This window comes from Schistocerca gregaria, chromosome 7, assembly GCF_023897955.1.
Source record: "Schistocerca gregaria isolate iqSchGreg1 chromosome 7, iqSchGreg1.2, whole genome shotgun sequence".
Taxonomy (NCBI): Eukaryota; Metazoa; Arthropoda; class Insecta; order Orthoptera; family Acrididae; genus Schistocerca; species Schistocerca gregaria.
Window position 1 is genome coordinate 372,983,801 of NC_064926.1, and position 72,089 is coordinate 373,055,889.

Sequence of the window (72,089 nt, forward strand, 5' to 3'; positions counted from 1 at the left end):
TTTATTCCCTCCTACTAAAAATTCATTTTCTTCTCATTTTCTCTTTGATTTCTTTTACTGCCCGTTCAGTGCACATATTTAATCACATTTTTTTTTCGCAACTACGTGCTACTTTTCATATTCTCAACACTTGTAAGTATAATCTCAGTTTCCAAGAAATTGTAGATAACATCTCCCTTACCGTATTTTGTCCTTGAAACTTGAGAATTTTAAATTGTGCTTTCTAGGCAACATTGAGAAATGCTTTTTGAAAATCTAAAACTAATGTCACTGGGGTAGAGAGGGTCTTGTTCTAGGATAATTCGTAAAGGCGGCAATGTCTCTCGCTTTCCTACGCAATACGTGAACGCAAACAAATCTTCTTCGTTGTCATACGTCTCATTCATCCACAGACAATTCAAGTCAGTATTATGCAAATATGTGTTAGTAAGGAAGTGGCATGACGACAGCGACTTATAAAATAAGTGACATAGTGATACACATTGCAGTCACCACCTTCCTTCTTTATTATTAGGATTCCTTCGTTAATATCCTAATTTTAAGGTTGTATCTAATTTTATTTATTTATTTACACATCAAGTTCCGTATGACCAAATTGCGGAGCAAATCTTCAATGTCATGAAACGTGTAATTATATGAAATTAGTACGTAAAAGTAATAACAGATCGAAACAATACATTTATGTACTTGAACAAATTCAAGCCACCACTAAGTAACGCAGTCAACAATACATCAAGAACCAGCTTAATTTTTCAAGGAACTCCTCGACAGAACAGAAGGAGTGACGCATGAGGAAACTCTTCACTTTCGATCTGAAAACGCGCGGGCTACTGTTAGAATTTTTGAGTTCTTGTGGTATCTTATTGAAAACAGATGCAGCAATATACTGCACACCTTTCTGCACAAAATTTAATGATGTTTACCCAAATGCAGATTTGATTTCTGCCTTGTATTAATTGAGTGAAAGTTCCCTATTCTGAGGAATAAGCTAATATTGTTAACAAGAAGTGACTCTAAAGAATATATATTGATAGGCTGATGTCAAAATACCCAGACACGTGAACAGCGGTCGACAAGAGGTTCGTGAACTTACACCACTTATTGTCCAAACCGTCCGATTCTGAGCCAAAAGTATGCTTTTAGAATGGGAAGAGGTACCTCAAAATGTAATACCATACGACATAACCGAATAAAAATACGCAAAGCAGACTAATTTTCGTGTCGAGCGGTCACTAACTTCAGACACCGTTCGAATAGTAAAATGACAGCATTAAGTCTTTGAAAAAGATCCTGAACGTGGGCCTTCCAAGACAGTTTACTATCTATCAGAATACCTACAAATTTGAACTGCTCAGTTTTACTAATCATATGCCGCTTCTGTGAAATTAAAGCGTCCAGTCTTGTTGAACTGTAGGTTCTAAACTGTCAAAACTGAGTCTTACGACGATTTAGCGTTAGTTTATTTTCTACAAGCCATGAACATATGTCATGAACTTCACTACTTGAAGCCGAGCCTTGTTGAACACAAAATTATTTACCAACAAACTAATTTCATCAGTAAACAGAAATATTTTAGAGTTAGCTGTAATACTATAGAGCATGTTATATATATATATATATATATATATATATATATATATATATATATATATATGTAAGGAAAAGGAGTGGCCTGAACACTGATCCCTAGGACACCCCCATTTTGTCACTACCCCACTTAGACCCTACATCACAGTCATCCTGAACACTGTGAATAACGACATTTTGCTGTCTGTTGCTAACGTATGATGTGAACAAATTGTATGCTACTCTCTGTATTCTTAATGGTCCAACTTCTGGAGCAATATTTTGTGATCAACGCAATCGAACACCTTAGTTAAATCGAAAAATATGCCCAGTGCTCGAAACCGTTTGTTTAGCCCATCAAGAACCTCACAAAGAAAAGAGACTATAGCATTTTCAGTTGTTAAACGACTTCTAAAGACAAACTCTCCATTTGATAGCCAATCGTTTGATATAAAATGATCACTTATCCTTACATACACGGCCTTTTCAGTAACTCTAGCAAACACTGATGGCACAGAAATAGATCTAAAATTGTCTGCATTACCCCTTTCTCCCTTTTATAAAGCAGCTTGACTACTGAGTATTTCATTGTTCATGTAAGTGACTATTCCTAAAGGAAAAATTACAAAAATGGCTAAATACAGAGCTAACATGTACAGCACAGTACTTTAATATTCTGCTAGGCACTGCGTCATATCCATGAGAGCTCTTAGTCTTAAGTGATTTATTTACTGACTCAGTCTCCCCATTTTTGGCATCACAGAGGAGTATTTCATACATAAATCTCAGAGAGGAATTTGTCAAGAGTCGTATGATTCCCTGCGGAAACTAAATTTTTATTTAATTCACCAGAAATGCTCACAAAATGAATGTTAAATACTGTACACATATCTGGTTTATCACTAACAGAAATATTTTAACTGCAAACTTACTTTACATCGTCGACCTTGTGCTGCTTACCAAACACTTTCTAGACAGCTAACCATATGGTATACTTTTTGCGTTCCTAGTAACATATTAAGCACCTTACAATACTGTTTGTAGTGGGCCACTGTAGCTTGATTGTAACTACTTCTAACATTTTTATATAATTCTTCTACATGAAATCCTCAGCTCACTAGTCAGTCACGCAGGCTGCCTTTTACTGCTAGTACCCCGTTTAGAACGTTCTAATGGAAACATCTCTCAAAGAGCATGAAAAATGATTTAAGGATAGCATTATATTTGCCATCTATGTTAACAGCACTATAAACATTCTGCAACTCGTGTTCATTGACGAGGGATAAAAAACTCTTTATTGCTTCTGGATTAGCTGTCCTACACAGTTTGTAATTATATGTGACATTTGTTTGAGTACAAAATCCTTTAATTGTTAAAACTTTGGCATCATGGTCTGAAAGGATATTCACCCTTTTACTGACAGAACACCCATCAACAATGCTGGCCATTAAAATTTCTACACCAATAAGAAATGCCGATGATAAACAGGTATTCATTGGAAAAATATATTATACTAGAACTGACATGTGATTACGTTTTCACGCAATTTGGTTGCATAGATCCTGAGAAATCAGTACCCAAAACAACTACCTCTGGCCATAATAACGGCCATGATACGCCTGGGCATTGAGTCAAACAGAAGTTGGATGGCGTGTACAGGTACAGCTGCCCATGCAGCTTCAACACGATACCAAAGTTCATCAAGAGCAGTGACTGTTGTACTGTGGTCGTGCGGTAGCGTTCTCGCTTCCCGCGCCCGGGTTCCTGGGTTCGATTCCCGGCGGGGTCAGGGATTTCCCCTGCCTCGTGGTGGCTGGGTGTTGTGTGTTGTCCTTAGGTTAATTAGGTTTAAGTAGTTCTAAGTTGTAGGGGACTGATGACCATAGATGTTACGTCCCATAGTGCTCAGAGCCATTTGAACCATTTTTGTCGTACTGTGACGACCCAGTTGGTGAGAGCTCCTGATAATGTGCTGGCAAAGGCAGCAGTCGAACATTTTCTGTATCCAGAAAGGCCCTTACACGACCTTCAACATGCGGTCGTATTTATCCCCCTGATATGTAGTGTTTCGCAGGGATCGACTGAAGGGTAAAGCCACGGGTCGTAACACATCTGAAATGTAACGTCCACTATTGAAAGTGCCGTCAGTGCGAACAAGAGGTGACCAAGACATGTAACCAATGGTACCCCATACTATCACGCCGGGTGGAACGCCAGTATGGCGATCACGAACACACACTTCCAATGTGCGTTCACCCCGATGCTGCAAAACACGGATGCGACCATCATGATGCTGCAAACAGAACATGCATTCATCCGAAAACTGACATTTTGCCATTCGTGCACTGAGGTTCGTCGTTGCGTACACCATTGCATTCGCTCCTGTGTGTGATGCAGCGTCAAGGATAACCGCACCCATGGTCTCCGAGCTGATAGTCCATGCTGCTGCAAACATCGTCGAACTGTTCGTGCAGGTGATTGTTGCCTTGTAAACGTCCCCATCTGTTGACTCGGGGATAGAGACGTGGCTGCACGATCCGTTACAGCCATGCGGACGAGATGCCTGTCATCTCGATTGCTAGTGATAAGAGGACGTTGGGATCCAGCACGACGTTCCATATTACCCACCTGAACCCACCGATTCCATATTCTGCTAACAGTCATTGTATCTCGACCAACGCGAGTAGCAACGTTGTGATACGGTAAACCGAAATCGCGATAGGCTAAAATTCAACCTTTATCAAAGTCAGAAACGTGATGGTACGCATTCTCCTCTTTACACGAGGCATCACAACAACGTTTCACCAGGCAACGCCGGTCAACTGCTGTTTGTGTATGAGAAATCGGTTGGAAACTTCCCTCATGTCAACACGTTGTTTGTGTCGTCACCGGCGACAGGCTTGTGTGAATGCTCTGAAAAACTAATCATTTTCATATCACAGCTTCATCTTCCTGTTGGTTAAATTTCGCGTCTGTAGCTCGTGATCTTCGTGGAGTAGCAATTGTAATGACCAGTACTGTAGTAATGAAGAATGAATTAAAATACTGTCTATGGCTGTGCTACGGTTCCCCTGCACCCTATTTGGAAAACATCATCGGATCACATGAATTTAGGAGATCTGCCAATATCCTTATCCCTGTATCATCATATACAAAACTGATACTGAAGTCACTATATGTAACTAATTTCTGGTACTTCCTATAAAGTGAATCAAGAACCCTCTCTAACATGAGCAAAAATGCTCTGGAGTTAGGGAACCTATAAACAATAACAATTAGAAGTTTGGTTTCACTACATTCAGCTGCCCCAGCATAGCATTCAAATTTCTATTATGTGCAGAGCCGTCAAACGTCTAAGGACTGAAGTCGAATATTGTTTTTTACGTACATAGCCACTCCCCCCCCTCCCCCCATTGAACCATTGACATTGGTGTTGGTGGGGAGGCTTGCGTGCCTCAGCGATACAGGTAGCCGTACCATAGGTGCAACCACAACTGAGGGGTATCTGTTGAGAGGCCAGACAAACACGTGGTTCCTGAAGAGGGGCAGCAGCCTTTTCAGTAGTTGCAAGACCAACAGTCTGGATGATTGACTAATCTGGCCTTGTAACAATAACCAAAAACAGCCTTGCTGCGCTGGTACTGCGAACGGTTGAAAGCAAGAGGAAACTACAACCATAATTTTTCCATAGGGCATGCAGCTTTACCGTATGGTTAAATGATGATGGCGTCCTGTTGGGTAAAATATTCCGGAGGTAAAATAGTTCCCCATTCGGATCTCCGGGCGGGGACTACTCAAGAGAACGTCGTAATCAGGAGAAAGAAAACACGGTCTACGGATCGGAGCCTGGAATGTCAGATCACCTAATCGGCCAGGTAGGTTAGAAAATTTAAAAAGGGAAATGAATAGGTTAAAGTTAGGTATAGTGGGAATTAGTGAAGTTCGGTGGCAGGAGGAACAAAACTTTTGGTCAGGTAAATACAGGGTTACAAATGCAAAATCAAATAGGGGTAATGCAGGAGTAGGTTTAATAATGAATAAAAGAACCAAATTGCGAGTAAGCTACTACAAACAACATAGTGAACGCATTATTGTGGCCAAGATAGACACGAAGCCCACACCTACTAAAGTAGTACAAGTTTACATGCCAACTAGGACCTGGATAAACTAAAAGAACCAGAGGTTTTACAGAGTTTCAGGGAGCGCGTAATGGAACAAATGGCACGAATGGGGGAAAGAAATACAGTAGAAGAAGAAAGTGTAGCTTTGAGGGATGAAGTAGTGAAGGCAGCAGAGGATCAGGTAGGTAAATAGACGAGGGCTAGTAGAAATAGTTGGGTAACAAAAGAAATATTGAATATAATTGATGAAAGGAGAAAATATAGAAATGCAGTAAATAAAGCAGGCAAAAAGGAATACAAACGTCTCAAAAATGAGATCGACAGGAAGAGCAAAATGGATAAGCAGGGATGGCTAGAGGATAAATGGAAGGATGTAGAGGCTTATCTCACTAGGGGTAAGACAGATACTGCCTACAGGAAAATTAAGGGGCTTTTGGAGAAAAGAGAGCCTCTTGTATGAATATTAAGAGCTAAGACGGAAACCCACTTCTAAGCAAAGAAGGAAAAGCAGAAAGGTGGAAGCAGTATTTAGAGGGTCTATACCTGGGCGATGTTCTTGAGGACAATATTATGGAAATGGAAGAGGATGTAGATGAAGCTGAAATGGAAGATACGATAGTGCGTGAAGAGTTGGACAGAGCACTGAAAGGCCTGAGTCGAAACAAGGCCCCCGGAATAGACAACATTCCACTGGAACTACTGACGGCCTTGGGAGAGCCAGTCCTGACAAAACTCTACCATCTGGTGAGGAAGATGTGTGAAAAAGTCGAAATACCCTCAGACTTCAAGAAGAGTAGAATAATTCCAATCCTAAATAAAGCAGGTGTTGACAGATGTGAAAATTACCGAACTATCAGTTTAATAAGTCATTGCTGCAAAATACTAACGCGAATTCTTTACAGACGAATAGAAAAACTGATAGAAGCCGAACTCGGGGAAGGTCTGTTTGGATTCCGTAGAAATATTGGAACACGTGAGGCAATACTGACCCTACGACTTATCTTAGAAGCTAGATTAAGGAAAGGCAAACCTATGTTTCTAGCATTTGTAGACTTAGAGAAAGCTTTTGACAATGTTGACTGAAATACTCTCTTTCAAATTCAGAAGGTGGCAGGGGTATACTATAGGGAGCGAAAGGCTATTTACAATTTGTATAGAAGCCAAAGGGCAGTTATAAGAGTTCAGGGGCATGAAAGGGGAGCAGTGGCTGGGAAAGGAGTGAGACAGGGTTGTAGCCTCTCCCCGATGTTATTCAATCTGCATATTGAGGAAGGAGTGAAGGAAACAAAACAAAAAACTTTGAGGTTCGCCGATGAGATTGTAATTCTGTCAGAGACAGCAAAGGACTTAGAAGAGCAGTTGAACGGAATGGATAGTGTCTTGAAAGGAGGATATAAGATGAACATCAACAAAAGCAAAACGCGGATAATGGAATGTAGTCGAATTAATTCGGGTGATGCTGAGGGTATTAGATTAGGAAATGAGACACTTAGAGTAGTAAAGGAGTTTTTCTACTTGGGGAGTAAAATAACTGATGATGGACAAAGTAGGGAGGATATAAAATGTAGACTGTCAATGGGAAGGAAAGCGTTTCTGAAGAAGAGAAATTTGTTAAGATCGAGTATAGATTTAAGTGTCAGGAAGTCATTTCTGAAAGTATTTGTATAGAGTGTAGCCATGTATGGAAGTGAAACATGGAAGATAAATGGTTTGGACAAGAAGAGAATAGAAACTTTCGAACTGTGTTGCTGCGGACGAACGGTGAAGATTAGATGGGTAGATCACATAGCTAATGAGGAGGTATTGAATAGAACTGGGGAGAAGAGGTATTTGTGGCACAACTTGACAAGAAAAAGGGACCGGTTGGTAGGACATGTTCTGAGGCATCAATGGATCACCAATATAGTACTGGAGGGCAGCGTGGAGGGTAAAAATCATAGAGGGAGACCAAGAGATGAATACACTAAGCAGGTTCAGATGGATGTAGGTTGCAGTAGGTACTGGGAGATGAAGAAGCTTGCACAGGATAGAGTAACATGGAGAGCTGCATCAAACCAGTCTCAGGACTGAAGACCACAACAACAACAGCCACTACCCCACCGCACAATGAACTCCTTGAAAAACAATTAGCTTATCTGTATCCTGGTAAATGTGGCTTTTGAATTTTCGAATTATTTATGCGCTGCTCTGGTATACCAATAATTTTAAAGTCAACACCTATAAGCAGTTCACTAACTACAACTCTAACGCCCATTATATTTTCATGAAAAATGCTAATTCCTCCCCTACTTGGAAATATGACGTCGTCTGAAAGTGAGCCCTAGTTACAGGGAATTTCTTTAAGCAGGTATACCTGTCAGCTGACTTAAGTCCACAAAAGGTGCAGCTCTAACACCAGTTGCTAAAGGAATTTTCCCATGAGCGATACCACTACCACCCACTAAACCATAAGCCCCCCCTTTCTCAAACCTACTGAGGGCTTGGCCAATACCTAGTGAAACCCAATGTACCGAAAGAGGCAACTGTCACCATTGCAATGTGGCCCACGCCCTCTGCCATCAGTGCCAGCCAGCTCCTAAGAGCCACATTAAGATGAGGCAGATCATGATGTCGCTGAAACAACTGCACGAAATGCACCTTAGTGCCACCAGTTTGATTATCTACCTTTACCAGGTCACCATCTACATCATATACTCTGTCCCTATCAAAACTATTCCTTGCTCCACCCACTATCACTGTCCGATCCTCCTTCGTAAGTTTCCTACTTAACTACCCTATGCTGTCAGTCACTAAGCTTCACAACGGTGGTGACCTGGTACTCACTTCCCAACTTTTCCTGCAACTTCTGGCCCATACCTCTACCGTGCGAACTACCTAGCAGGAGATCCTTCTTCTTTCTGTTGGACTTTTCATCTGAACTAGGCCTCCTAACTGCTGAGGACTGTTGCTGCAAAACCCTCCTGTCCACTCAACTCTGATAGTTGGTCAAGTCTATTGCATACATGCAAAGTATAACACTATAATTGACTTCTGGCCAACAGCCAGTTCACATTACCAGAACCCTTTACCCTTCTAAACCTATCTAGTCCCTCCATCGCGTGTTGTAACTGAACCTTAATGGCACAGATCTTACGCTCCTGCTACTATATCAACGTATTTCTACTACAGATGCTGCATCTCCCAGTAGAGGATCTCGCTAGAATGCCCACTGGCTTCCCTACTGCACCCTCCCCCCACCCACCCAATTAAAATACTTTGAACAAACCTACGACAGAGCCACCACTTCTCAGTCATGGTAAAATCTTGCAGTTACTGAAAGAAACTATACGTCTAATTTACCTGAGTTCACTTACACCAGTAGGACTATTTATAGAATTAACAGTAGTGGACACGAAATTCTCTTTCTGCTAAGAAAGCAACTATTTTCATTAATGCTACTACACCACAACAAATACCAAAACCAATAAATTTCACAGCTAAAACCGAAACTTCAAGTGGCCACTGTAGCACTCTACAGTGTAAAAACAGGGAATGATAATTTTACTGAAATATTTCACTAGAAACAATAAGAAAAGTCAGCTGAAAACTAAAGCGCGAACGAAATTTACTAAACGACTTCAACACACAGAACTGTAAAAAAAGCGAGTGAACATTTCCAAAAGCTTATTAAATCGTTATTTTGCTACAAACAACACGAAACACCGTAGAAAACTATTAAATTTGATAACTGCAAAACAGTGCACAAATAACTTTGCTAGTACTTAGTTTTATAACCGCTACAACTGCAGCCGCAAGCCGCGAAACGTAAACACACTACTGAGGCGTAGGACTTGGGTGAACGACGTACGCACACTCACGAATAGCAGACCACTCGAGTCAATAACAAAGGAAGAAATACTGAGATTAATGAAATTCCACTGATAAGTTAATTTTACAGCAATTATTAACACAAATAATCTTTGAAATAAATAACTGAACACTACAACTTTATAAAATATTGACGAGCAATTTCCACAGCAGTCTAATGCCTCATATACCTCTCTTACCATTTCTCTTCCTTGATAATCCAGAAGGAATTTATAGTCCAGGTACCTTTATTCGACTTAGATCCAAAGAAATATTTTTGAAAGCAATCACATTTGTGTGTGGAAGTTTACCTGTATACAAAAGGCAATGTCCCCAGCCACAGACTTTGTGACTCATCATCGCCCAACACAAACCACAAAGGACTTTGCAGACGGACTTGATCTTATGCCATAGGCGTTGTTTAAGAACGAATTTTTCGAAATCCCACCGATAAAAGAGTAAAATAGGGTTTTGAAAACAACGTCCCTATTAATTTACTTTTTAAGCTAGATCTAATAAAATCGGAATTTGGTTCCTCCATCAGAAAAGAAGATATACTTTCTTCAGCATTATTGAAATTGGCCGCGCGGGGTAGCTGCGCCGTCTTGGGCGTCTTGTCACGGCCCACGCGTCCGCCCCCGTTAGCTGAGTGGTCGTCGTAGTGGAATGTCGCGCCAAGGGGCCCGGGTTCGATTCCCGGCTGGGGCAGGAGATTTTCTTTGCTCAGGGACTGGGTGTTGTGTTGTTATATTCATAATTTCATCACCATCTCCGACGTGCAAGTCGCGCAATGTGACGTCGAATGCAATAAGTAACTGCCCTCGGTGGCCGAACTTCCCCGAATACGGGACCCCTGGCCGAAAATGCCGTATCTGCATCTGCATCTACATCTACATCCATACTCCGCAAGCTACCAGACGGTGTGTGGCGCAGGGTACTTTGAGTGTCTCTATCGGTTCTCCCTTCTATTCCAATCTCGTACTGTTCGTGGAGAAAAGGATTGTCGCTATACTTCTACGTGGGCCCAAATCGCTCTGATGTTATACTCAGGGCTCTTCGCGAGATATACATACGTGGGAGCAATATACTGCTTGACTCCTCAGTGAAGGTATGTTCTCTAAACTTCAACAAAAGCCCGTAGCGAGCTACTGAGCGTCTCTCAAGCAGAGTTTTCGACTGGAGTTTACCTATCACCTCCGTAACGCTTTCACGGTTACTGAATGATCCTGTAACGAAGCGCGCTGCTCTCCGTTGGATCTTCTCTATCTCTTCTATCAAACCTATCTGGTACGGATCGCGCACTGGTGAGCAATATTCAAGCAGTGGGCGAACAAGTGTACTTGAAGCTACTTCCTTTGTTTTAGGATTGCATTTCCTTAGGATTGTTACAATGAATCTACGTCTGGAATCTGCTTTACCGACGATCAACTTTATATGATCAGTCCCTTTTAAATCACTCCTAATGTGTACTCCCAGATAATTTATGGAATTAACTGCTTCCAGTTTCTGACCTGCTATATTGTAGCTAAATGATAAAAAATCTTTCTATCTATGTATTCGCAGCACATTACACTTGTCTACATTGAGATTTAATAGCCTTTCCCAGCACCATGCTTCAATTCGTTGCAGATCCTCCTGCATTTCTGTACAATGTTCCATTGTTACAACCTCTCGACACACCACAGCATCATCCGCAAAAAGCCTCAGTGAATTTCCGATGTTATCCACAAGGTCATTTATGTATATTGTGAACAGCAACGGTCCTACGACACTCCTCTGCGGCACACCTGAAATCACACTTACTTCTGAAGACTTCCCGCCATTGAGAATGACATTTTGCGTTCTACTATCCAGGAACTCTTCAATCCAATCACACAATTGGTCTGATAGTCCATATGCTCTTACTTTGTTCATTAAACGACTGTGGGGAACAGTGTCAAACGCCTTGCGGAAGTCAAGAAACACGGCATCTACCTGTGAACCCGTGTCTAAGGCCCTCTGAGTCTCGTGGACGAATAGCGCGAGCTGGGTTTCACACGACCGTCTTTTAGAAACCCATGCTGATTCCTACAGAGTAGATTTCTAGACACAAGAAAAGACAGTATACTCGAACATAATACGTGTTCCAAAATTCTACAACTGATCGACGTTAGAGATATAGGTCTATAGTTCTGCACATCTGTTCGACGTCCCTTCTTGAAAACGGGGATGACCTGTGCCCTTTTCCAATGCATTCGAACACTACGCTCTTCTAGAGACCTACAGTACACCGCTGCAAGAAGAGGGTAAGGTCCTTCTCGTAGTCTGTGTATAATCGAACTGGTATCCCATCACGTCCAGCGGTCCTTCCTCTTTTGAGCGATTTTAATTATTTCTCTATTCCTTTTTCGTCTATTTCGATATCTACCATTTTGTCATCTGTTGTCATCTGTGCGACAATCTAGAGAGGGAACTACAGTGCAATGTGTCTCTGTGAAACAGCTTTGGAAAAAAACATTTAGTATTTCGGTCTTTAGTCTGTCATCGCCTGTTTGAGTACCATATTGGTAACAGAGTGTCTGGACATTTTGTTTCGATCCACCTACCGCTTTGACATAAGATCAAAATTTCTTAGCATTTTCTGCCAAGTCAATACATAGAACTTTACTTTCGAATTCACTGAACGCCTCTCGCATTGCCCTCCTCACACTACATTTCGCTTCGCGTAATTTTTGTTTGTCTGCAAGGCTTTGGCTATGTTCATGTTTGCTGTGAAGTTCCCTTTGCTTACGCAGCAGTTTTCTAACTCGGTTGTTGTACCACGGTGGCTCTTTCCCATCTCTTACGATCTTGCTTGTCACATACTCATCTAACGCATATTGTACCGTGGTTTTGAACTTTGTCCACTGATCCTCAACACTATCTGCACTTGAGACAAAACTTTTGTGTTGAGCCGTCAGGTACTCTGTAATCTGCTTTTTGTCACTTTTGCTAAACAGAAAAATCTTCCTAACTTTTTTAATATTTCTATTTACGGATGAAATCATCGATGCAGTAACCGCTTTATGATCGATGATTCCCTGTTCTGCATTAACTGATTCAAATAGTTCGGGTCTGTTTGTCACCAGAAGGTCTAATATGTTAGCCCCATGAGTCGGTTTTCTGTTTAACTGCTCAAGGTAGTTTTCAGATAAAGCACTTAAAAATATTTCACTGGATTCTTTGTCCCTGCCACCAGTTATGAACGTTTGAGTCTCCCAGTCTTATGCAGCAGTTTACTAACTCGGTTCGTGTACCACGGTAGCTCTTTTCCATCTCTTTCGATCTTGTTTTGCACATACTCATATAATGCATATTGTACGATGGTTTTGAACTTTGTCCACTGATCCTTTACACCATCTGTACTTGAGATAAAACTTTCGTGTTGAGCTGTCAAATACTTTGAAATCTGCTTTTTATCGCTTTTGCTAAACAAAAAAAATCTTCCTACCATTTTTAATATTTCTATTTACGGCTGAAATCATCGATTCATTTCATTTCACTGTTGATAAATCTGGAATCTGACTCCTCGATTATAAATAAAAATGTATTGTTGCAGTGTTTTCGTGAATTCCACTACTATGGGCTTTTCTTTTAATGAAATATTTCATTATTAAAATACTTTTAAAGCTCAGTCTACGAAAATTCTGTGTTACACTGCTTTGGAAAATTGAACACTCATGGGGGTGAAGTAGGGGATGAAAATGTTTGTGGAAGTATATCACTTTCAAAGATAAATATACGAAAATTTGTATTCTTCTCTGTTAGAAATAAAAAATACACATTTCATTGTTTTTGGATACTCAACCCCTAAGGAAGAGTAGTAGGGGATGAAAGGCTTTTTGAAAGTATGTCGATATGAAGCTACAAATACGAAAATTGGCATTTGGTTACTCAGTACTAAATTTAAAAAATGATGCGTATTTCAGTATTTTTGGAAGTTCAGCCACTAGGGGGATAAAACAGACGATGAAAGTTTTTAAGGAAATGTTTCGTTACATTACAAAATTTTTAAAGGTGAATTTATGAAAATTTATATTTCACTTCTCGTCTGGAAATAAAGAGATATGTGTTTTCTATGATTATCAAACACCTTATGTTATGAAACTGAGTAATGCTAACGGAGGAGCCAGATAAAACTCAGAAAAACTGGACGTTCTTGTGATCCTTTCGTTTAATAAACCGGGTTACAGGGCATTTTTATTTCATTTTTTCACAGTCCGAAACCTGTGCTCTCATCATCAGTTATAGGATACTGAAATAAGTATTTTCTCGATGAAAAGACGAACTCTTTGGCAATAAACGATATATGAAGCGTTTCAGTTGGTTGCAACTGAAATGTAAAGTTTTATTCAGTCTCTTCAGTAAGCGACACATACGTCATATACGAATTGGATATGAGTCATGAGAGCCACACCGAATTTGTTCTAACACAGGGAAAAATTAAAAATTGGCAGCTACGATTTAACTGAGTCAAAGAGCTAGGAAAAGTGCACGACAGGAATCAAATTTAATAAGAAGTACACAGAAGTTATTGTGTGTCAAATGATTCACTCTCATTCACTTAACATTTTCACAGTACATTACTTAGAGCTCTCAACGGGTAGCGAATTTCAATAGTATATGTAAATTATATTATTAATATGAAAATACTAAAATTATCAGAAATTACATCTACATATGATATATATGCTAAATATGAGATATATGCTACAGAAGAATGCTGAAGATTATATGGGTAGATCACATAACTAATGAGGAAGTATTGAATAGGATTCGGGAGAAGAGGAGTTTGTGGCACAACTTGACTAGAAGAAGGGATCGGTTGATATGACACGTTATGAGGCATCAAGGGATCACCAATTTAGTATTGGAGGGCAGCGTGAAGGGTAAAAATTGTAGAGGGAGACCGAGAAATGAATACACTAAGCACATCCAGAAGGATGTAGGCTGCGGTACGTATTGGGCAGCCGGCCAAGGTGGTCTCGCGGTTTGTCGGCGCTCAGTCCGAAACCGTGCGGCTGCTACAGTCGCAGGTTCGAATCCTGCCTCGGGCATGGATATGTGTTACGTCCTTAGGTTAGTTAGGATTAATTAGTTCTAAGTTCTAGGCGACTGATGACCACAGATGTTAAGTCGCATAGTGCTCACAACTATTTGAACCATTTGAACGTATTGGGCAATGAAGAGGCTTGCGCAGGATAGAGTAGCATGGAGAGCCGCATCAAACCAGTCTCAAGACTGAAGACCACAACAACAACATGATTAAACCCTCAGTATGCAAGGGGTATAGAATGAAAGACAAAAATTACTCACAAAATATTTTAATTGTTTGCACATACAAGCAAACTTGAGTTCAAACTAAAAATTAATACTCTGAAACAGGAAAAGAAATTAAGAACTCTTAGGACACTATTGTTCAACTTCATAAAGAAATGCCACAATAATACTCCTCAAAATAAATTGAAACAAGAAGTAAACAAAACAACGGCTCATTCAAATCTTAATGTCATGCAAAATGCTTTAAAGTCTTACTCCGTAAATGGTCACGTTAATGGACATCCTGCCTTACTTTATGCTTACTGTATTTTTTATGAAGACTATCATAACTAAAGTCGAACAAAATTTACAGTCCTGGAAATTGAAATAAGAACACCGTGAATTCATTGTCCCAGGAAGGGGAAACTTTATTGACACATTCCTGGGATCAGATACATCACATGATCACACTGACAGAACCACAGGCACATAGACACAGGCAACAGAGCATGCACAATGTCGGCACTAGTACAGTGTATATCCACCTTTCGCAGCAATGCAGGCTGCTATTCTCCCATGGAGACGATCGTAGAGATGCTGGATGTAGTCCTGTGGAACGGCTTGCCATGCCATTTCCACCTGGCGTCTCAGTTGGACCAGCGTTCGTGCTGGACGTGCAGACCGCGTGAGACGACGCTTCACCCAGTCCCAAACATGCTCAATGGGGGACAGATCCGGAGATCTTGCTGGCCTGGGTAGTTGACCTACACCTTCTAGAGCACGTTGGGTGGCACGGGATACATGCGGACGTGCATTGTCCTGTTGGAACAGCAAGTTTCCTTGCCGGTCTAGGAATGGTACAACGATGGGTTCGATGACGGTTTGGATGTACCGTGCACTATTCAGTGTCCCCTCGACGATCACCAGAGGTGTACGGCCAGTGTAGGAGATCGCTCCCCACACCATGATGCTTTGTGTTGGCCCTGTGTGCCTCGGTCGTATGCAGTCCTGATTGTGGCGCTCACCTGCACGGCGCCAAACACGCATACGACCATCATTGGCACCAAGGCAGAAGCGACTCTCATCGCTGAAGACGATACGTCTCCATTCGTCTCTCCATTCACGCCTGTCGCGACACCACTGGAGGCGGGCTGCACGATGTTGGGGCGTGAGCGGAAGACGGCCTAACGGTGTGCGGGACCGTAGCCCAGCTTCATGGAGACGGTTGCGAATGGTCCTCGCCGATACCCCAGGAGCAACAGTGTCCCTAATTTGCTGGGAAGTGGCGGTGCGGTCCCCTACGACACTGCGTAGGATCCTACGGTCTTGGCGAGCTTCCGTGCGTCGCAGCGGTCCGGTCCCAGGTCGACGGGCACGTGCACCTTCCGCCGACCACTGGCGACAACATCGATGTACTGTGGAGACCTCACGCCCCACATGTTGAGCAATTCGGCGGTACGTCCACCCGGCCTCCCGCATGCTCACTATACGCCCTCGCTCAAAGTCCGTCAACTGCACATACGGTTCACGTCGACGCTGTCGCGGCATGCTACCAGTGTTAAAGACTGCGATGGAGCTCCGTATGCCACGGCAAACTGGCTGACACTGACGGCGGCGGTGCACAAATGCTGCGCAGCTAGCGCCATTCGACGGCCAACACCGCGGTTCCTGGTGTGTCCGCTGTGCCGTGCGTGTGATCATTGCTTGTACAGCCCTCTCTCAGTGTCCGGAGCAAGTATGGTGGGTCTGACACACCGGTGTCAATGTGTTCTTTTTTCCATTTCCAGGAGTGTACTTGGAATGTATACATTCCGTGTTGGTTAGATCAAGTGAAACTAAAGGCCATTATGACTACATGAACTGGAAAATCACCCTGTATACCCATCAAATTGTTTGACAGAAGCGAGGTTGGACCGTCTAGGACGGAACCAAGTTTCTCTTGCCACCAGTTTGTCACATTAATATGCAGCCTTTCCCACTGGACTGCAGAAATCCTACAGTGTGTCTGCCTGCGGCACTGACAATGGAATTCGTAAGGTCAAATCAGTTGAGAGCCCTCTAAATTAAAATTTACTTTTCTCAGCTCTTATAGGGGAGATAATGGAAACTTTTAGTTTCCTCTAATGCACTTGAGCCATAGATAAAGTACAGATGGGCACACATACATCGTAATCTACTACAGTAGCTCTGGTGCGTAAAACTGAACACAAAATTAGCAAGCCACTATCGGTATTTTTTATGCATAAACAAACTGAAGAATGGTTGTAATTCCAATGCGCAGCAAGGGAGGCTAATACAGGACCTGGTGTCGGATGTTGGAACGTTTCTGCCATGTTTATTCTGAGATTACAAGCATCACAGTGTTCCGTCAACCCCTATCTGCAGTTACTGAAGGTGGATAATGGATGGGCGATGGAACGTCAGCGTAGAAACGAGAACACATCTTCGAAGTTATTTTGTAAAGATTCGAACCCATCTTCTTCACAGAATTGTGCTGAAATAGTCTCCCCCTATAGAATCGACATAATTTCCCGTGCATAGCACGAAATTAAGAATAGTGGTTGCTGAAAGTCGCTGTATTTCGCTTTCGGCAGAGTTAAATTAGCAGTTTAGCGGAGTCGCAGATAAGCATTGCTAGGAAGAGAATCCTCCTCAGCTGACCGCTGCGGCTCTGGTGCGCGGTGGTTTCCTGAGCAATGACCCGGCTTGAAACCCTCGCCACCCACTACGTGCGTCATAAAAGGCCGTCAGCAGCGGTGGCGAGACCTTGAGAGCGCAGGTGTCCGAGCAGTGGTTTGTCGCACGCCTAGGACGGACAGCGCAGGAAACGGTCCCTCGTCCACCTGGTCGTAAAAGCTGGCCGCCCACGTAATGTACTGTACGTGCTCGGCGGCGCCTGTCTGCTACGCACGGAAGTGTGTCCTGCCGAGACTCCGTGGAGAGATAATGGCAAATTGTGCCCTGTACGGTAATGGTAATGGGTCAACACGCACACACACACTTATATATGTATGTATATATGGTCCATTGATAGTAGTCGGGACAAATATCTCACGAAATAAGCATCAAACGAAAAATCTACAAAGAACGAAACTCGTCTAAATTGATGGGGGAGATCAGATGGCGCTATGTTTGGCCCGCTAAATGGCGCTGCCATAGCTCAAAACGGATATCAGCTGGTTTTCTAAAATAATAAACCCCATCTTGATTACATATTCGTGTAGTACGTAAAGAAATATCAGTGTTTTAGTTGGACCTCTTTTTTAGCTTTGTGATAGATGGCGCTATAATAGTCACAGACGTATAATTACATGGTATCAAGTAACAGTCCGTCAGTGCGGACGGTATTTGCTTCGTGATACATTACCCTTGTTAGAATGGGCCGTTTACCGATTGCGGAAAAGGTCTATATCGTGTTGATGTATGACTATTGTAATCAAAATGCCCAACAGGCGAATGCTATGTATGCTGCTGGGAATCCTGGACGATATCATCCACTTGTCCAGACGTTCGCTGGATAGTTACGTTATTTAAGTAAACATGTAGTGTTCAGCCACATTTGAAACGCCAACCTCGACCTGCAACAAATGATGATGCCCAAGTAGGTGTTTTAGCTGCTGTTGCGGCTAATACGCGCAACAGTAGCAGACAAATTGCGTGAGAATCGGGAATCTCAAAAACGTCGGTGTTGAGAATGCTACATCAACATCGAAACTTCCTGACAGATTAAAACTGTGTGCCCGACCGAGACTTGAACTCGGGACCTTGGCCTTTTGCGGGCTAGTGAGATACCAACTGAGCTAACGAAGCACGACTCCCACCCCGACCTCACAGCTTCACTACTGTCAGTATCTCGTCTCCTACCTTCCAAACTTTACAGAAGTTCTCCTGCGAACCTTGCAGAGCTAGCACTCCCGAAAGAAAGGATACTGCGGAGACATGGCTTAGCAACAGCCTGGGGGATGTTTCCTGAATGCGATTTTCACTCTGCAGCGGAGTGTGCGCTGATATGAAACTTCCTGGCAGATTAAAACTGTGTGCCCGACCGAGACTGGAACTCGGGCACACAGTTTTAATCTGGACTTTTTGAATGGATGTATCGCATAGTCCTTTTGTGGTGGTGATTCGGTTTATTTAGACTGCACCTCGTAATTGAGGTGGCCGTGACGTGTACATTGCCAACGGCCTTGCCGCAGAGGTAACACCGGCTCCCTTCGGTTCACTGAAGATCGCTGTCAGGCTTGGCTAGCACTTGGAAGGCTCACCGTTCGGGTTTGCCGAGTTCTGCTGATAGGTGGCGAGCACGCAGGGGAACAGAGGAGTTGCTTGATTTAGAACTAGCGGAACCGGTCACAAAAACTGATAACGGCTGGGAGAGCAGTGCGCTGGCCACATGATCCTCTAACATTCATGGTGGTGTCTGTTTGTTCCATATCGTGTCTCCCTACCACTTTCGCTCAAAGACGCTCTGAGCGTGTTTTTTAGGGAATTGACTAGTTTGAACCTGGGACCTGTTGCTGGTAAGGAGACGCCAGGCCACACATGACATGTAGATTTCAGAAGAGTTAAGTGAGACTAGCGATGTTATAACCAAATACTTAATGATTTCAGCGTCATCTCCACTGCACACCCTATAAAAGAATCTTAATACTAACTAAATTTAGTGGAAGGGGTTCAAGGCTTTCCTATTTTTAGTTACCTGGTAAAATAACGTCGAAAAAGTAGTTAAGTTTACCATTGGAAATTTTATTCTACTAACAAAATATTGTTTATAAATTGCACTATTGATAAGAGGAAATGTTGCAATACAGGATGGTAAAAACGAACTGCGTTCAACAAAAATGTGAACGATTATTCCCTGAATGGGTTTCCAAGTTCTACAATGGATCGAAGGATGACCTATGCCATATCACATCTATAATCTAGGTTTAAATTAAGTTTCACAAAAGAGAAAACAATCAAAATGGTCTACCGTGACCCTAATTATCTTTAATTACTTATCTAACTTGTAAATTACAGTGGCTGATGTGGCCTCTCAGTATCTGTATAACATAAAAATCATCGTGTTTCAGATTTTTACTTCAAGTGGCAAATGTGAACACCATGAGTTATAATTTACGATCGACACTAGTATTACGCAAAAAGGGGATGTAACAGATGAGACTTCTGCAGTTCTGAGTGAAGCTGTATCCGCTGTTATGCGGCATCGCGTGCGTTCATTACCTTGTCGTTGGTTAGGCAGCTTCAGGGGGGCAACGGCCGGCGCTGCAGCTATCCAGCTCGCCGTCACGGAACTAACTCTCTCCAAACTTCTCCTTACTACCATTTACCGAAGTTATTTCAAAAAAGCTATCTGACTGTGTTTTCATCTGACCAATTAAGGTCTTAATGTTAACCTTAAGCTCCGCCTACAAAAATTCTGTCTATCCAATGAGAAACGTTATACTTTTCGTGGTGGGGTAATGTTTTTAAAGTTTGCAACGTAACAGAGACGCGAAAAAGTCTCACGCTAAAACTTGCAGCTGGTGTGGCCCTTTTTGTGTTATCGTAAGATCTATACTGTTTTTCTGGAGGGCACTACCTTTTAACATGGGCTGGGGGGGGGGGGGGGGGGGGTTGGTCCTTGACGTAACAGAGACGCAAGAAAGTCTCACGCTAAAATTTGCGGGTGGTGTGGCCCTAGTGGTTAGCTGGCGACGTGGGTGTCCAGTCCGTCCCCTATCGTAGGGCCTTCCAGCTCAACACGGTTCTTCTCTTGGCTTCTGTTCTCGTTGCTCCCCCCAGAACTGCGTCTGTCTCACGGTTGGAAGGTATGACATGCATTTCGGCATTCTTGTGTTAGTCTGTGGTATTCCATTTTCTCACTCTTTAGTCGTATTACTTTGGTTAATTTAATGTCACGATTTATTTGGCCTGTTCGGGCAGTGTTTGTTTTTTTGTGTTTATTGGCAAGATATTGATAAAATGGAGTCAGTCTAAAGAAGAGGCAGCTTACAATACACTTGTGCCCTCGATATCAGAAAATTACTCAAATATTTGAGACAGATACCAGACAGGAGTCCACAGGGACATTGAACGCATGCAGAGAATCGTCACAGGTTTGTTTGACGCATCTAAGATTTTCACGACGAATATGATTAAGTATCTGACCTGTCTGTTGAGAGTTTCTCAGATTTTCCCGCTGAAGTCTCTTTATAAGATTTCAACAACCAGTATTACCTGATGAAATTAGAAATATTATTTAACTTCTTGGATTGCTTCAGCAAGGTCTGGGCACACGAAACTAGCACAGACTCATTTAGGCTGTCATTACTATCACAATTTATAAGGAAAGACACGCAAGCTCGTGGTAAAATACTGAGCACGCTACGTCTTGCAATTCAAAATATCTTGCAAAGTTTCTATGTACATGTAGTAAAGTAGCCATTAGGTGATCATAAGAGTTATTTCTGAAATCGGCAGTGACGGTGTTAATAAACAACGCATGTCTGACTGGCAAATAAAATAGTATATGTGTAAGTAATAAATGGAATTTTACAGGCTGCCACTATTTAAGGCCTTCGCAGTGCACTATCGAATGCTGTGTCATTGAAAGCAGATAACCTTTGGTAGAGGGCATATTGATGGCTTTAAAGCATCTGTACGCAAAATCCGTTGTGTCACCATTTCAAGTTTTTCCGTTGTGGCGGGGGCAGACAACGAAGTGGCGTAGAAGGAATGTTCAAATGGCCTTGAGCACTGTGGGACTTAACATCTGAGGTCATGAGTCCCCTAGAACTTAGAACTACAGAAACCTAACTAAACTAAGGACATCACACGCATCCATACCCGAGGCAGAATTCGAACCTGCGTCCGTAGTGGTCGCGCGCTTCCAGAGTGAAGCGACTAGGACCGCTCGGCCACAGCGGCCGGCATAAGGAATGTGTGAATCACTGTTTTACGTATCAAGTGTCGCAGTTTCGAACGCAGCGGTTGTTTGTAGCAGACACACAGGTGCTTGGGGCAGCTCCTGTGAGACAGGAAAGTTCGGTTCGCGCGTGGACCATTGAACCTGCGGATTGATTCATTATAGAAACAGTATTTATCATTCTGTTAGTGAAAATAACACGAGAACATGCAACGAAATGGCACAGATGGCTTGTGGTGAGCGTTTAATGTTGAAAATTTGTGCGTAACACGAATGGGCGTTGAGAGAAATTTTTCTAATTGGGGAAAAATCTCTGAAACTGATAGGTTTCTTGTATCTTATTTGGTGATTTTGAAAACGTGTTGTGCCACAAGAACTAAATTTGAAAATATGTGTACTGAAAGTATTGTACCTCATGTACCAAGTAAATTACAATAGCTCTCTCGTCTCACAATGAATGTAGAATCAACAAGCCAGGATGGGTTTTCCCTGTCCGCAGATAGAAGGTAAACTACTGTTTTAAAATCATTGTGCAATAAGGAGCAATGGGGGGTTAGTTCAGGAAACGCGAGATGGATTATTTTCACAACACTGCTGCCATTTCTTTGATGTGCTGGGAAATCGGCGAAGGGACTCATGTACTACTGTGCTGTTCTAGCTCCTTTACACGGCTCGGTAGCCGTTGAACGAGGAAGCTACATAAAAAATATCACGGAAATGACTGAAAGAGAAAGGTGAGAACGCAACTGCGTCATAGAATCGTCGAATTTTCTCGTTTAAAAAGTGAAATCTGAGGAACCCCAAGATATACAAGGCACACTTTAACTGGTAATGAGCATTTGAACTAGTGGTAACGGACCCCCCGATGTCTGTACATTACCGCATTTTAGCTTGTCCAAGAGTTTCAATTGGCGCGTTAGTCTTCCTGATCGACCAACTTTAATCCTAAATAGCTTGGAAACTGCGCAACGTATTGGTTTTTTTTCGTAGGAATTATTTCTCAGCGCAGCCTCCACTGCAATACCGTCAGAAGCTCTGCATACTATTTCTGAACACCCTGTATAGTAACCGCTTAGGCAGCTATAGTCCGTCACAGTAGGCGGTATTCAGTGGAGTCGCAGGCAATGGTTGTTAGAAGTTAAAGAATATTCTGTAATGAAGTAAAAGACTGTATTGATGGGTAAATTCACTCTCTTGCATTCCTCCCCCTCCACCTCTGTCCCAGTTCTCCCACCCCCTCCCGGCTAGGAATGGTAAGAAACCTGGACTCTGTTGTGTGTAAGAGCGAACCACTGAGTAGAAACGTAACGTTAGTTGTCAACACAGATAATTGGCTCCGGGTTTATAATCATAGTGAAGAAACATTAAACGTTAAAAGTGATTATATCCATTCATTCGCTGGGACTTGCGTTTGAGACAACTGGCGGCACACTAACTTTAACTGCAACACAATAATATTATTTTTATCGACTTCAGCATTATCAAAGTATTATTTTGGAGCAAACTGTAGCACATTGATTTATGTATTTGAAGTCCTATTTAATGCTGTAGTCTACTATATTTGTTCCAAACATGTTTCACTTTGTTCATTAAAGCATATTCACTGAATTGAATATAGTATAGTACAGGTTGCATTTATAAATAAGTTACTGCCTAAAGTTTATTTATTATTATTATTTTTTTGCTGAAATTTCTCTCGTCTGGTAGTAGGTTAGAAGTCGCGCTTGCATTGTCACTTTAATTATGTGACATCGACTCCAATTCACATCACGGTCTTCTTGTTTCATAGTTCTCATACTTCGTAAGGTTACTGCTACACTAGTTTGGCACTAATTGCTTACTTCTTTATGTAGGCCTAAGTGTCGTGAACCTAAATGTTCATTATAGAAATCTAACAACATATCACTTCTGTTCCCTTTACCGCTGTAGTCAGGTGACATAAACGATGCGATACCTCCTAATGTCTTGTCGCACCTAGTTTAGACCAGCGTAGTGCAGAAGCTCGATACGCTGTTGGCTTAACAAATGGTTCAAATGGCTCTCAGCACTATGGGACTCAACCGCTGTGGTCATTAGTCCCCTAGAACTTAGAACTACTTAAACCTAACTAAGGACATCACACACATCCATGCCCGAGGCAGGATTCGAACCTGCGACCGTAGCAGTCGCACGGCTCCGGACTGCGCGCCTAGAACCGCAAGACCACCGCGGCCGGCTGTTGGCTTAACAGGCCGTTCGAAGTCCCTCGTAGAAATACTGAGCCATGCTACCTGTACAGCCTTCCATAATTTTCGAAAGTGTTTGTGCACGAAATGACCTTTCGATTATGCCCCATAAATGTTCGGTGGGTGATCTCGGTGAGCAATTTACTCTCTCTAATAGGCCAGGAATTTTTTCAAACCAGTAGCGAACGATTGTGGCACGGTGTGATGGGTGCATTACCGTCCATAAAAATTTCATCGGTGTTTGGGAACATGAAGTCTGTGAAATCAAATCTACACCTACGTGGATAACCTGCAAATCAAACTTAGGTGCCTGGCAGAGGGTTCATCGAATCATGTTCACAACAATTCTCTGTTATTTCACTCTCGAGCAGCCCTCAGAAGAAACTAACAACTTATTTCTCTTAGTTTATTATCAGGTAAGTCTGCGTCAACAAAATATTTTCGCATTTGAAGGAGAAAGTTGGTGATTGAAATTTCGTGAGAAGGCCCCGCCGCAACGAGAAACGCCTTTGTTTTAATGATGTCTACAACAAATGTTGAATCATCTCGATAATACAAACGTTCTGCCCTTCTTTGAAGTTTCTCGATGTACTCCGTGGACCCTGTCTATAAATTATCCTACATTGCTAAGCGGTATTCCAGAAAACGACGAACAAGCGTCATGTTGCCAGTCTCATTAGTAGATCTGTTGAATCTTCTCAAATATTCTGCAAATAAAACACAGTCTTTGATTCGCCATCCCCCACAACATTTTCTATGTGTTATTTTTTTTTCAATTTAAGTTGGCCGTAGTTGTAATTCCTAGGTATTTAGTTTCATTCATTACTTTTGGATCTAACTAGTTGTTCGTGCAACCCAAGTTAAACGGATTCCTTTTAGCACTCATGTCCATGACCTCAACTTTTCATTATTTTGTGTCAACAGCTACTTTTCGCACCATACAAATATATTAACGAAATCGCTTTGTAATTTGTTGTGATCTTCTGATGGATTTCCTAAATGACAGCACCATCTGCAAACAGCCCTAACACTGCTGAACCACTGAAAATGGTCTCCAAGTGGCCGAATATAACCATTACAAACAATGTTATGGTCAGCTGGACCAGAAGACCCAGTCGATCCCCGCGTCCGGCCATCCTCATTTAGGTTTTCCGTGATTTCCCTAAATCGCTCCAGGCAAATGCCGGGATGGTTCCTCTCAAAGGGCACGGCCGACTTCCTTCCCATTCCTTCCCTAATCCGATGAGACCGATGACCTCGCTGTCTGGTCTCCTTCGCCGAAACAACCAACCAACGCAGTCGATCTTATATAAACACAGCCCAAAGAATTATGGAACCACCAAAAACCAAAAGCTTGCACTTTGCCTTGTTGACAACTTATCTCCATGATTCATGGTGTCCACGCCATCCTCGAGCCGTAGCATCAGCTCTTACTAACAGAAACCGGGTCTCGTCTGAAGGGGCCACGGTTTTCCAGTCGCCTAGGGTCTAACTGATACGTTCACGGGCCCTGAAGAGACGCTGCAGACGGTGTCGTATTGCTAAGACACCCAAATGGGTCGCCTGCTGCCATAGCCCATTAACGCCAAATTTCGCTGCACTGTGCTATCAGATATGTTCGTCATACGTTCCACATTGATTTCTGCGGTAATTTCACGCTGAGTTACTTGTGTGTTAGCACTGACAACTCTACGATGACGCCTCTGAAATTTGGTATTGTTTGCCATTGCGGATCTCGGAAATCTGAATTTCCTAACGATTTCCGATAGTAATAGCCTATGTCTCTTATTCTCTCGGCCATTCCAGGTTCAGAATCCTTTAATTTCCGTCGATTGGCCTTAATGAAGTTGGAAATCTTTTCACACGAATGGCCTGAGTGCAAATGACAGATCCGCTGATGCTCTTTCCTTATATACATGCTTGAGAAACTGATACACCTGCCAAAGATCGTGTAGGGACCCCTCTAGCACTTAGAAGTGCCATAAACGACGTGGAATAGACTCAACTAATGTCTGAAGAAATTGACACCATGAATGCTGCAGAGCTGTACATAAATCCGTAAGAGTACGAGGGGGTGGAGATCTCTTCTGAACAGCACATTGCAAGGCATCCCAGATATGCTCAATAATGTTGATGTTTATGTTTAAACTCAGAAGAGTGTGCTTGGAGCCAATCTGTAGCAATTCTAGACGTGTAGAATGTCGCATTGTCCTGCTAGAATTCGCCAAGCCCGCTGGAATGCACAATGGACATCAATGGATGCATGTGATAGACAGGATGCTTTAGTACGCATCACCTGACAGAGTCGTATCGAGATATATCAGGGGTCCCATATCACTGCAACAGGAAGCCCTTCACACTATTACAGAGCGTCTATCAGCTTGAAGAGCACCCTGCTTACATGCAGGGTCCATGGATTCTTGGGGTTGTATCCACACCAGTACACGTCCATGCGCTCGATACAATATGAAACGGGACGTGTCCGACCAGGCAACATGTCCCCATTAATCAACAGTCTGTGCCGGTGTTGATGGGTCCAGACGAGGTGTAAAGCTTTGTCGTGCAGTCGTCAAGGATGCACGAGTGGGCCTTTGGCGCCGAAAGCCCATATCATTGAATGGTTCGCACACTGACACTTGTTGACGGCTCATCACTGAAATCTGCAGCAATTTTCGGAACGTTGCACATCTGTCACGTTGAACGATTGTCTTCAGTCGTTGCTGGTCCCGTTCTTGCAGCACATTTCTCTGGCCGCAACGATATCGGAGATCTGATGTTTTACCAAATTCCTGATATTTACGGAACACTCGTTAAATGGCCGTACGGAAAAATCCCCACTTAGTCGGCACTTATGAGATGCTGTGTTCTGTCGCTCGTGCCCCCACTATAACACAACGTCCAAGCTCACTTAAATATTGATAACCCGCCATTGTAGCAGAGGTAATCGATCTGACAATTCCACCACAGACTTGTTGTCATATATGGGCATTCCCTACCACAGCGTCGTATTTCACCTGTTAAAATAATCTCTGTATTTGAATACCTATGCCTAAACCAGTTTCTTTAGCGCTTCAGTGTATATATATTATGTATACATAGAAAGAGAACAGAAGCGACCTGTCGTTAGGTTAGTGGCATGTACCAGTGTAACCCCCTCCCCCTCTCCCCCTCCCACCTACTAGACTTTGTTAATTTTGAGAATACTATAAACTTCTGAACTCTTCTCAGCTTCTAGCAATTTCAGGATACTCGTCTGTAGTCTAAGATCACAATGAACTACTCATGTCATAATGCCTCAGGAAGCCACATGAGTAGCCAAAACAAAATGGCACAGCCGATTCCCGCTTTACTGTCGACGTGCTACTGTATTGTGCTGCCGGTATATTAGTAAGTAGCAGGGCTACATGGAAGTATCCGGATAAAAGAGAAATATGCTTCTTTATTTTTTCGAGGTTTATGACTAACCCTTGTGTAGTGTAAGGTATTTTACTGATCAGGATGGGTGGCGATGTGAGTTTGAGGTTCTTAGGGAGAACAGGTGATCAGCGTTCGAACACAGTCGTTTTATATACTTAATTTTATTCAAATCATGTTACATACATTCTCTGTTGCAGTCAGCGCCCTTGCAGCCTACCGACTCATGCTCTACACAAAAGCCCGAAGCAGAAGCCCGGCGGCTGACGACAGCGACACGGCCGGTAGAAAGACGTAATTTTATTCCGCGTGCGTAGCTACCTCGAACGGGCTACTGCCAGGCAGTGCGGACTCTGTGGGAAAGGAAACGTGCGTTCCGCACTGGAGGGTAAGCGATCGCTTGCCTAAGTCCTCGTTCCCCTACACCACACTCACCTATAAAAATTAGCTACTAAGTGGCACATCAAAACAATTATCTACCCAATAACTCCTTATATTCACAATAGGTGTTAAGTCGACTACATTGGTACCGGCAGTAACGCGTCTGAGCACCTAAGATGGGGAGGGCTTTCACCGCTTTAATGCAAAGATACCAAAGGTTATCAAACTAAATAAGATGACTGCCAAAACCGTAGCTAGTCCAATTGAACGTTTGGAAGTAATAGTACTCTGATTAGCTTGTTGCTATTGATCAGTGCTATTGAAAGTATAAATTAAATTCCTATCACTATCACTAGCACTTATAACTTCAACTATTTGCTGCCTCATTTCGTCTGTTGCACATAAACTAATGTTAAATGAATTTATTGGCTGGAGTAAGTAAGTATTACTGTGTAAATCCGTAGAAATGGGAGCTGATTATAACTTGCTTCACGCATACAGAGTGCCTAAGGATATTTGGGGTACATGGAAGAGTGACAGCTGACAGATTTCTTTATCTATCAAAAAATCGCTGGGTAAATAGGGAATGTGACTGTTGAGCTGGAAGAGTAGATGCTACCATTTACTAGCCGTTGTAGGAAACTTCGAGTGAGTGTTCCCAGGTTGGTAGGACAGTAGTTCCGTACTTGAACATTCGTAAAGAAATGTCTCCCACAGCTGCGTACACGGTTGTCGTAAAATACGTTATTCGAACGACAACCAAGGTTTTTTTGTTCATATTCACATAAAGTGGTTTGAGATAAAGCTCATAAATATCTACAGTGCTGACTGACTAAAAAGTAATCCCAAAGGTGGTACTGAATTTCGGCGTGGAAGGGTGCCCAGAATACACAATAGGTTTTCCCATTGTAAATTTCAAGGTAATGTTTGAATTAGTCTGAGGAAACACTGACAATTAGGACCACTTCTTTGTCCAGTATGATGACATGTACATCACTCAACTGGTAGTAGGAATACAAATTTTGCACATTGACAGGGAAGACTACGGTCGTAGGATTAGTCAGTGGCCTTTACGTAGCTATTAACAATGCACCAAAAAAATCTATATGATGCAGGAAAACATTGCTCTAACGATTAACTGATTAGATGCTATAATTTCAATGACCTGCCTCAGATTAGGCCGTGCTATTCTAGGCGCTACAGTCTGAAACCGAACGACCGCTACGGTCGCAGGTTCGAATACTGCCTCGGGCATGGATGTGTGTGATGTCCTTAGGTTAGTTATGTTTAAGTAGTTCTAAGTTGTAGGGGACTGATGACTTCAATTGTTAAGTCCCATAGTACTCAGAGCTATTTGAATCATTTAGTTAAGTTCCAAAGGCAGTTCTAAGTACAGACCACCAAATTCAAATCACGCCCCCGTACGCTATAAAAGAGTATTGTAGAATACAAGAGCTAAAAAGGCAATCGATTTCCCTTCTACATGTTGTAAAGGCTACCTTTACTTGTGTCTTAGCCGTAACTCAGGTACAGTAAGATGACATTCCTTGATCTCATATTGTGTGGTCGAAGTAATTGACTCAGTACGATTCAAGAGTTCTCGTATGTTCTGAAATTGCTCTTCACCCCGCTTACATTATGTTTCAAAATAAGTTTTAATTTACCACTAGGTGCTACCATATTTGTATGTGGCTCAAAAAGAATACCAGATCAATCTGGGAGATACCAACGGACGAAAAAAATTTAAAATGAAAATAAGTGATCATAGCAAAAATAAGAATCGGTATCATTAAACGTAACATACTGAAGAACAGGAGTTAGTTCTCTGCAATAAGGACAATGTTAACGTTGACTCAGTTGGTTGTCACAAGAAGTGATACACTTTCGCTTCTGCACGCGGCACTCGCGCCTTCCTGTAAGCACACGCTCAGCTTTGCCTTGAGCGTGGGAGTTACCGCGGCGAGGTGGAGCTTGGGGTCGCATAGGGTCTCGTTCGACGCGACTTAGTTCGTCTGCTCGTACTGTGGATCTCGGTCTCGATGGCACACGGTCTGATTACTACCAAGGGAGCCTGCGGATTGTCTCAGCTGCTTCTGGGGACTGCCTCTGGATCGTTATTCCCGTTCCTAGGCTGGCTCCACGGCTGGACTATTCAGACTCTCCTTTAGACGTTTACGTGTACTTTGGTGGAGCGAAACGGCTATTCGCCTTTTATTGTGACAGGGGACATGATTTCAAGGATTGATATCGTCCTTTCCAATGCAATCTGAACTTCTTAAAGTGGTCTTTCTTCAGCATGGGCTTACTCAACTAGAGGAAGTCTCCAAGGCAACACATATGTATGACAACTCCGTGGTCATTTTGAGCTGCCTACTGCAGTAAGGTCTGATGATTCCGAGTTTTTACATGTTTCCATACTCCCAGCAATTTTCCGGCTAAATACCTGACATGTTAATCGCTGTGACACTTGCGGAAGTTGCGAAGTCGTACCCTGAGGTTATTCCCTGCCATAGACAATTTCGTAATGTCTGAGCTGCGTGCTGATGTACAATTCTGTGTTTTAAACACTGAGCACGTATGTAAGGTAGGTGTCTCACGAATCGTGCTTCCTGCCAACGTAGTGACTTCACTATTTTCACGAGAGGTCGATGAACTGGTATACTCTACCATTCGTCTCTGGATGAGCTGGTGTTGTCCGTAGCTATTCAAATCTTCATTCCTTTGCACTCTTGCTGCAGTAAATAGGAAGTAAAAATGGAATCTCGATCACTTATTGTAGAAGAAGGTGAGACATATTTCAAATTTCACTGTTTAACAAATAATCGTGCCAGTGTCTCAGAAATTTGGTCTGTAATTGGTGCTATTAATAGATCTCTCGAAAAATGACCAGAAACGGTCAAAATACAGCGATTTCCATCTTTTATTTTCGGTAGAGGTCCTACGATGTCAAGCCCAATTCGTTCAAAATGGTTGTTTTTTTTCATTTATTTACACGTCAAGTACCGTAGGACCAAATTGAGGAGAGGATCTCCAAAGTCATGGAAAGTGGCAGTACATGAAATTACAACATAAAATTAAAAACAGATAAAAATAAATTTTTATGAACCCGAAAAAAGTCAGTCCACAAGTTTAAGTAAACGCAATCAACAATAGAATAAGAATCAGCTTAATTTTTCAAGGAACTTCTCGACAGAATATAAGAAGTGAACCATGAGAAAACTCTTTGGTTTCGATTTGAAAGCGCGTGGATTACTGCTAAGGTTTTGGAAATCGAGTGGAAGCTTATAGAAAATGGGTGCAGCAGTATACTGCAAACCTATTTTGTACAGAAGTTAAGGTAGTCTGATCCAAACGGAGGTTTGATTTCTGCCGAGTATTAACAGAGTGACAGCAGCTTATTCTTGGGAATAAGCTAATATTGTTAACAAGAAATGACAGTAAGGAATATACACTCCTGGAAATTGAAATAAGAACACCGTGAATTCATTATCCCAGGAAGGGGAAACTTTATTGACACATTCCTGGGGTCAGATACATCACATGATCACACTGACAGAACCACAGGCACATAGACACAGGCAACAGAGCATGCACAATGTCGGCATTAGTACAGTGTATATCCACCTTTCGCAGCAATGCAGGATGCTATTCTCCCATGGAGACGATCGTAGACATGCTGGATGTAGTCCTGTGGAACGGCTTGCCATGCCATTTTCACCTGGCGCCTCAGTTGGACCAGCGTTCGTGCTGGACGTGCAGACCGCGTGAGACGACGCTTCATCCAGTCCCAAACATGCTCAATGGGGGACAGATCCGGAGATCTTGCTGGCCAGGGTAGTTGACTTACACCTTCTAGAGCATGTTGGGTGGCATGGGATACATGCGGACGTGCATTGTCCTGTTGGAACAGCAAGTTCCCTTGCCTGTCTAGGAATGGTAGAACGATGGGTTCGATGACGGTTTGGATGTGCCGTGCACTATTCAGTGTCCCCTCGACGATCACCAGAGGTGTACAGCCAGTGTAGGAGATCGCTCCCCACACCATGATGCCGGGTGTTGGCCCTGTGTGCCTCGGTCGTATGCAGTCCTGATTGTGGCGCTCACCTGCACGGCGCCAACCATGCATACGACCATCATTGGCACCAAGGCAGCAGCGACTCTCATCGCTGAAGACGATACGTCTCTATTCGTCCCCCCATTCACGCCTGTCGCGGCACCACTGGAGGCGGGCTGCACGATGTTGGGGCGTGAGCGGAAGACGGCCTAACGGTGTGCGGGACCGTAGCCCAGCTTCATGGAGACGGTTGCGAATGGTCCTCGCCGATACCCCAGGAGCAACAGTGTCTCTAATTTGCTGGGAAGTGGCGGTGCGGTCCCCTACGGCACTGCGTAGGATCCTATGGTCTTGGCGTGCATCCGTGCGTCGCTGCGGTCCGGTCCCAGGTGGACGGGCACGTGCACCTTCCGCCGACCACTGGCGACAACATCGATGTACTGTGGAGACGTCACGCCCCACGTGTTGAGCAATTCGGCGGTACGTCCACCCGGCCTCCCGCATGCCCACTATACGCCCTCGCCCAAAGTCCGTCAACTGCACATACGGTTCACGTCCACGCTGTCGCGACATGCTACCAGTGTTAAAGACTGCGTTGGAGCTCCGTATGCCACGGCAAACTGGCTGTCACTGACGGCGGCGGTGCACAAATGCTGCGCAGCTAGCGCCATTCGACGGCCAACACCGCGGTTCCTGGTGTGTCCGCTGTGCCGTGCGTGTGATCATTGCTTGTACAGCCCTCTCGCAGTGTCCGGAGCAAGTATGGTGGGTCTGACACACCGGTGTCAAAGTGTTCTTTTTTCCATTTCCTGGAGTGTATAAAGTGAGAAGTCAATGTGAAAATACCCAGACTCGTGAACAGAGGTCGACAAGAGGTTTGGAACTTACACAACTTATTGCCCGAACCGCCCATTTCTGAGCCAAAAACATGCTTTTAGAATTGGAGGAGTTACCCTAAAATATAATGCCATACGACATAACCAAATGAAAATAAGCAAACTAGACTCTTTTTCGTGTAGAACAATCACTCACTTCTGATACCGTTCGAATTGTAAAAATGCCAGTATTAAATCTTTCAACAAGATCCTGAACGTGGGCTTTCCACGATAACTTACTATCTATCTCAACACTTAAAAATTTGAATTGTTCAGTCTCACTAATTATATGCCCATTCTCTGAAATTAAAATGTCATTTTTTGTTGAATTGTGTTTAAGAAACTGTAAAAACTCAGTCTTACTGTGATTTAGCATTAGTTTATTTTTCTACAAGCCATGAACGTAGGTCATGTACTTCACTATATGAAACCCAGCCATTGTTGCACAAAACATCCTTTACTACCAAGCTAGTGTCATCAGCAAACAGAAATATTTTAGAGCTACCCGTAATACTAGAGGGAATATCATTTATATAAGTAAGGAACAGGACTGGCCCGAACTCTGATCCCTGGAGCACCCTCCACTTGACAGTATCCCACTCAGGCCGCACATCACAGCCGTTATCAACATTGTGAATAAAATACTTTGGCTGCCTGTTGCTAAAGTAAGAGATGAACCAGTTGTGAGCTACTGCCCTATTCCGTAATGGTCCAGCTTCTGGAGTAATATTTTGTAATCAACACAATCAAATGCCTTAGTTAAATCACAAAATATGCCAGGCGTTCGAAACCTTTTGTCTAGCCCTTCTAATAACTCACAGAGAAGAAAGAATATAGCATTTTCAGTTGTTAAACGAGTTCTAAAGTCGAACTGTACATTTGATAGCAAATCGTCTGATGTTAAATTATCAATTATACTTACATACACAGCCTTTCTAAAAACTTTTACAAACACTGATGGCGTAAAATAGGTCTAAAATTATCTACATTATCCCTTTCTCCCTTTTTATAAAGCGGCTTTACTACTGAGTACTTTAATCGCTCAGGAAACTGACCATTCCTAAAGGAAAAATGACAAATATGGCTAAATACAGGGCTAACATGTGCAGCACAGTACTTTAACATTCTGCTAGACAATCCATCATAACCATGACGGTCCTTAGTCTTCATTGATTGAATTATTGAGTCAATCTCCCTTTTTTCTGTATCACAGAGGAGTATTTCAGACATTAATCTCTGAAAGGCATTTGCCAAGAAACTTATATGATCTCCTGTAGAAACTAAATTTTTGTTTAAGTCACCAGCAATGCTTAGAAAATGATTGTTAAATACTGTACGTATATCTGATTTATCAGTAACAGAAATATTATTACTACGAACTGACTTTACATCGTCGACCTTGTGCTGCTGACCATATACTTCCTTCACAACTGACCATAAGGTTTTAATTTTATCCTGTGAATTAGCTTTTCTATTTGCATACCACATACTCTTTGCCTTCCAAATAACATTTTATGCACCTTACAATACTGTTTGTAATGGGCTGCTGTAGCTTCATTGTGACTAGTTCTAAAATGTTAATACAGTTCCCACTTTGTTCTACAAGACATCCTTATCTCACCAGTCAGCCATCTGGAATGCTTATTACTGCTAGTACCCCTTTTAGGACGTTCTAATGGATAGCAACTCTCAAAGATCATAGGAAATGTGCTAAAGGGAGCATTATATTTATCGTCTATGTTATCGGCACTATAAACACCCTCCTACTCTCGTTCCTTGATAAGGTTTCAAAAACTCTCTGTTGCTGTTGCATAAAATTTCCTATAGAGTTTGCTATTAACTATGACATTGGTTTGAGTACAAAAGGCTTTCTGTGTTAAAATTTGTGCATCATGATCTGAAAGGCCATTCACGGTTTTACTAACAGAATGTCCGTCTAGTAATGAAGAATGAACAAAAATATTGTCTATGGCTGTGCTACTGTCCCCTTCCACCCTAGATGGGGAAAACACAGTCTGCATCAGATCATTTGTTTTAGGATATCTATCAACACTCCTTTTCTTGCAGCATCATATACGAAATTAATATTGAAGTCACCACATACAACTAATTTATGGTACTGCCTACAATGTTAATCAAGAACCCGATCAAGCATGAGCAAAAATGCTCTGAAGTCTGAGTTAGGGGACGCATAAACAGCAACAATTAGATGATTAGTTTCGCTAAATTCAACTGCTCTTCCACAACTTTCAAATATCTGTTCAGCGCAGTGTCGTAATGTGTCTATGGATTCAAATGGAATACTGTTTTTTACGTACACAGTCACTCCCCCACCCCACAAGAAACACCTTGAGAAACAGCCAGCTATTCTGTATCCTGGTAAAGGAAGCCTCTGAATTTTCAAATTATTTAAGTGGTGCTCTTATATACCAATAATTTAAGAGTCTTCATCTACAAGCAGTTCACTAACTTTATCTCTAATACCTCTTATATTTTGATGAAATATGCTAATTCCTTCTCTACTTGGAAACATTACATCTTCGGAAGGTGAGCCCCCAGTTAGAACCTTTAAGCAGGTATATCTATCAGCTGACTTCAATCTAAAAAAGGTGCACCAACTACTACTGGAATTTTTCCATGAGTGACCAAACCATTAACAGTACCACCAATTGCAGAGGTGCTTTGGTTTTTCCCACAGCATTCTGTTTATTGCTTGAATCACGACGCGGTATATCTACATCTACTTCCATACTCCGCAAGCCACCTGACGGTGTGTGGCATATGGTACTTTGAGTACCTCTATTGGTTTTCCCTTCAATTTCAGTCTCGAATTGTTCATAAAAAGAATGATTGTCGGTATGCCTCTGTGTGGGATATAATCTCTCTGATTTTATCCTCATAGTCTCTTCACGAGATATACGTAAGAGGGAGCAATATACTGCTGGACTCATCGGTGAAGGTACGTTCTCGAAACTTCAACAAAAGCCCGTATCGAGCTACTGAGCGTCTCTCTTGTAGAGTTTTCCACTGGAGTTTATCTGTCATCTCCGTAACGCTTTTGCCATTACTAAATAATCCTGTGACGAAGCACGGTGCTCTCCGTTGGCTCTATCTCTTTTATCAACCCTATCTGGTAGGGATCCCACACCAGTGAGCAGTATTCAAGCAATGGGCGAACAAGTGTACTGTAACCTACTTCCTTTGTTTTCTGATTGCATTTCCTTAGGATTCTTCCAATGAACCTCAGTCTAGCATCTGCTTTACCGACGATTAATTTTATATGGTCATTCCATTTTAAATCACTCCTGATGCCTATTCCCAGTTAATTTATGGAATTAACTGCTTCCAGTTGTTAACCTGCCATATTGTAGCTAAATGATAAACGATCTTTGTTTATATGTATTCGCAGCACATTACACTTGTCTACATTGACCTTCAATTGCCATTCCCTGCATCATGCGTCAATTATTCTGCATTTCAGCACAATTTTCCATTGTTACAACCTCTCGATCTACAGCATCATCCGCAAAAATCCTCACTGAACTTCCAACGTTATCCACAAGGTCATTTACTATTTTGTGAATAACAACGGTCCTACTACACTCCCTTGCATCACACCTGAAATCACTCTTACTTCGGAAGACTTCTCTCTACTGAGAATGACATGCTGCGTTCTGTTATGTACTTAACTCTAAGCATCAGTTTTCCGGTTTGACTACCAATTAAGTTGGGCTATTAATAGGGTTGTGGCCTTTTTCCCAGTATATGGGCTGTCATGACACATTTTAACACTTTTTGTCGTTGTACTTGAGATACAGCAGTGAGGTTTCCTTTATTAGTAAACTTGTACAATATCTCATCAACAAATTTGAATTTAGGATCGTGTTTCCATGACTGACATCGCATGTAAGGCCATAGTGTATTTATTAATTACTGTTCCTGACTAATTGTGAAACAGGTTCTGACCTTCCTACTTACTCTATCCTCATTACTGCTACTTCCTGGGTCGGTGAACTGCCTTGAACTGATACTCAACGCTTAAAGCCATCTAGTTAATCCTTTTAAGTTAAGTAGCCACTACAGTGCGGCGTGGTCCGAAGCTATAGTGAATTCTCGAACCACTAAAGGGAGTTAATTGCAATTCATGCCATAGATACGAACACACAACTCCTTTTCTGTTGTCGAATAGTTGCACTGGGCCTTATTCAAAGAACGACAATCAAAAGAAACTGAATGCTGTTCTCCATTAATTTTCTGCACAAGAACCGTGCTGAGAGTAAAATTGCTGGTGTCTGTTGCTATGATGAATGGTTTCGACAAATCTGTATAATCCAACTCGGAAGCTGTTGTCAAAGGTATTTCTAGTTCGTACATCGCCTGTGAAAATTCGGAATTCTAGTTAGAAACTGCTCCTTTCCTTAGTAATTGGGTAATTGGCTGTGTTATGTCGTCATACCCTTGAATTTGTCGTTAATAGAAATCCAGAGTACCTAGATCCTTCACATATATCGGTTCGGGATAATCCTTCACGGCTTCCACGAATTTAGAGTTTGTTCTGACTCCATCAGCGGTTATCTTGCGTCCCAGAGTCCCAGATACCCTACTTATGGTACAGAAATATGATATTTTGGCATGGACAGGGAGAGATTTACTTTGCGCTGTTTTTTAAATGCCACCTGCAAAGCTTCAGCGTGTTGTTGCACGTCTCGGCTGAAAATCATAACATCGTTGAGGTAAACCAGACATTGAGTGGGGAACAGTCCTCTGGAGATAGTACCTATCACACGTTGAAATGTTGCTGTCGCATTCCGAAGACCGAATAGAACATAGTAATACTTGTATGGAACTGTCACCTTAATGAATTATGTTTTAGCCCAACCGTTAATTGACTTTACCCGCTTGCTAGGTCACAAACAGAGAAGTTTTTGCATAAACCAAGTTAATCCAATGAAGGTACGTGGCCGGTAACTGATGAATATGTAGTAACGTTACAGTATTCAGCTCCGGTAATCAATATAAAATCGATGCTTCTGACCTCGTGTTCGAGTCGTGCTGTCCCCGACTTATGCGTTGCTTTAAAACTTGGCTGTTACTCTGCGTTTTGTTCCCCGCGGTTACTGCGGTTATGCCGTGGTTCTTCCTCCTACGTGTGGCAGCAGTGGTGTGTATCGATATTTGCACCGTATATCATCTCTGGTCTGGTGTTCCGGCTTGGCGGTGTGCACCCAGTCGGTCGGTTGGAGCGGATCAGCAGCCAAGTCTCTGTGTGCTGCAGTCGGCCGGACCCGCTGACGGTCTCAGTGCAGTGTCACAGCAGGGGGGGGGGCTGTTCTGAGTGCTACGAGGTTCGTGGCTCACCGACGAAGAACATGAAAGCTGATTGGTGATTTAATTCCTGAAGCCACGTCTGTTCAGGTTTTCCCCTTGGTTGGCGGTTCGCTGTTGGCATTCCTGTGAGCAACAGCGAGTGTTCGAGTTGGTGAAGATTTACCTGCCGTCTGGTTGAATTAACTATATTTCTCGGTTTGAAATTTAAGCGCACCAGCGCAATTTTCTGTTTTGTGGCCATTAGTGTTTCGGTGACCTGCCCTGGTCGCTGACGCAAATTCAGGCAGTGTCCTTCCCTCACCTGTTGTCGCTGTCCAACATGGTGTGTAGTTTTTGACAGCTACATGTATTTTTGGTTGTGGACGGCTATTTCTGTAACTTTTTGGCTTGGGAATTCTCGTATACCGGTCGTGGTTAGCAAGTCGTCTTGTCGATGGATCCCTGACTGTCTCTTGGTTGTGTTGCCAGCGGATCGAGTATAGTTGGGCGAACTTCGTGTCTCACCTAAGCAACGTTAAGATTTCAAGGGCAGATCGAGCCCCCTGGAAATTTCTGAGCGCCGTTGCCTGTAGTGCCTTTCTTGTTGTCGTTTAGTTGAGTATTTTTAATGCATCATAGCCCATGTTTGGAATTTTTATGCTTGTAATCGTGTTTTGTAAAATCAAAAGCCTTCAGCCATTTTAAAAGTACGTTTTTCTTAACTGGACAAGTCCTACATGGTGTGAAGATAAAGCTTGGGCCTTCTGCCTGTTGAAAATTTATTGTCGTTGTACTGTTTTTTAAAAGCGTGGGCCCTCAACCTCTTTAAGTTTTAAAGTTCTTACTTATCAAGTCTTACATAACTTGGGCTTTAATTCTATTTAAGGCTAAAAACTTTGGGCCTTGTGCCTTGGAAAATTGGTTGCAGTTTTTTTTTTTTTTAACAAAGGCCTTCAGCCATTTTGGAGTAAGGTCTCTTATTGGTCATAAAGCTTGGGCCTTCTCTTTATTGAAAGGTTATTGTAGTTATGTTTCAAATTTATCGGCCTTCAGCCACTTTTAAGATATTTAATCTATCTGAATAGCCTGTCCTGGTGATCTACAGGTTGGAGATCGGTGAGATACAGGAGCCCTCTTCGGTTCTACGCGAAACTCCTATCTGCCTCTACTCGTGTGGACAGGCCCTACTATTATCCTTTTCATTTACGGTAGCCCATCGCATGATTCTGTTCAGTTCACCCCATACTGTGAAGCTGGGTAGCTTCTGGTCTGCACTATGGACCACACTTGCTGTTGTGGTCTGCATCCTTGCCGAGCCGCCGCTGTCACCACTCCACCAGCGATACGACGGTGCTCGCCACAGAGTCGTCTGCAGACGACCACTCCTCTCCGCAGGCTGTCTATGACTTACTTCCATTGGACGTTTACCTCAACGAATATCATGATTGTTGTAGTTGGTGAACGATAAATGAATCTTTTAATCATGATGTTTCCTTAGTGTTATGTCGTTTGACTACCAGGCATCAGCTCACTGCTCCGCTGTTAACCTCGCACCCTCATGACTGGCAACACGGTTCCTCCAGCCACCCTGGTCTCTATAGGGTACTTACACTCGTAACTGAAGCAAAGGTGGGCGGCAAAAACTTAAGTGGAAAATCAAGCCTTGAACATGGTATCTTCAAATATATATAGCTCAGAGTAACTTCACAGAGACGAAGAGAACTGCATAGAACAGTCTAACTGTGAGAGCTGCATCTTCAGGCTAAAGACTACAACAACGACGGCAAAAACAACAAACATTTCTTAACGAATTCTTGGAACTTTTAGTTCTTAATATGTCTTATGGTCATGACACTCATTTCTAGATCTAAAATGGTTTCAGTAGCCAAATTTGACTTTATTCTTGACAAACGGTTTCAACAGGTCTTCGAAAATTTTTTGTCACAAAACGTTTTCATTGGGAGTTGGAACAATGTGTCATGTTGTCATTATGGTGGATAAAATACAGCACATTATACAAAGGTTCGTCAGTAATAAACCATTTAGATTTTAAAAACATCTTATGCACATGGCTATGTCTGTGTACGTAGTTTTCACACATGATTTCTACTTTTTAAAAGTCACAATACGTATATGGAAGCTCTTGTGCCAAGTAAAACATAGAATGCTCTTCATAATTTCTCAGCGCAATAAATCTATATTTAAAGTTCTGGTAGAAGAACAGGAAATATTGTAACTACTTCTTCTTCCATAGAGTTAATTACATCATTATTTTTACTGGTAGCTTAATGCAGGCTATATAAATTGGGCCTTTCAGCGTTGCCACAATTTTTTCTTATTACAGCAGCTGCGCAGGAATGATATTCAGCACAGTAATCGTTTAGTCCTGATTACTCCAGCCATCATTTAGCCCACTGTTCATATTTATTTTTATTTTAATAGCTGCAGCAAACGAAATTCCTAACTGGAATGAATCTCCTTTCATTCTTAACTTACCTTTGATTCGACATCAAGTTATTAGATATATATAACGTTAGTAACGCCATAATGTAATTTTTATGGTTCTGCTTGATACCGAGCACTAATTTTAATCTTAAAGCTGAAATGTAGAGGTGTAACATGGTATAGAATTGATGGAGCATAAAATTATATTAAAAATACAATTAATCCGCTGACAGATGTTATTATCGGAAATTGTTATAAATGAAATCGAAATTAATTTTCTTAGAAAACACTACAGAATAACAGATATCAGGTATAACTTAAAATGTATGCTTGATTTTTCCGTATAGTGTACTTCGGAGCAGTAAATAATTGGTCAAAGACTCTAAGAAAGAGAAATATTGTATGATTCTTTAAGTTTTCTCGGCATACTGAACGTTCTGTGAGGTTTCGGGACTGCAACCGGGTCATATTGACTTCTTGCCACAATATTTCGATTGTCAACCGTGCTGCCATCTTCTGGTGGGTGTCTGTCACCTCACCTGAAAATGGTTGTACGGTCGCCAGTCGAAATATTGGGGCAATAAGTCAACATTATTCGGCTACAATCCCGAAACCTCATAGAACAGAGAGACTGTGAGAACTAGGCAATTTACACCCAAACTGTCCAGAAAGAAATTCAGTCTGAAAGAGGTAAGCACGAAGTTTTCTCGTCACCTAACATGCAATCAATGTGACGAGCACGTGTCATGTGACAGATCGTCATGAGCAAGTTAATTACTTAATAAGTATTCTCAAAGAAATTTCTTTTTATATCAGAGGCTATGACAAAGAACTTTCTGAATGTTAATAACAGCGGTGGAGAAGCGGGATGTAAGTTATAGACGCACTCTCTTACTCAGACACCGAGGAATGGAGAGGGATAGGTGATCACGTGCCTAAGTTTTCGTCCTCAACAAATCTGCCTCACGTTCATTTTCCTGGCTATTCTGGAGATGAGTACCCCAGTGCGCAGTGGGTTTTGTTTCCACAATCTGCGGCTAACGCATAGTCCCTACATGGCAATTTACTGCCATTGTTCACTGGCTTCCCACACTGATTTCTGCGGACTCCGTAAGAAATATTCACAAACGATAAGTCAGCAGTCTAGTAACCTAATCTTAGATCCATGCAACATCCTTTCCTTGCTGCCAGATACACGCTGTGTATCGAGATTATTGTGTTTTGTAACCCAGTAGGGATGGTTACACTGGTGTGTTAGACATAATCTGAAAGTTCGATAACTTTTCTCTTGTTTATCCAGCTTATCAGTATGCACCTGCTCACTGTCGTGAAGTCATGTACTCCCTCTAAACCCTTACACCCTCACTTCGCTCTGTTACAAGACTTACGAATACTATGTGGTTAATAAAGTGTCCTATTAACTTGTCCTTTCTTTTACTCAATTTGTGTCAAAAGTTTCTTCCCACCACAATTCAGTTATCTCCTCATTTGGTGTCCGTTCTCTCCGCCCACAACATTCTCCTTTAGCGCCATGTTTCTAAAGTGTCTGCTCCTTTCCTATCTGAATGGTTTCTCGTCCTCGCTTCACTGCTGTACAAGGGTACATTCCTCACGGATAATTCGGAAGAGACAACATTTAAATTTTAAATTCGGTAATAATGAATATCAGTTTTTCAGAAGTGTTTTTCTTGCTGTTACTAGTCTGAAATTTGTGTGTTCTCAACTTTCGACATTGGTACTTATTTTCATGCCCCCCCCCCCAACCCCCCAAAAGTAATCTATCTACTGTTTTAGTGCCATACTTTCATATGTTATAACGTCAGTGTCGACTGGTTTAATCCCACTACATTCCATTACCCTTGCTTTCCTTTTGTTGCACTCGCTTTAGAACTCTCTATAGAAATAACTAATACATAACTTGACACTAATACTGTAATTTTTGCGGTGTTTAATATACAGCGTGTTAGGTACACTGATATATGAAATAATAGATATGTCATTCCCATTTATAAAGGTGGTTATATTAGAAATGGTAATAAGAAGATAGCTGTAATAAAATAAAACTAAGAGAAAAGTAATTTAAGATTAAAAGCTTGAGCTGAACTCTGAGATAATAACTGAGGAATAGGAAGCTAAGAAATCTCAATGATATTCAGTGGTAGGTACGCCTGTCACTGGACGGAATCATAAAGGAGAATCTGCACACACCAATGGCTCGTTACGCCATAGTAACAGGAATGAAGTGCTATCCAGTGCTGATTATACTTTTGAGCCAGCAAGGGATGCCTCGCCTGTTGAGCCAGTGGTCGATTTTTCTGCCCGGTCAGGACAATTGCAGAGGGACGGTAAGATAGTCATCGAGAGCTACAACGACAGAGGAGTACTAGAGACCCCCCAGGAAAATCCCATAGTGGGTGGAATAGAATGCCAGTGTGCACTTGGTTAGCCGCTTGGGGTTTTTTTCCCCCTGACATGGAGGGTCTCTACCGATGGCTATCAAGCGCAATGGCTGCAACTGCCTGCAAATATCAGCGCAAATGACGAATGCCACTTGAATTATGAGGTATCGTCGTCTCTTTTCGGGATATGTCTGATTGCGAAAAGGCAACAGGCAATGAATGTGAGATGCAGGATGAGCTATTGATGGCATCGTATCCAGAGTCGATCCTGGTCCTCATGTGGCTCACATAACTCTAGGACGATATCGGACGAGTATCTGTCGACGTCCCCTGTCGGGTGGATAGTTGTAGTAGGGTTCTCCTTAATACATCAGGCGTGCACTGCACCTAGTAACGGCTACTCAAGTGGCGTATTACGTTTGACGTGAAGATGGGGTTTGAACCCCCTCCCCGTTCTTCGGATCAGCTACAATGATCTCGCAGAGCGCTCGGCATCGCAGATCATATACTGAAAATATTTGACTTTAGCATCCAAAGAAAGGACGCAGTTGTTGTAGGCTACAATGTCCAGGTAACAAGAACAGAAAGTTGGTTGAAACCAGTAGTAAATAGTAACGAAATCTTACGATCAAATTGGCATATTTATAGTAAGGAGGTTAATCGCCAAATTTCAATAATATCTAGCTAGCTCATCACGGATTCCGGATGTGAACTAATCTGTTCGAAGACTAACATCAAATATTGCTCCTAAATGGTAATCGGGTACTTTTATATCCCACGTGGATCAGGAACTATAGCCGTAGAGCGTCTCAGGGCGAATTTTATAGAATATTGTTAGTAATTTTGCTGATGGTGCTGTTGTAATACAGGGTGACCTCAACTTCAGAGGTGTACGTTGGAACAATCATAGTCCGTAAAGTGGTGCCACAGACAGAAATTCGTGGCACATCCTGCTGTGTGACTTACCCGAAAAAAGGATCGCAAGGGATGGGAAATACCTACGGCGGCGCAGTAGCAGTGTTCGAAAACTACTACGTAAGCAAAATCCTCATCGTTGATTCAAGAGAAGTTAAAATCGAGCAGATAAAAACTGAACGAAGCAAAAATGAGTGTAAGAAGAGAAATGCGACAAGCGTTCAGTGACGTTGAAAGTAAACTTTCGTCATCGGATTTCAGTAAAATTCCTGAGAGCATTTCGTCTTACGTGAAATCTGTAAGCAGTTCGAAGTCCTCTATAGATTAACTCAGTGACCATGCTAGCAACCAAACAGAAGCTACAGAGGGAATAACGGCATACTGAATTCGAAATTCTTAAATTTTTTCACCGCGGATAAATAGTCCCGTGTTTCAACCATCGTACGGTGATCGAAATGGCAGATATTAAGACAACCTAACACGAAACTAAAAAGCAACTCTAATCGCTTAGGAGTGCTAAGGGATCAGGACGAGGTCAGTCACCTTTAAGGTTCTGCAAAAATTATATGGAAGAACTTGCTCGCCTTCTAGCAGTAGTTTATCGCAGATTGCTTGGTCAATGAACGATATCTAGCAACCGTAAAAAAAAGCACACATCATTCCAATTTTCAAGAAGTGTAGAGGGACAGATGAGCTTGTCAATCGTTGGCGTCAGTACATTGTGGAATTATGAAACAGTATTTGATGCTAAAGAAGTATGATGTCTTTGGAGAAAGAAAATCTCCTTTATAAAAATCAAATGAATTCCGGAAATAGAGATCTTTCGACACTTAACACGCTCTGCTCCTGTACGATAACATTATGTAGACAAACAGAACTGAAGTTTATACCGTGTTCCTTGTCTTCAGGAAAGAATGTGATAGCGTCACGCGCTGCCATTTAGTGGAAAAAATACGACCTTACTTAGTATCTGGCCATATTCAATACTCCCTCACACAGGGAGCTCAGCACTTTCCTCTTAACGGAACAAAATCGCCGAATGGAAAGATCATTTCCGGGGTACACCAAGAAAGTTTGTTCGGACGGTTACTGTTTACAACGTATACAGGATGTTTGGAAATTACCGTCACAAACTCTCAGGATTTGTAGAGGGAGCCAATACATAACATTCTGAATAGGAACCCATGTCCATAAACGCAGTGCTACAGCCATATGAAAATATGTTTGCTAGGTGGGTATGCAAAGAGGCAGCCATGTTGGAGGTAGTTACACGTGATTGGCTGATGTCATTTAACGTCTATCCTATCTCTGTCCTGCTTCGACCCTCATTCACGAGTCTGTGAGTATCAGAGCAGCATGAACGAGGACACGTTTGCAGAATACACCGACGTGATCCTTCTGAACGGTGAATCCCACGATAATGTAAGTGCTACTCGTCACCTTTATCAAAATCGCTAACCTCAACGTCCCACATTTTCGCATAACCTTTTCGTCATAATACGCGTCAGCTTCGAGAAAGGGTGCCTTCTACTTTCAGTTGTGGTGACTGGTGCTCCAAAGAGGCGTCCCACACCCGAACTGGAACAGGCCATACTGCATTATATTGAAGAAAACGCATCAACGAGTACAAGAGGAATTTCTTTGGTTATAAAGGAGTTGAAACGTAAAACATGTGATGAACTGTCTCAAGCTTAACCAATTAATTATAAATGTCACGCTACTATCATTTTTTCATATGGGTGTAACAAGGAAACGTTACGAATCCAGACATAGTTTCCAATTCAAAATTTTATCTACTGACTCCCCTCTAACAGTCCTAGAAGTTTGTAACGGGAGTTTCCCAACCACCTGTGTAAATGATCTAGTAGAACGCGTCGGAAGCTCTTTAAGACAATCGGCAGATGATGCGGTTGTCTATAAGAAATTAGTAATACCAGAAGACAATATCGATTTGGAGAAGAATTTACAGAGGATTTATTAATCGCAGTTAACCCTGAACGTAAATAAATGTAACACATTGCACATACATGGGAAAAGAAATCCGCTTCAGTACAACTAAACTATTGATGTTATAGTGATGCCAAAAGTATCGATAGTTATAAGTCTAGGAGTAATTATCCTGAGCGACCTTATGTTGAACGACCACATAAAATAAGTAGTAGGTAAAGCAGATGCCAGACTTAAGTTGATAGGAATAATCTTTAGGAGGTGTAACTCATCCACGAATGAAGTAGCTTATAGGGAGCTTGATTGACAGATTCTGAAGTATTATTAATCACTGGGGGAATGTTAGCAGATAGGACTCATAGAAAATATAAGGTTCAACGGAACGTTTCGTCCCAAGATCGTTTAGTCCATGCTAGAGCGTTACAGTAATGCTCAACCGATCCCCAGTGGCAGACGTTAAGAGAGACTTCGTACATTGGTTGGCGCAATGTATTGCAATATTACTTTTATTTTTATTTCTGCAATAGACAAACTCGACATCTTAGTTTATTACATATATTACACAATTTTTTTCTATATTTGTCTCTTTCTTAAAACAAAACTCTAGTTGCTGATGTATATCATTCAATTCTGAACACGTCCTACAGCGTCTCCAGCTATCCGAAAAACATTAATAGTGGAATTCATTACACCATTCAGAGACCACTATACCCATTTTAGAACCCAAAATTGCCTAGTAGTGTTACTCCAAAAGAGGAAAGCCCCCATCGTTCTCCCTATACGGTATTGCGTATGGATGAGGTATAAAATACGGAAACCGATGAATACAGGCATGGTGTACCAAAATAAGCAAATATTTGGGTGGCACAATAGAAATTTCTTTACAAGGTCACACGTCTTCGACCTGTTACTGAAAACTTGTAATCAAATTATATAGAAGCTAAAGATGTAAGTAAACTAATCGTGATGAATTACTTTAAACAGACTGAAATGAAATTTCAGAGCGTCGTGAATCTGATATCGTACTTTAAAATGAATAGAGTGGAATATCCGGAAGACTTTCCATCCTGTGATTCTGCATTCGTCGTAACCTCGAAACTTTGGTCAAACTGTTATCTTCCTTCTCTTACATTATGTGTCCCTATCGCATATTATCAGCTTCATACGTATTTAAAAACGAATGCATATTACGCCGATTAGAGTTGTGTCTAAGTGTATAAATCTTTCTTTCTCTTATTGCACTTTTAGCCTTCTTTTGTTATGCTCTTGGGGCAGCTGTTTTCGTTAATCTGCAGGAATACCTTCCATTGATACAAGATAACAGTATTATGAAAGGAATAATGTTACAAGTAAATAATCCTGATTTGTGATTTGGTACTTTCATTTATATAATGGTCACTGATTGTATGATCTTGAGGTGCTGACGATGGGGTTCTGGGTTTTACGAATGCGGTGACTGATGATGATGCTTCTGAGGCATATGGCAGCGCTTTAAAGTGGTGCCTCATTCTTGTTGCTCCTGATCCTTTTAGACAGGTAATGCGGACGCAGTTTGGAGATGGTTCTGATGCTAACAGCAGGCTGCAGCAATGATGCTAGCATTTTCCAATGGAGCGGCTTCACAGCTATGACGACTAATTCGTTATTAAAGTGTGAGGTGAGAGTAACTGACGGGAGAAGAAAACAGGGAGAGCGGTAATCGTAATGGAAGACAGGACTGTACCGATGTTTTACCGGGTCTGCTGATAAGGTAACGTAGTTGGATTTTGTTACCAAAACAAAACTATCGGCGAGAGGAATGAGGCCCTACACGTGCGAATAGGGTGGGTTGTGATGATTAATTATATAAGCATCCCTACTGGATGTGACACAAGGTGTGACAAAATAATTGTCGTCTGAGCTTTCAGCATTTTACTGATGAGGACCTCAGCCCATTTGGAATCTGTAATTTCGCATACATTCAAGCACACACAGCCAGTGCTGTGTTTTAAATGGTTCTCAAAAGCTAGCATTTAACTTATTTACCATTACAATTAAACATCAAACTCGTTCTTCAATATTTATCATGTGTTCATGCTCAGTGCTGGTAAAAATACTCGCGTATAAGTTGTAATCTCTTTGTTTCTATCTATTGAGTCATATAGAGAAACACACACACACACAATTACACAATCAGCTCAGAACCACCTGTGTTGGAGGTATTTCTCCATTAATTCTAGGTAATGACGAAATTTCTTGCGAATTCTGTAACCTAAACAGGATTTCAAGTGGTTTCGCGGGTGACTCGATGCTAATGAGAAAACATTTGCAACTAAAGGAGAAATACTGCAAGAGCCAGCTTGCCTCTGTGTCGAATGGCTGGATGTTAGTATGAACCTCAATGATCATTTAACAAGGACTCTAGAAGTTCATTCTCTCAGGACCTCTTACCAAATGTTCTAAGATTAACATTGTACTATAAAAAAAATGGTTCTGAGCACTATGGGACCTCACTTCTGAGGTCATCACTCCCCTAGAACTTAGACCGTAGCGGTCGCACGGTTCCAGACTGTAGCCCCTAGAACCGCTCGGCCACGCCGGCCGGCAACATTGTTCTATATACACACTTACAAAGTGAAACATCTTTTCTTCAATAGATATTATACCAAATAGCAATGACCAGCACGTAGTGTACATTGTAAATAATACAACGTTCTGAGATTTGCTATGTTGCAGAATCATAATTTATAAAACACGAATTCTTATTCGATAGCAGAAGCTATAAAAAGGACCTTTCAAGGAAATGAAGGTAAAAAAGAACAGGGCAGTAACATTTCTAACAGATATTTCTAGATAAGTGAGTCACTCCAAACAGCAGCTGAAATAAAGAGCGAGAGAGTGGTGGAGAATGTAATGAAATGGTATACGTATGAAATGAAAAACCTCCACATGCGTGTCTTTCTCATATCTGTCCACTTTGTGCTGACAACGAAATATCATATATTCTGTGTGCAACGCAAGATGTGTTTGAACTCAGTCGGGCATATACATAAGGTAAACGGAGTTGTCTCTATTTCGCAGTATTACATAATAATGTTATATGAAACTAGATTTGTTCTCTTAGTAGATATTACAAATTTCATTATAAATGACATGGAACGTAATACAAATGATGTAGCTGTTACTGTAATCAGTAGTATCAGCATGTGGCTCTAAGAGATAAGTTCAACGCAATGCATACCGTGCCGGAGAGGAAAGCGAAATTCTACCGTTCGAAGATCAAACAGTGAAGTAGACCGTTTTAAATTCTTCATTTTGAGGGTAAATGGAAGGCTTTCTTGCATTACGTTCAAAACCTTGTACAGAAACTGAATGCTGCTATCGTCACTATAAGAATATCTCAGCTGTCTTTGATACTAATGTTTGAACGCTTGTCGACTTTGGTTACTGGTACATGAGCGAAAGGAATGTGTATCAGTTCTCTGTGAATTTTTAGTAGTTCGACAGGCACAGGGTAGTATCGTTTCTGAATTTTCCAGTATGTGATATCAATAGACTTATTGCATCAAGAAACTGCATTGACTTTAGCGCCCAGATATACTGTGAGTTAAAAAATTATGACAAACAATATTGCTGTAATTGTCAGAGACATCATTGGTAGAGCACTTGCCCCCGAAAGGCAAAGGTCCCGAGTTCGAGTCTCGGTCGGGCACACAGTTTTAATCTGCCAGGAAGTTTCATAATCTCATAAGTTTGCGTAAGGTTCATTGTATACATTTACGTACAGTGCTTGGATCTACAGTACGAATATTCACATTTTCTGGTAGCCTTTATGTCCTAGCTCATTTAAACTAAATTTGTTGCAATGATGAGAAAGACTGTTCTCAGTGCCAGCTAAGCCTTTTTAGATAGTGCGATATTTAGTAAATAGTGCGTTCATTATATAATCAACTGTGTAATGGCTATGTGACACGTAATAAAGGTGGTATTTTTTTTCTTAATCTTCATTTATTTCCCCGTGTTCAACACTCATTTCAGTGCATTGTTTAAGGACATGTTTTGTTTGTGTATTTTTGCAGGACAAGTCCTCCAGTGTAAGGGACTCCTTTAGTCAACTTAATTTATTTCGCCATATATGTGGTAAATATATAAAAATGGTATACCCATGGGGCTTTTGGGCCACTTTCAAGTTAAAAGGTATGCTGAAGATCTTCATGTGTCAGTAATGTTCACACGATGTCATCAGTGAACGTCATGGAGGATATACTTGATACGGCAAGACGGCTTTGGCGCGAAATTTAAAAATTGAAAGATGGAGCTAGCATGAATTTCCCCTTTAATATTTTAGCTTCCACTGAAATATGAAATACTGAAATAAGACAATCAATCACAGCGCAATATTTGTTTCACCACGATAAAACAGCCAATTTTTATATATAGTCGACCATGATACACGTCCTTTGATTTTTTCGTGCCATATTTAGAACTCCTCGACTGTATTAGAGTATTCAATTTTAAAAGAGTTACCTAAAATTCCTTCTTCATGTTTGATAAAGCAGTAAAGAAATGGTTACATCAAATGCTATATCTATCATTACAGATCCTCTCTCACAAGCGTCTGTATTATTTACCAAACGTACGTGCGGCAACTCTACCTCATGAGATACAGCTGGAACAATTATATTCGTGTGTAATTAGCAGTCTTTTAAACATAAAAAATATACATGTATATCCTTATCATTAATCACTATTCACCACATAGGAAAAGCACTAATTTTTTCCAAGTTTTTCAGTGCGCAGAAAGTTGCATTAACCCGACCATCTCAGTATTTTGTATGATCATAGTAGCGGACGTAATGGCAGCTTCGTGTAAGCCAAGCTGTAATGGTAGAAGCGCCATTAGCATGCTAAACAAAAGTGGGAGCTATTACGTGGTATTTGGCTAACGAAGACAAGACGGCCAGCAAGTAACTCAGAATAAGGTAGATTAAAATGATGAAGTAGTTAATTAATTCATATTACTGTTTTGTGCAATTTTTTTAATTTAAAGTCTTCACCGTCCTTCATAATAGAGTTGAATTCAAAAGAACAGAAGTTGCTTGCAACTCCCACTAGTCAGATTGACGAGATATTACGTAAGCTCGCAACACTAAAATTAGCAACGAGTATTGTTCTGCAAACCCGGCAACGGATGGAAATTGAATTAATATAAAAAATTAATGAAACTGCCTGCCCTCATGACGAATGATCCAGAGCGCAAGTGAATTTAACATTAATAATTAATGCAATAACTCGCGTGCAGTACGAGTTTGCGTGTGTGTGCGTATGTGTGTGTGTGTGTGTGTGTGTGTGTGTGTGTGTGTGTGTGTGTGTGGGTGTGTGTATGTGTGGGTGTGTGTGGGTGTGTATGTGTGTGTGTGTGTGTGTGTGTGTGTGTGTGTGTGTGTGTGTGTGCGTGTGTGTTTGTGTTTGTGGTTTTGTGTGCGCGCGTGAGCTTACATAATTTTGATAAGTAGTCGAATACTATCAACATTGACACAAGGCCGGACGGAGCTTACAAAATATTGCGTAGTCATTCGTTGTTTCATTTTAATGTACGCTAAAAATTATGTTTTTAAATGTTCCCACTGCTGCCATATTGCATTTTATATCACCTGGCATAGTCTGCTTCATTTCAAACGGCGATAATTCATTTTTTATAGACTTCCGACCGTGCCATCTTGTATGTCTAGGCATTATGATCGACTGTTTAGTTTTTTATGCAAACTAAAAAACTCCTGCCAGCGCCATCTCACAGTTTTTAAAAATCCTAACCACGCCATCAAGCATTCACTGCCCGAATGTACCCTACTGGCCATTAAAATTGCTACATCATGAAGATGACGTGCGACAGGCGCAAAATTTAACAGACACGAGGAAGATGCTGTGAAATGCAAATGATTATGTTTTCAGAGCATTCCCACAAGGTTGGAGCCGGTGGCGACACATACAACGTGTTGATATGAGGAGAGTTTCCAACCGATTTCTCATACACAAACAGCAGTAGATCTGCGTTGCCTGGTGAAACGCTGTTGTGATGCCTCGTGTAAGGAGGAGAAATGCGTACCATCACGTTTCCGACTTTGATAAATGACGGATTGTAGCCTATCGCGATTGCGGTTTATCGTATCACAACATTGCTGCTCGCGTTGCTCGAGATCCAATGAATTTTAACAGAATATGGAATCGATGGATTCAGGAGGGTAACTCGGAACGCCGGGCTGGATCCCAACGGCCTCGTACCACTAGTAGTCGAGATGACAGGCATCTCATCCGCATGGCTGGTTCGGATGGTGCAGCCACGTCTCGATCCGTGAGTCAACAGATGGAGACGTTTGAAAGACTACAATCATCTGCATGAACAGTTCGACGACGTTTGGAGCAGCATGGTCTATTAGCTTGGAGACCATGGCTGCGGTTACTCTTGACGCTGCATCACAGACAGGAGCACATGCGATGGTGCACTCAACGACGAACCTGGGTACACGATTGCAAAACGTCATTTTTTCGGATGAATCCAGGTTCTGTTTTCAGCATGATGATGGTCGCATCCGTGTTTGGCCAAATCACGGTGAACGCACATTGGAAGCGTGAATTCGTCATCGCCATACTGGCGTATCACCCGGCGTAATGGTATGGGGCGCCATTGGTTACACGTCTCGGTCACCTCTTGATCGCATTGACGGCACTTTGAACAGTGGACGTTATATTTCAGATGTGTTACGACCCGTGGCTCTACCCTTCATTCGATCCCTGCGAAACACTCCATTTCAGCAGGATAATGCACGTCCACATATTGCAGGTCGTGTAGGGGCCTTCCTGGATACAGAAAATGTTCGACTGCTACCCTGGCCAGCACATTCTCCAGATCTCTCACCAATTGAAAATCCCTGGTCAATGGTGGCCGAGCAACTGGCTCGCAACAATACGCCAGTCACCAATCTTGATGAACTGTGGTATCGTGTTAAACTGCATGAGCAGCTGTACCTGTACACGGCGTCTAAGCTCTGTTTGACTCAATGCCCAGATGTATCAAGGCCGTTATTACGGCCAGAGGTGGTTGTTCTGGGTACTGATTTCTCAGGATCCATGCACCCAAATTGCGTGAAAATGTAATCACATGTCAGTTGTAGTATAATATATTTGTCTTATGAATCTGCATTTCTTCTTGGTGTAGCAATTTTAATAGCCAGTAGTGTACCTGAAACATTGTTTCAGAAAGAGAAAGCCTTTAGGCTGTAACAATCCGCGTATATCTATGGAGGTGTTGACTCCAACGAAACAATAATATTATGAAAGATACCCATATCAAAGTTACATTGTAATTGCTAATCAAATTGAGAGAACCTCCTCGCTGTCTTCAGTGACGTAAGTATGAAACTGACCTGCTTAATTTTAATTAACGTTTGTAAAAAACAGCTAGCATAACGAAAGATTGTTATAGATTCATGTTTGAATTTAAACTTATTATTTTTAATAATACATGCCATTTTTTTAACTGCTATTATTCACGTAATCTTGTGATACACGGACGCTACATGTGGTTTATATCACCTTTTGACTCAGAACAACACCGGAATGCAGGAGATCCGCAAATGCTGATTCTACGTTAATTCTGAGGAATAGAGGCGTAGTTATTGTGTATACGAATGATGGTGCAAAACATTGATCGGTCCTAATGAGTCCTTATAAACCACAGACTGCTAGGAATTTCATGAGCTTCCAGCATCCTGAAGTAGCTATGGGTCAGCAACTTCTGTTAATCAGTACGACGAAAAACCAGTTAAGAGTTGAGGATTTTATTTTTTTATTCACTCCGTGACTACACCGATGTCCAAAATTAAAACATACCGCTGTTTCCCTGTCCAGTGTGTAATTGACAATATAATCACACAAACTGTCAACAGATGTCCGTACGATCTTGTTCTGTACGGAAGATGGCATTTCGTTCAACGGAAAAGCCACACAAACGATGACGTCAGTAGTGTTTGCCCGGTAGTCCCACATCCACAGTCGGTGTCTTCAGTCACAGAAGGTGCAGTATGGCACAGAGAAAACGGCTACTAGGCTCTTTGCGGTGGAGGGCCACAGGACATTCGAAAATTCATGTGGCCCGATAGTTTAACCGAATCGTTCTGTGGTTTATCGGATGTGGTGACGGTTTATGGAGTCCGAACTGTATCCCGAAGACCAGGGCAGGGCCCGACTACGTCAGACATGAGGAAGAGCGGACCTTCATTTGGCTTAAGGGCACGACGGTACCGCCTTACTACTGCGCAGCAACTGGCATCTGGCCACGCAGCAGCCACTGGACGTGTTGTATCGAGAGAAACGATGTAGAGCGGGCTTTGACACAGTGGTTTTTACTGTCGGAGACCTGCTGTATGTGTGCCTCCCATGCGCCTTCACAGATGGGAACGTCTAGAGTGGCGTCATCAGCATGCTACCTGAACAGTGGGCCAATGTTCTTTTCACAGACGAGTTCCAATTTTATCTGGAGAATGAGTCGTGACGTATTCGCACCTGAAGGGGAATGTGGAACATAATTTCGAGACCGGAACATTGTGGAAAGGAACCGATATCGAGGAGAATCTCTGACGGTGTTGGAAGAGATTTTGTTGACAACTCGAACACTCCATGAAATTGTACGGGTGAATGGGGAATGTTGAACTGCTGTCAGACATCTGACGAGGTCTTATGACCAAATGCACGGTTGTTGCGAGGTGCTGTGCTTCCAGACTTCGTACTGATGGATGATAATGCTCGACCTCACAGAGCAGGAGTGGTTGAAGTTTTCATTGAAACAGAAGTCTCTCCACTCATGGCGTGGCATTCTCGCTCTCCCGATTTGAATCCCTTGCAGCATACATGGACTGAACTAAGGAGACGGGTTGCATCACGTCAGCATCTACCAACTACTCCCCAAGCAATGAGAGCAGCTCCGAGGGAATAATGGGTGTTATTGCCTCAATATGACATTGATGGCGTTATTCAACACATTCTCTGTCGTTGTCAGGCCTGTACTGCCAGAGGTGTTGACGCCCCATAGTGACACATTACCCACTTGTAGGAACGTGTGTGCAGATCTGTTATTTGGGAAAAAACGATCATTTTCATCAATTGTTATGCATGTTAAAGTTGTTTACTTTATGTCTTCTTTACATTGCTTTTACTTTGTTATTGCTTATTTATACTGTTTTGTGGCAAAATAAACGCAGCTTGCTAAATTTCCGTTTGTTGCTTTCAGTTTGGGCACCAATGTATTATCAGGGCGAGATCCATTTTCCAATCCTCCTACAGAGCAGAACACCAAATTTTCACTCATGTGTAATACAAGAATTACCAAATTACTTCAGCAAATGCCAAAAACACAGAATATATCGTTTTAAGGGTTTACGTAACGTCTTCAAAAAATGGTTCAAATGGCTCTGAGCACTAAGGGACTTAACATTTATGGTCATCGGTCCCCTAGAACTGAGAACTACTTAAACCTAACTAACCTAAGGACAGCACACAAGACCCAGTCATCACGAGGCAGAGAAAATCTCCGACCCCACCGGGAATCGAAACCGGGAACCCGGGCGTGGGAAGCGAGAACGCTACCGCACGACCACGAGATGCGGGCACGTAACGTCTTCAAAAATATTTCCGAAGATGGGAAAACCGTATCAAAAATGTTCAACGAACAGTTACAGAGCATACAGACAACTGGCAGTCTCCTTCTTCCGCTGCTGCAAGGAAATCTCGGGAGGGGAGTACAGCAAACCTTTTCTTATTTATTAAAATATGCGTCAACCTTGAAGAATACACCAGTTAATACAATAACCGTACAAGTAACAATAAAAATAATACTTTTAAAACCTTTACCAATACGAGTTAAGTACTTTTGGTAAAACCAACAGCGCCACATACGTCTCGTATTACAAGGTTGTATGTGATGTTGTGCCTTTACGCAGTGTATGTGGTTTGATTTGTGTGGATGATTTTGAAGCTCGGTTTACTGGTTGATTTTGTGGTATGTGGTCTTCACCACATTTTCTTTTATAGCTACTGATAATATACTCGCAGTTTTGCTATGTTGCCGTCTGGATCACCCTTTCTTTGCTCCTTCATCATCATGCTTCCCCCGATCCCCCATTTGCCAGCCCTCCATGCCTCCCCGCATCTGGCGCTCCCTCCCCCCAACAGTTAGAATCCCAACCTACACGCCCATGAAAGTGGTTATGCCATGTCTTCCTCAGGTTGACAAGTACATTTTTGATGCTTTGTAAAAGAAAACTTTGTGGTTCAATGTCCGTTTTTACCTGGGACATGTTAGAAAGAATTGTTTTATCTTCCTGTAATTTGTAAGGCTTGTTTTGGTGCAGTTTTATGCTTGTAAAGGGTCGGAAGTGATGAAGATTTTTAATCTCCTGTGGTTTTGGTTTATTTAACACTAATATTGTTGTTCACACTTAATGGTTCTTATATGTCAACGTGGCATACAACTTTGTAATACGCGCCGTATGTGACGCTGCTGTATTTTATTGTTCAGTGATTTCATGTATTTAACTGTTTCTGGTAAAGGTTTTAAAATTATTAATTTTATTGCTCGGTTATACGCTTATTGTATCAATTATTTTCTTCACGGTTGGCGAACATCTTAATAAATAAAAAAGGTTTCCTATCGCCTAACAGGGCGCCTCCATCCCGCAGTTTCCTTACGGCAGCGGTAGAAGTAGGCTTCCATTTACCTGTAAGCGCTGTAACTGTTCGTTGCAAAGTTTTAACACGATTTTCACATCTTGGGAAATATCATTTTTGACTACGTTATGTATGTCTTGAAACGATATGTTCGGTATTTTTTTGCATTTTCTTAAATAATTCGGTAACACTTCTACCACGTATGAGTGTAAATTTGGTTTCCTAACCCGTACAAAAATTTGAAAATGAGTCTCGTGTCGGTACTACATATCGAGTGAATGAACAAAGCTAAATTCGCAACATTGGGCTGGTTTTTCGTTGTACTGTAGGTATTTTATGTTACAATCAAACACAGTATCGACATTTCGGATGTTGGGAAATGATCCACAGGTCTTGCCGATGGTGTTTTCTATGAAACTTCACATGGCAGATGTATTTTTTATAGGCTACTTCCAGTCGAGGACAGTTGCTACAAATGCCTAACACTCCAACTTCCTCACTACAGAGGATGCAAGTGTGAGAAGGCAAATGTATTATTGCCCCTGCCGTTTATTGTGAAGATTCGTCAGCATCACATGTAGTATACAACAGATAGTTGTCCCTTATTTCACTTTGCTTTTCCAACAGAAGATGTATTAATTACAGCGCTCTTAAGTTCTTGTGAGGAAAGTGCAAGATCCCCTTTATGGAGATGAAGGATAAATGGCCAACTTTCGTATCCAATCTTTCTACATAAACTACGAAAGCACCCATGTCTGTCTGTAGTTTTGTTGAATTTTGCTGACCAATGAGTAGTTACCGTTCCGACGGGAGAAATGCTTATAACATTTTGTTAATAGGGATCGGAAGCAGTAGCTGCACATATGTGGAAATCAGTTACATCTGAGTGATGGCACACTACGTCCACAAATAACATGAATTCCTCAGTTCCATAATGACCTCATTTTGCCGGTTATTTCTCGTGCTGTCGAAATTCGAAGCCTCCTTTTGTGACGTCTCCCTCACCTCTTCTCTTCCCACAGGGTGAGGTGGCTGGGGCAACGGTCAACACACTGGACTCGTATTCAGAAGGACGACAGTTTATATCTCTGTCCATTCATCCAAATTTACATTTTCTGTGATTTCTGCAAATCGCTTAAGGCGAATTCCACGGTGGTTTCCTTGAAAGAGCACAGACGATTTCCAATCCCTTCGTTCTTCAATCACCGCTCGTGCTTTCTCTCTGATGAGTTTGACGTTGAAACGGACTTTAATAGCAATCTTCCTTCCTCTTTCTTAATCTTCAGGGTGTATGCTGATTTACGTAATTAAGTTATTTACATTTTGATTAGCTTCAAGATTGCAAAACAGTTCGTTAAGAATATGATGATTTGCACTTACGGCGGTTTTATCTTGACTTCTCCCGTACTTCGGGAAATGCCATCCGATTACAATCGTTGTTTTTCCGAATTGGACACAATTTTATTCTGGGAGCAGTTTTCAAGTAGAATCTATCACGACGCAGGTGTTTGGCAGTCGGCATATTTACTTTTACTTATGGCCACTGGAACTTTAATCATTCAGTCAGCCTCTGATACGTGTAAATGAACCAGTTAAATGCCATATACAATCTCTCTCTCTCACACACACACACACAGAAGCATTTTGACCAGCGTCTCATTCTGGAGGTTAGTTTTTGTTCAACCTAAAATATTATCATCGCTTGATGTTGCAGTGGACAGTCTAAGACAACGTGGTAGATACATCCTCCGCTCTACACACTCACAGTGATGAAGAAACCGAGTGTAGGCGATACACATGCAGCCGGAACCCTTCGTTGTTAAAGCGAAGACAGCAGGTGGTGACCAGAAACTTACTGTGGCGTATAACAACGAAGTATCACGATCGTTTGGTAGTACGGTAGCTTAGTGCCATTTTGATAGCTGAGACGATAGGCGTCGCTTACTGTTCCCTGAGGTTCTTACCTGTTGATACACTTCTTGGAAAAGATCCATGTAACTAAATATGTACGCTTTATCGTCTTTATTACTGAAGCCAAAGATTTGCAGTTCTTCTCTGATATATTGATTTTGTATCCTGTCTTCTCTCGTGCAATCTTTAACACCTGTAAGGAATTTCATTTCATGTTCCTGAATCCGGCTTTGTTGCTTCTTGGTAATCATCCAGGCCTCACTTCCATAGAGCAGTGCGGGAACTGCAACAGTTTTGTAAAAATTTAATTTGATTGTCTTTCCTGTTTTTGTTTTTTATGCTTTTGTTACTTGTTTCACATACCCGACTGAATTTACTAAGCTTAATTTCAATACCTCTGCTGTAGCCATCTATCATTTCACGTAAGAGATAACTGATATGGTTTACTTGCTCTAAAATCTTCTGATTTATCACTAGTTTGGCTTTGGTTGGTTCTTTCCCCTTGGAGGCCATTTTCTTAGATTCTTTTTTTAATTAATTAATTTATTAATTTATTAATGCATTTATTTTACCTGGCAAGATTAGGGCCTTCAGGCCCTCTCTTACACTTAACCAGGCATACTCAGATTCAACGAGTTACAGTTTCTACAGAACATTAAGGACATACAACGTATTAAGCAGTATTGATGTTAAAGAAAAAAATAGAGATTATAACAGTAGTACAATGATAATTATAACAATAAAAAATAAATATAACAATCAATAATAATAATAATAATAATAATAATAATAATAATAATAGTAATAGTAATGACTAAGTATATGAAAGTAAACATACTTTTCTTTTGTGAATGTCAGTCCTATTGTTAGTTGGGAATTTTCTAGTTATGTTCTTGCAGCTTGTGAGTTATTCTCATCGAGCAGAGACATAAGACGATAGAATGGGGTGAAAGAGATATACAAGAGGTAGGTAGGTTAGAGGAAGAGAAATAGAATAGTAAAATTCGAAGCTGTGATGGAGAGGAGAAAAAAAGAGATGAGAGGGGCACAACAATGGTGGCTATACTGTCCCTAATATGTAAGTTTTGAGTTCCCTCTTGAATGTTTAGTAGTTCTGGATAAGACGCAGATCACAGGAGAGCGCGTTCCATAGTAGTATGGCCGAGATGGAGAATGACACGGAGAAAGATTTTGTGTTATGTAAAGGTACAGCCAAGATGCTAGACGTATCCGATCTGGTATTGCGATTGTGGAATGATGATAGGTGTTTAATGTGAGAAGATAAGTATTTGGGGCACCAGTGGCTAAGAAATCGATGAAGTAAGCACATCTTGTGGAGATCGTGAGCGTATCCAACCTAGCTGGGAGTATGAAGGACTGATATGATCATACAACCGAATATTGTACACGAATCTAACGCAAGCATTCATCACAAGCTCGAGGCATCTAGAATTTTCACTATTTGTGCCGTGTTGAACTACATCACAGTAGTAAAGATTAGGCAAGACTAGTGTTTGGACTCATTTTTGTTTAACATGGGTTGGAAATATTTTTCTAAATTTTTGAATTGCATGTAGAGAGGAGAGCAATTTCCGGCAAGCTTTGACTGTTTGTTCTTCCCACTTTAGGTGTTCATCCAAGATTATTCCTAGGTCTTTTACTGTTTTTGGTATGGTAGTTGGGTACCATTGAGGAGTATTTGAGGGACAGTTTCGTGAAAGCACCGGCTGATTAACTTAGGATGAGATATAAGTATGACCTGGGATTCCTTGGGGTTTAGTTTTAGACCTAGGTTCTGTGCCCATCGAGAAACAGAGCAAAGATCTGCGTTCATACTCGCTACTGCGTCAGCAATGTTTTTGGGGCTTGCACTTATGTACAGTTATGACGTCGTCGGCATATAGATGGTAGTTGCAGGAGTGAATCACTGAAGAAATATCAGTAATGTACAGTGAGAAGAGTAGTGGACAAAGGACGGAGCCTTGGGGAACTCCAGAGCGCACGTTTTTCCATGTTGACTTTTCCGATTTACAAATGACTTGTTGACTTCTGTTTTTGAGGTAGCTGTTGAACCAGTGTATTGCGCTGTTTGAGAAATTCAGCTGTTTCATTTTAATAAGTAATATATCGAAGTCAACCGTGTCAAAAGCCTTGCTAAAGTCAAGCAGTGTTAGGATAGTAGCTTCACGTCTGTCCATAGCATGTTTAATGTCATCAGTTACTTTGATTAATGCAGTAGCTGTACTATGGTGCTTTCGAAAGCCTGACTGATATTCATCATGGATGTTATGAGTTTTGAGGTAATCCGTCAGCTGTTCATGGACGATATATTCTAGGGCTTTAGATATTGCAGGTAGTATGCTGATCGGCCTGTAGTCACCTGGCGACTTAGGGATATCAGTCTTGGGTATGGGTTCAATTAAACATTGCTTCCACTCAGTAGGATATGTACTACTGACAAGAGACAGGTTGAATATGTCTGTGATAACTGGAATAATAGTGTCTACGACGTTCTTAATCATGCCAATGCTCACTCCATCATTTCCTACTGCCTCGGAAGAGATTCTCATAATTGCCTTGTGTACTGTTTTAGGAAAAATTTGTCTCTCGAGAGATTGATATCTAGGGGCTGGTAATTTTTCGCTGTGTGGCAGTTTACAGCTGTTGAGAAGAAATCGTTTAATTCCTCTGCAGACGCTTGATAAACAGCGTCAGATCTTCGCTTCCCTATACCGAAACTGTGCAACTTTTTCCACAGTGCAGTATTTTGATATGCCGCATACGACAGAACGGGCATGTCTGATTTTGGCATTCCTCACGCTTTGCTTGGTTCTGTTTCGGAGTTTCCTATAAGCTTCGTAGGCCTCGGGAGTTGGGTTACGCTTGAAGGCCCTATGTGTAGCATCACGTTTATTCATTAACTGGCGTAATGCAGTGGTGAGCCACGGATCGGGAGCTCTCTTTACCTTGACAGTGCGTTTAGGAGCCTGTTTATCATGCAGTGCAATAATTTTGCGACATAATTGCCGAATTTTTCCGTCTAAAGTCGGTTCATTGCTTATATCATGCCAAGGAAGTCTGAGCAATCCTTTTAAAGTTTCTGTAGGTTACCAGGTGAGATTTTTCTTTGGTAGTATGCATTGAGTAATTTAAAAATATCACGTCATGAGCAGAGAGTCTCGGGGCGGATGTCTGATTGACGCGGATTATTTTATCTGGTCGCTTTGTTGCTATTATATCTATGAGTGTGTGGCTGTGTGTGGCTATGAGTTGGGTCCCGCGGTGTTAAACTCATATCATTGGAGTGGGACAGTCGGCTTAGTTTTTCGCCAGAGGAAGATTTTAACTGTAAGTCGATGTTTTTGTCGCCCATAATGATTATGTGTTCATACTACGTCACAAGTGAGGATATGGCAGACTGAAAGGAGGACATGGCACCGACGTTTGGAGGTTTATAGATTATCTAATTAGCAGTTTCTGATGTGATGTATTTATTTCGAAAAACAAGAACTCTGCTTCTCCTTCGCCCCTTGCATCCGATGTGCATAGTACAGTAGGTGTCAGATCAGAGCGAACATAGGCACCCACACCACTCCCGCGTCGTGTTTTACGATCTTTCCAAGTTAAATTTTGCATTTACTTGTTTTAGCAAGTAGAGTTCTTCCTGTAGGCCATCTCCCATATCTGCTAGGATCACTTCATCATCAGCATGTAGTAAATTATTTAAAAGAATGTTCCTGTCTAGTTAGATGCCTTTCTAACATTTTGATTTCCATATAGGTATTATTTCATTGATGTAGATGTTGAACAAAGTTGGTGAGATGCAGCAGCTTGGTCGTACCTCTTTGTTAGATGGTATCTGAATAGTTGCTTTTAAATAGAGATGTAGAGTGATATTTGTGTCTTGATATAAACTTTTTATCGAATTTACTAGATATCCAGGATTCGTCATTATTTCCCAAAGCTTCTCTCTATTGACATTGTCAAAAGCTTTTAAAAAGTCCATAAAGCAATGTGTATTTCTTTATTATACTCTCTCCGTTTTTCAATTATTTACTGTAGAATAAAAACTGCACCCATTGTAGAGCATCGTTGCCTAAAACCCATTGTTGCCTAAAACCCATTGTCTCCTCATGCAGTATTGCCTCTGCTATGTTTTAAGCCTTGTATTTAAAATCTTTGCGTGCACCTTGTATGTTAAGTCCAGTAAACTTATTCCTCTATAATTGCTGCCTAGGTTTTTATCTCCTGTTTTAAAAATTGATATCACTCTAGCTGTTGTCCAGTCTTTGGAAGTACTCTTCTTCTTCCATCATTAGTTGAAGAAATGTAGCAGTCGTTGTTGCAGCATCATTTCTCCATATTTTAATAATTCAGAATTAATTCCGTCTTTTCTTGTTGCTTTTCTGTTCTTAAGTGATGTTGGTGCAGATGTTATTTTGTCAGAGTATGTTTCACCAAATTCTTTCTCGTCTAGTTCTTCAATTTCAGTTTCTTGTGCTGTATGATCATACCACAATTCACTGTAATGATTTATCCACTGTTCTTCTTCAATACTATTGTTTTTATCTTGTGTCTTTCTATTGTATTTAGGGTTTTTAAAACCTTAGATACCATTTGTTATCTTCTGTGGATATTAAGTTTGATATTAGAAATAAACCTATCCCAGTGTTGTTAATGTGCTTTCCTTACTACACACCTAGGTTTATTTCTTTCCTGCTAATCGTACTGTTTGTTCTCAATTGTGGGGTTGCTTAAGTGTTTTATGTATGCATCCTGTTTTCCTTTGACAGCTTTCATTATATCCTCATTCCAATTTTTTAGGCCTTTTCTTTTCTGTATTCTTTCCTTTTACCTAGAGCTTTTCCTGCTACTCTGCATACAGTATTCTTCAGAGTTTGCCATTATTCTTCTATATTGTCTTTAGTTTGTAAATTTGTTAGCCCTCCATTTAATCTACTTTGGTACAGGTCTCTCATACTGTCCTCTTCAAGCAAGTATATCTTATAAACGCTTTGATCTGGTTGGTTTCTTAATTGTTTAGGTATTTTTTTTACGTTTTGTAAAAATATATAATCTGGAGATAAGTAAAAAATTATCTGATTCTACATCTTCTCTTCTCTGGAAACTCTCGAATTCCTTACTTTGCCCACTAGCTTGTCAGTTACTAAGATGTAGTACATTATTGATCTAAGACTTCTGCTGGAACAAGTATACTTGTGTGTATCATTTTTCTTAAAATGTGAATTTGTGATTTTTAAATTGTTGTATGTGGCAAAATCTCTTAGTAATTTTTCATCTCCATTACATATTGGTTCTCCAAACGGACCTATAACGTTTGTTGCTGGGACATTTCCTATTCTAGCATTAAAATCAACCACCATAATAATCTGATCACTAGCACTTTATTTACTCAGTGTTCTGTATTTCTTCATAGAAGCTTTCAGAGTAATCTTTTCTCCCTTCTTCAGGTGCATATGCCCTTGTAAAGGTGGCGTTATCAGTTTCAGTCTGACTGTAAGTATTCTTTTGCTTATGAATGTACAATCTTGAATGATTTTTCCCACTTTTTATGCAGGTGTAGAGCTACATCTTGGCTTGCTCTTACATGTTGTTCTGCACTTCTATAGAACATAATGTAAACCACTACATATTTTTTTGCTCTTAATTTCTTTTTGTTTCTGTGAGTGCTACAGCAGCGATATTCATGTCGCTTAGTATATTTGCTAGTTCTACCTCCTTTTGGGAAATTCCTCTCACATTCGATGATGCTACTTTGATGTGTCAGTTTATCCACTTTCGTTTATCCTTATTCATAGCCTTGTCAGTTACCTTTGACACCGTTTTCCGAGGGTCGTTTGGCTACTGTGAGTGTGTTTTCTGAGAGTTGGTTACTAGCCACCTGCTGAACCCCCTTCTAGGAGAACCAGTATTTTCTTTCGGGGTTGTTTTCGTTAGCCAATATGTCCCATTTATTTAAAAGCGCGGGAAATAAGTTCGCCTTTCATCCTATCCCATTGGTTTTGTAGCCTGTATCCATTGTGTGTCATACATTGTCTAGGGGTCTCACGTCTGATGCCTTCTAGGATGTGGGAAGAGGGTTTGTTGGTAGAGCTGCATTGAAATCCCTGAGGTCTGATTGATTTCTCAGATTTCAGTGGACATTTCACAGAATTTTGTTTCTGCGAACAGGTATCGGCAGCCTGAGTAGACTCGATAGACTTTGGCCAACCTTCAATTGTTGGAGAATAGAAAAGAGAAATGAAAGACACCCTGAGGCCTTGAAATCTAATACCATTGGCGTCGAAAGAGTAAGAGGTGGCCAAGGGATGCCGAGCAGAAGCCGCCTGAGTGGAAGTAATGTCCGACTTAGCTAAGGACCCATGTGGTTGCCACCCACATACTCTTTAGCCAAGGGCCCCCTGGGGGGACTACTCTTTGTCTGGAATCTCACCACCTGACTTGTCTGGCATCGATGGCCCTACCGGGAACATAGCTCCCGCCACCATTGCTCAGTGGATCACTGATACACACAAAGCTTCCCCACCATCTTTAAGGTGGTAGTCTTTGATGAGGAGTTTGTCGTCCCATGGTGAATATAATTCTTTTAGCAAGAGCGTCGGCGATTGAATTGCCTTTGATAACATGGTGCTCCTATAGTCACGAACCAGTGATTTTCTAGTTATGTCACCTTAGTTTAGCACAATGGGCTACAATCTTGTATACCAAGCAGTTGTTGGTATTACTGACCACATGATTTCATATGAGCATCAATTATGTTTGCGAGGCTATCGGAATAATGAGTGTATCTGTAACTAAGCCAAGAGCATAATTAAGTCCCTATACCATAGTAGTGAACTCTGCTCTAAGTACCGCGGTTCCTGAAGCGCACTAGCACGGGGGGCCATGCCATGTCTGGTCTTCGATACGTGCACTTTCGACGTCATCTCAGGTACGTAATACATCTGTGTACAGTCAGTACGCGTGTCACCATACACATTAGGCTCAAACTGAGTGTGGTATACGGCTGATTTATGCCAATATCGAAATCTGTTGTATTTCTGTAGTTCATCATGAAACTATGGTGGCACAAAGCAACAGAAATTAGGTGACAAAGCTTATACTAAAGGTGGAAGGGCTTTTATAAACCAATGTCTATTAGTAAAGAGGTTATTATTGGTTATCCCTCTTCTGCTTAATTCAGTTTAATTAAACAGAATTACACCAGGCACATTATACTTTTATTTGTAACTCAGTTTCCGAGGTTAATCTGCAAATTACGTACATGTATCTGTACATTTTTGACAGTTTTACGTTAAAAATGGCGTTTCGTATATAAAGCTGGCGTGCAAGTTACTTACAGTCTTCCTTTACACATTCTGCTTCTTCCATCCTAGCTAACAGCGGCTGACGTCGATAGACTTCGACTCACATATGTGCTTTGAAGTTCTTGCCACGCTGCAGCATTTGATGTGCTGTTTTACTTACACTTAACTTCCATGAACTGTTCCTCTTTGCCCATTAAAAGTGTTTGCTTTTTCGTTTATTTTCGTTCATTTTGTGAGTGTTGCCAATAGCCCGTGAAATTACGTTTTTGTGTGAGTTAGTGTAAACTGGCGTTCGGCGGATCGGAGCGTGGAATGCCAAATCCCTTAGTCCGGCAGGAAGGTTAGAAAATTTAAAAAGGGAAATGGATAGGTTAAAGTTAGATATAGTGGGAATTAGTGAATTTCGGTGGCAGGAGGAACAAGACTTCTGGTCAGGTGACTACAGGGCTATAAACACAAAACCAAATAGGGGTAATGCAGGAGGAAAATAGGAATGCGGGTAAGCTACTACAAACAGCATAATGAACGCATTATTGTGGCCAAGATAGATACGAAGCCCACACCTACTGCAGTAGTGCATGTTTATATGCCAACTAGCTCTGCAGATGACGAAGAAATTGAAGAAATGTATGATCAGATAAAAGAAATTATTCAGATAGTGAAGGGTGACGAAAATTTAATAGTCATGGGTGATTGGAATTCGGTAGTAGGAAAAGGGAGAGAAGGAAACGTAGGTGAATATGGACTGGGGCAAAGACATGAAAGAGGTAGCCACCTGGTAGGAGTTTGCACAGAGCACAACTTAATCATAGCTAACACTTGGTTGAAGAATCATAAAAGAAGGCTGTAAACATGGACGAAGCCTGGAGATACTGAAAGGTTCCAGATAGATATTATAATGGTAAGACAGAGATTTAGGAACCAGGTTTTAAATTGTATGTCATTTCCAGGGGCAGATGCGGACTCTGACCACAATCTATTGGTTATGACCAGTAGATTAAAACGGAAGAAACTACAAAAAGGTGGGAATTTATGGAAATGGCACCTGGATAAACTAAAAGAACCAGAGATTGTACAAAGTTTCAGGGAGAGCATAAGGGTGCAATTGACAGGAATGGGGGAAAGAAATACAGTAGAAGAAGAATGGGTAGCTTTGAGGAATGAAGTAGTGAAGGCAGCACAGGATCAAGTAGGTTAAAAGATGAGGGCTAGTAGAAATCCTTGGGTAACAGAAGAAATATTGAATTTAACTGATGAAAGGAGAAAATATAAAAATGCCATAAATGAAACAGGCAAAAAGGAATACAAAAGTCTCAAAAATGACATCGACAGGAAGTGCAAAATGGCTAAGCAGGGATGGCTAGATGACAAATGTAAGGATGTAAAGGCTTATCTCACTAGGGGTAAGACAGATACTGCCTACAGGAAAATTAAAGAGACCTTTGGAGATAAGAGAACCACTTGTATGAACATCAACAGCTCAAATGGAACCACAGGCCTAAGCAAAGAAGGGAAAGCAGAAAGGTGGAAGGAGTATATAGAGGTTCTATACAAGGGCGATGTACTTGAGGACAATATTATGGAAATGGAAGAGGATGTAGATGAAGATGAAATCGGAGATACGATACTGCGTGAAGAGTTTGACAGAGCACTGAAAGACCTGAGTCGAAACAAGGCCACGTGAGTAGACAACACCCCATTGGAACTACTGACGGCCTTGGGATAGCCAGTCCTGACAAAACTCTACCATCTGGTGAGCAAGATGTATGAGACAGGCGAAATACCCTCAGAATGGATGAAGAATGTAATAATTCCAATCCCAAAGAAAGCAGGGGTTGACAGATGTGAAAATTACCGAACTATCAGTTTAATAAGTCACAGCTGCAAAATACTAACGCGAATTCTTTACAGGCGAAGGGAAAAACTAGTAGAAGCCGACCTTGGGGAAGATCAGTTTGGATTCCGTAGAAATGTTGGAACACATAAGGCAATACTGACCCTACGACATATCTTAGAAGCTAGTTTAAGGAAGGGCAAACCTACGTTTCTAGAATTTGTAGACTTAGAGAAAGCTTTTGACAATGATGACTGGAATAATCTCTTTCAAATTGTAATGGTGGCAGGGGTATAATACAGGGAGCGAAAGGCTATTTACAATTTGTACAGAAACCAGATGGCAGTTATAAGAGTCGAGGGACATGAAAGGGAAGCAGTGTTTGGGAAGGGAGTGAAACAGGGTTGTAGTCTCTCCCGATGTTATTCAATCTGTATATTGAGCAAGCTGTGAAGGAAACAAAATATACATTCTGAGTAGGTATTAAATCCGATGGAGAAGAAATAAAAACTTTGAGGTTCGCCGATGACGTTGTAATGCTGTCAGAGACAGCAAAGGTCTTGGAAGAGCAGTTGAACGGAATGAACAGAGACTTAAAAGGAGGGTATAAGATGAACATCAACAAAAGCAAAACGAGGATAATGGAATGTAGTCGAATTAAGTCGGGTGAAGCTGAGGGAATTAGATTAGGAAATGAGACACTTAAAGTAGTAAAGGAGTTTTGCTATTTGGGTAGCAAAATAACTCATGATGGTCGAAGTAGAGAGGATATAAAATGTAGACTGACAATGGCAAGAAAAGCGTTTCTGAAAAAGAGAAATTTGTTAAGATCGAGTATAGATTTAAGTGTCAGGAAGTCATTTCTGAAAGTATCTGTATGGAGTGTAGCCATGTATGGAAGTGAATCATGGACTATAAATAGTTTGGACAAGAAGAGAATATAAGCTTTCGAAATGTGGTGCTACAGAATAATGCTGAAGATTAGATGGGTAGATCACATAACTAATGAGGAAGTACTGAATCGGATTGGGGAGAAGAGAAGTTTGTGGCACAACTTGACAAGAAGAAGGGATCGGTTGGTAGGACATGTTCTGAGGCATCAAGGGATCACCAATTTCGTATTGGAGGGCAGCGTGGAGGGTAGAAATCGTAGAGGGAGACCAAGAGATGAATACACTAAGCAGATTCAGAAGGATGTAGGTTGCAGTAGGTACTGGGAGATGAAGAAGCTTGCACAGGAGAGAGTAGCATGGAGAGCTGCACTAAACCAGTCTCAGGACTGAGGACAACAACAACCACAGCAACAACAGTGTACATTAGTGAAATTTTGTTTTACGTTAGGTGGAGATGTGAGAAGTGATGGGTGGATATGACAGCAATGTATTTATTTAATAGGAGGTGGGAGATAGGGGTTTGGAGTGGACAATTATTGTAGAATAGAATCTGGGACAAGATGGTTGTGGTAAATAGAGCCTGTGGTTATACATGTATATTAATGTTATACAAAGTTATCAGTCAGTTTAAACAGTATGTGATTTGCCACATTGGTCTGATCATTTATGAGTTGCTTCTTTTGTGTTACGTTTTTTTTTTTAGGATGGGATAGTTTTCTTGTAAGGCTAAGAGATGTCTTTTGTTGATGTCGTTTATTCTTATGATTTCCATGTCTGTGTCTCTTGAGGCAATTTTATGTTGCGTGTTGGTCTAAGAGTTCTGCACAATTTGAAAGATTTGTCATACACATCCATGCTTTTAAATGTTCTATATACTGGTATCAAATGTACTTCTGTTTTCACCTCTGTTTCTTTCATCATATGTAGTGCATTTCAATTGGCATAGCCAAGATTTCTGAAATAGATCAGTTTTTCTTGATGTTTGTGGGAATTATTTCTGTATTAAATTTTTGGTTTGGTGAGCTATTTTTATGCCATGTTTTTTGAAAATATTGGATATTCTCTGTTTGTATTTGCAGTTGTATGTCTTTGTGTACCATTCTATTTCACACTGTGCATTGTTCCTGTTCTTGTATTTTGTGTGTTTATTTGTTTGATTTTTTCCTTGTGTTAATGACACTCTGTGTTCTTTTCTCTTTCTTGATTTTCTTGCTCAGCTTTGTTACTATGTTTTCTTTGTATCCAATATTTGTGGTTATTTTATTATGTTATTCAATTCTTTTTAGTGACTGTATCTAATGGTAGTGCATTTAGTCTTTGGAGCATTTATCTAAGTGCTGCCTGATTTGGAGAACTGGGGTGTTGTGATGTAACATGCATAATTGTTCCTTTTTTTGTTGGTTTCCAGTATATGTTAGATGTGTATTTGTTGTTTTGAAAGGATATGATGATAAACAAGAAATTTAACTGTTTATTTTGCTCTACCTTAGTTGTAAAATGTATCTCTTCATGAATAGAATTTATTTCTGTGTGTAACTTGTCAATTCTATATCTTTGTTCATTTATCAGGCACATAATAAAGTATAGGAAATATAATCACGTCTATGTGGTTCATATACATTAATCATGATACTAGGAATCACACTGGTAATCCTTCACTTAGTAAATAGAATTCATTATTTTATCTCCAGATTCCTGACTGTTCCTTTGATGTGTTAATGTTGAAGTGTACTGTGTATCTTACTATTTCTGTTATTGGTAATATTGGAATGCATAATATATGCATCAAATGACAGGAGGGGTGTGTCTGAAACAAACAAGTCTTTTATGTAATAAATCAATTGTGTAGCATTTCTTATAATTCTGTCCTCTTGTAATTTGTAGTTTTCAGATAAGATTTTCAACAAGTATTTTGCAAGTGGGTAAGCGAGACTGTGTATATCATTCACAATACTTCTGAGAAGGATGTCCTTCTTATATAACTTTGGTTGCCATCGAGAGAAGGTGCACTGGGATTTGTTTGTAGCTAGTTTCTTGTTTCATTATTTTCTATTGTATGTTCAATGTCTCTTAGAGTGTTTCTCTATGCCATCTGAAATCTGTCAGTTGGATCTGATTTTACTTTTCTAACTTTAATTTTTGTGATGAACTGTTGTGTCTTATTGATATATTGCTCTTTATCCATATGAACCACTGTTTCATTTATGTGACCTTATGTGTTTTGTTCATGTAGTTTCCTTCTAAGTTTTTCCAGTCATATGAAATCTGTATTGCTTTGATTTCCTGCGTTATCTTTCATCTATGTTATGTTTTTGATTACATTGTTCATTAGGTCTCTCATCAAACCAGTGTTTAAATCACTTGTTTCACTTCTGTGTGATAGTTCTTTCTCATTCAGCAATCACGTTTCTTATGCATTTTCGTCTATTTGTGTCCAAACTTTGTGTTTCAGACCTTTTTCGAGCAATTTTATTTCTTTTGTGAGAAATACAATATCAGTGATATTGACTGTCTTGAATAGAAGTGATGTTTTTCTTTAGACTGTGTTTCGTTTGTGGCTGCGTTGGGTCTTTGTGTAGCTTTTCAATTTTCAACCTTTCATTTGTGAATTTGTTTCATTTTTTTCTGTCGTAGCATATGTACGATTTTCAACTTTTCTGACAAGATGAGAGAAGACAGATGTATTATTTAGTTATTCCAGAAGATTGAGTTGTGGCTTGTACAGCTCCCACTTATCGTTTGCTTTCTAACATAAAGAGACTTTATTTCGTTGTTTACCTGCATTGTGTGAGGCGTTTGTTTCGTTTTCTGTTCGCTCTCTGAACAGTCTTTAATTTATGCTTAAATCATTTAGGTACAATATTACTTGATTTGCAAATGTTGTTAAACTTTGCATGCTGGACAGTCTTATGTAGGCTGAAATTTAGCCTACTAAACTTCATGGAGAGGTCAGCTGAAATCGTTTGACACGGCGTGCATAATACGTTCGTTTGCACATCTAACTTCCACAGCAGCTGTTAACATTACCCTTCTTGAGCTTACTACTAATTACTTAAAGAGAATTACACCAGATGCTTTTTACTTTTGTTTGTATAGCATCTTCCATGGTTATTCTGCAAATTGGATACATATTGTTATACACTTTTGTTACTTTTTGTTAAAGACTGCGTTTCGTTCATAAAGTTGGCGTGCAAGTTAGTTTACATATTCTGCTCCTTCCCTCATTGTTAGTAGTGGTTGACATCGACAGACTTTGATTCACATATGCCCTTTGCAATTTTCTCCATTCTGCAGTGTTTATTGTGCTGCGTTATTTTCAATTCACTTTTGTAAACTGTTAGTAACTCCCCTCAGTAACAGTGTTTATGTACGTTAGTCTGTTTTCGTTCACATTATGAGTTGAGTTTTGCCAACACCTGTGCAACTACTTTTATGTATAAGTTAGTGTAAATCAGTGAAACTGCCATGAATATTAAGTAGAGATTTGGGAGGAGATGGTTGGGTTTGAGTGCAACACTTTTTTGTAGGGGAAAAAGGATGGGTGAGAGTCAGAATCGTGATTCTAGGACAGAATCTAGGAGGAGATGGTAGTGTAAATGAAACCTGTGGATACACCTGTATATTTGATATTATACTCAGTGTTCAAACAGTTTGAAGAGTGTGTGATTTGCTTAGTTGGTCTCAACATTTATGAGCTGTTTCTTTTCTGATATGGTTTTTGGAATGTGGTAATTTTCTTGCAA